We start from the raw sequence: 72,089 nt of genomic DNA, 5'->3' as shown, positions 1-72,089 counted from the left end.
TCTGGAGACCAAGCCCTATGAGGAAAGCTTGAATGAGCTGGGTATGTTTAGCATGGAGAGGAGATGACTGAGAGGTGATATGATCACCATCTTCAAGTACTTGAAGGGTTATCATATAGAAGATGATGTGGAGAGTTGTTTTCTATGGCCCCAGAAGGTCTGACAAGTACCAACAGGTTGAAATTAAATCAGAAGAGTGTTCAACTAAATATTAGGAAGAATTTCCTGACAGTTAGAGCAGTTCCTCAGTGGAACAGGTTTCCTTGGGAGGTAGTGGGCTCTCCTTCTTTGGAGGTTTTTAAATAGAGGCCATCTGAAAACAATGCTGATTCTGTGAATTAGGCAGATAATGAGAAGGAGGGCAGGAAGGGTTGCATCAGTGCTTTGTTTTCATGGCCTTTCTTATGCATCCGAGGAATGTTGTTCACCACTTTGGAGTCATGCAGGAATTTTATCCAAGCCAAGTGACCAGGGATTCTGGAGGGTTTGGGTTGGGTTTTTTTTTTTTTTGCCAAATTCTGGGTTTGGAGGAGATGGCACTGTGGGTGTGTGGGGGGAGGTATTTGTGAGTTTCTTGCATTGTGCAGATGGTTGTACTAGATGACCCTGGAGGTCTATTCCAACTTTATGATTCTATGATTCAATCTCAAGTCCAGCAATGTGGACTAGAAAAGGAGGAACTGAAAAAAAGAATAAAGTAGTAGGTGATGTAAAAAACCTGAGAAAGTCTTTGGCTCCCACTTAATTTATAATACAAATGCATTTTGGGAGTGAATGACTCCTGCTTTCATAGCAGGACTTTGACAGACAATTATCTGGAGTACTACAGTCAGCAATTCCACTTAGGTAAAGTGGCGCAGAGTGGTAAAGCTGCAGTACTGCTGTCGGAGCCCTCTGTTCATGACCTGAGTTCAATCCCAGCGGAAGCTGGTTCAGGTAGCCGGCTCCAGGTTGACTTGGTCTTCCATCCTTCTGAGGTTGGTAAAAGGAGTACCCAGCTTGCTGGGTGGAAAGTGTAGATGACTGGGGAAAGCAATGGCAAACCACCCTGTAAAGAGTCTGCCGTGAAAACGTTGTGAAAGCAATGTCACCCCAGAGTCAAAAACAACTGGTGCTTGCACAGGGGACTACCTTTACCTTTTTAAAGTATTTACATAAGAAGTCTGCTTGCTTTTACTGAGTCTATATCCAATCCAGTGTTTCTGTACATCTGAGGCCCTCCCCTTTTTATTGTATTAAACCTGATGTCACTCTTCATTCTTACTCCCCCAAAGCCATGCCCATAGCAGTGATTGCAGTAGAAACTCAACAGAAGTCCATCTCTGACAGCAGATTTTTCTCTTGCATTGTGTGTGATTGAATCACTCAGTGACTTCCAATGCAGAGACTCAGTATTATTTGTGCCTCACCAAAAGCTAACTGGATGGAAAAGTACCCCAAAGCTCACAGTATTCAATTATTGTCCTTAGTTATTTCCAAGCACACATGGGTGATTCAAGTCATCCCAGTAGGCACTGCCACACAGTTTGGAAATGACTTACCTAATTATTTAAAGATGTGACACGGGACACATTTGTTTATGCAGAAAGAATGAGAAGATGGAAGTACATACTTCTAGCTTCCATTAAAGTTTCCAATAGTTGCCATCTGTGTTATTATTCAGTCCTCCTCTTCTGATACTCTTTTAGCCCCATGGGAACACTTTAGTTGGGATTAACTGTTGTGTTTTGGAAACATTTGTATATTACTATAGAAAATCAGAAGAAATAACCCTATCTAGTGATATGGGATGAACAGCATTTCTTCTCATCCAGGGTTCTGCTGTCAATATTGGCTACTTTAACCAGTGAAAACCTGGAAACTGACCTGTCTTTAAAGGCCCTAATAATTATCCAGAGAACAGCTGTGCTTCACAGCTCAATTCCTATGTTTATTAGTGTGCCACCAAAGAATTTGGCTGTAATTCACTTACAGCTGCTAGCTATTCTTTCAATGAAAGTGGCTCTTGTCCAGCAGATTATTAGGTTGCAGAAGACCAATTTTGTGCTATATTTAGAAGTAAAATAGTAATTCAGATAGTCAAGAACTGTTTGCAAAAATTTGGAGCAACCTTTAACCATGATATTTTCTATTTGCTTTCAGGCAAATAGGATGGGACCTTCCAAAAGTAGACGTGCTACAAGCCTAACAACATCTTCTCTTGGCTGCTTCTACTCAGTGCTCTGCTTACCTGCTCAATTCCATTTCGTCCTATGGAAGTACCTCCTGTCATCCATGACGGTTAAATAGAATTTCTACATTCTGTGGCTGAACTCTTCTGAATACTACTCAGGCACTGTTGTTCTCATACTCAGCTTGCATCTTTCCCAAAAAATATTTTGCTGGCTAACATTAGAAACAGGATGCTGGAGTAAATCTCAACAAGGATGGGCAAAAAAAGACATACATTTGGAGAGTGGTGGGAAAAGTCTGAGCATACCTTATCTGCCCTGAGAATGAATGGCTCAGCATATAGCAAATATGATTATTTTATGATTTATGATTATTTTGTCTTGTCCACAAAGTGAGGTAATTAAGATAGTAAACAAAGAAATTATATCAGAAGCTGAGAACAATGCTGAGGTTGGAGCCTGAGTCCCAAACATAAACGGATTTATTTGTCATGGAATAAGAGGAAGGATCCTCTAGTGTGGATAAAAGATTGGGTGATGCAGTTGAATAAAAAACTTTTAACGTTGGAAAGTCATGGAAATAAATTCGGCTGGCACGCTTATATGTACTATGGAAAGAAAAAATTGGATGTTTTTTTTCCTCACCATTATATAAGAAATAATCTACTAAATATTTGGATGAAGTACAAGAAATATGGCGATGAGAGAAAACCACTATGCATAGTGCCAGCAGAAGTAATAAGAATAACAGCTGAGACAGGAGAGGATAAAGGGATGTCATATAATCAATTACTAAAAATACAAAGTGGTAAAATAGAATTGAAAACTGCTGAAGAGTTGAATGATAAATATGATTGGTTTCAAATGCAACAAATAAAAAGTTTGGTGGAAAGCGATGTTAAAACTGAAGGAATAAGATGAGAACAAACAGAAATGGAAAAAGTTCTGCTTGGAGATAATGAAAAATTAATTTCGAAAATCTATAATTTGCTTTGAAAATGGTCTACGGAAGGTGAAGTAGTGAAATCTCAAATGATTAAGTGGGCAATTAATGTAAATAAAGAAATACAGACGGACACATGGGAATATTTGTGGAAGAACTCTATGAAACTCTCAACATGTCAGAGTATTAAAGAAAACTGTTTTAAGATGATGTACAGATGGTATATGACTCCTAAAAAGTTGGCAAAGATGAACAATAAGATGCCAGATAGATGTTGGAAATGTAAAAAACATGAAGGTTCTTTCTGCCATATGTGGTGGACTTGTGAAAGAGCGAAAAAGTATTGGCATATGATTCAACAAGAGATTTCTAAGATTTTGGGATACGAATTTAACAAAGTTGCAGAGACTTTTCTGTTGGGATTACAAATGGAAAAATTTCCAAAAGAAGCTAGAGCTTTAATCTGGTACTTGCTCTCAGCTGCTAGGACACTGTATGCACAGTTGTGGAAGCAAGAAAAAATACCAAAGAAATGGGATTGGATTGTAAAAGTTATGACATGGAGTGAAATGGACAAGTTAACAAGAACCTTAAGAGACTATGATTTAGAAGTATTTAAGATGGAGTAGAAAAAGTTCAGAAGATACGTAGAAAAAGAGTGGAAAATAAAAGGACATTGGACAATTTTTGATAATGACTAAGTATAAGAGGGAGGAGGATATTAATTTTGGTTCTTATTAATTAAGGGTACCTTTAATATTAAAATTTTTAAGTATATAACACCAGCAGGGGTTAAGTAATGGGGGGAGGGGTGGGTAGAAAGTAATATATGGGATAGATTAAAAAAAGTAATTATTAATGATGTAAGAAATTGAAATTTATTACCATATGTTACTAATAAAATTGTTTGAAACAAAAAGTATGCCTGGTACAGAAAATAATAAAACAAATAAAAAATGGCAACACAGACATTTAAACAGAGAGAATAGAGCATCAAAATATCATTTGTCTAGAAACAGACTATTTGATGGATGGGTAATAAAGCACAAAATACAAACAACCCAGATGACGCAAGGGAAGAATTGTGATGGAAGACTCAATACTAAGGAAGAGAAGTAAACGAACAATGTTTTTGTATGTTCTCTGACTGTGCCTCTTTGTATTCTGTTCTCTCCCTATAGCTGTCCTGTAGCTCATATAGTTACTGGACAAGAATGATGCACAGAGAGAATTTTAAACATAGTAGCCAGTAAAAAAACCAGAAGAAACCAATACTGGCACTTGAGGAAGTTAATGTTACAGGCAATAAAGTGGGGACAACTGAGAGGGAATGCAGACTTTGCAGGGGGCTTATGTTGACATATTGGATGGGGAGTGGAAGGGAAGCTAAGTAATTTCATAAGAAGCTGCTTTACTAGATGCAGCCCAGATTTAGTGATTTAATATAGGCATTGCTGGGATACAGTAGAGTCTCTCTCTCTCTCTCAGCTTGACTTCGCGAACGAAGATTTAAGAAGGGTGCAGTAGAGTACATATTCAATATTGGATGCCCAAATACGGGGAATAACTAGGTTAATTCAGATGTTGTCTGGATCTAGAGATGCACCACACTGTCTGTGCTGTCAGGCTTTATGTGCAGCATCATTTTCTTAATGTATCTGGTAAAGGAAGCTTTGACTCTTGAAAGCTCATATCTTCTAAATCTTGTTGCTTTTGAAGATGTCACTGGACTTGAATCTAGCCCCAGTCTGGCCTTGACCTTAACCAGGTGGAACTCTGCCAAATATCACCTGGGCCCTGCAGGATTTGATGCAATTCTGCAGGGCTTTGCAAGGCAAAGGTTTTCCTCCAGGCTTTTGGTTGCAGACAGCTGTTTCCTTGATGCATACATATTAGTGCCAGACACATTTAGTGATGGACCATGATCGCTGAATACTGCCTGGATCTGTATATACTGGGGTGGAAGAGTAGGACATTGTCACAAGTAAGTGAAATGCAGCATTTTTTTGTGTTAGGGCACCATTTTCTTTAAAAGCCAAATCAAACTACAGGCACCTCTTTCCACCAGTTCTGAGTAGGAAAACACTATAATCTTGAAAGTTGCTAGAACACCTTTCCTATGAAGAAAGGCTGAAGAATTTGGAAACTTCTGGTTTAGAAGACAGCTAAGGGGGGGCAGAAGTTTCTAGAATTATGCATGAGGTGGCTAGAGGGAGTTTTTACTTCCTCTCCCATAAAATTAGAACTTGGCAGTACCCAATCAGGCATTGATAGGCAATAGGTACAGGATAGACCAAAGGCAATATTACCTTACTCAATGATTGCAGAACTGTAGAATTCACTTGCAGAGGACATAGCAAGTAGTAGTATGCAAAAGAAAAAAATTCAGTAAAAATTGGATTTGAGGCTAAAAAAATTGGTTTGTGTATCACCACCATTTTTCCCCTGCACTATGCTCTTTGGAGGCTTCTAAGGAAGCCTCCATAGAGCGTAGTGCTCGTAGTGCACTGTGCAGGGCTCCTCCGATCCTGCCTTCAAGGCAGGCTTGGAGGAGCACTTTGCATGGGCAAGGTGGAGTAAGGGGGTACCTGGTGATGCACGCAGGCAGGGTAGCTGCCTACCCTGCCAACTCCCACATGCTGGCCCTGGTCTGTCAAAGCCAGTACTGACTACTCAGATGGGCAGCAGCTCTCCAAAGTCTCAGACAGAGGTCTTTCATATCACCTACTGTCTGGCCCTTTAACTGAAGATCCTGTGGACCTTCTGAATGCCAAGCAGATGATCTATCACTGAGCCACAGCCCCTTCCCTCTCAGACGTAGAGGTAAACCACTCTGCCACATTACCAAGCAGAGCTACCCTTCATTCTGTCTGCTCTTTGTCTGAGTCAGACCTGAGCTCTCACTGCATTCTCCCTGAGGTAGAACTGAACTGAAGTCCTGCTGTGTTTCCCTCCAACATTCCCCGCCCCATCTCAAAGGTGATTGGATGCTGGAGCTGCACTTCCATAGGCTCAAGCAAGTGGTTGTTTTTTCCCTTCATGGGTGTGGCAGCCTTCTGTATGTCAGAATGCCATGGTGCCCTGAGTTTAAATCATGACCCTTATGCATATTACCTCTGCAGCCAATTTTTAGTGCCCAGTTATCAATTCACTGGACTCCTGTAACTCTGGGGGCTTTGTGGCTATGGGTGAATTTTTATCTTTTGCTCTTTTATTTTTTATTTTTTTGTTTTATTTGATTTATATCCTGCCCTCCCCTCTGAAGCAGGCTTTGGTTTCAACATGAGCTTGGGCAAACATAAAACCCAATTTCTCCCTCCTTACTCAAGCTAAGCTTTGGAAGAATATAGTGAAAGTAGTGAAGCCTGCATATTACTTATATTATATATGAGAAATCATACTCTTTAAAAATACTCTGTTCTATGTTTCAGTGCCACATGCTTTTTATTTTCTTAAAAATGAATCCTTTTCTTTTTCAGTTTTTAAAACTCTAGTGGATTTATCCACTCACATTGACCCATTCTGGAGTGTCCCTTGGTCTCAAAAACAGATATTTTAATTTTTAATAAGAAAAAATACAGGAGACATAGAAAAGTTGAATATTATGACAAATAAACAATTCACTAGTTTTCCTGAGTTTTGGAAAGTTTTATATTAAAAAAAACCTGGCACAGTCAATAGTGCAGTGTGAGAGCAGGGTTTGTTTGTTTGTTTTTAAATAAAGATCCTGCTTGACCAGGGGGCTCCTAAACTGTACCACAGAAAGAAGATCTGAATAAAGGGGGGGGTGGACATTTGAGAGTACCTGAAGTCCAGCAGTGCAGCTGAATTCTGTGAGAAATTTAAAGCTTCAGGCTGGGCATGTTGTACAGCTGAGTTACTGATCCATAAAAGATAGCCATCTTTTGTAATAATGCAATGAAGAGGGTTCTAACTGTGTACAACAGCTTCTTGAGTCTCATAAACAGGGCCACATCATTATGATACGATGATGAAAAAAGTTTGGCGAACGCACTGTTCCAAGAAGAAAGGGGCTTCTGAAAGTTATACCTTTGATGTATTGTGACTGACCTCAAGCTGTTGAATCAGACTTGCAATTATGGAGAGCTGTCAGCATGAGAGATAAGAGACCAAATTGTACTCAGTGTCAGAGATTCCACACTCAGGCAAGGTGATTGGAAGAACCAGAGATAGAAAGCCCTCATAATTGACCCAGCTTAGGTAATACTTAGCAGGCTGCAAGCATTGGCAGTGAAGAGGATAAACCAGGTTGAAGTGCGGCAATAGAACTGTAATAAAGCAACACACTAGTAAAAAAGCCGTGAAGATATAACCTAGACCACAATGCTGTACAATAATTAGGGATGTGTAATTTGGATTGAAAAATATTTGGAGTCACTGAATAGTCCTACATACAGAATAATTTTGAATTTTTCTGAAACTGAATTTTATACATTTGGAATAATTTCAAATATTTAGAGTCCCATTAACTCCTAGCTTCCTAGGCTGTTTGCAAGAGGTAAGAAGTACAACCTTTTTCTTTCAAGAACTTAGCCTGGCTACTTCAGAAAGGAAGCTGAAACATTCCCTAGACAGCCTGGCATTGGACTGAGCCTGGAACATTCTGCATACAAAGCAGATGCTCTACCAAGGAGCCATAGCCCCTTCCCTTTGCAGTTTTTAGAAGGATGTAACTCTCCTTGAGATTGTATTATAAATGTTAGAGCAAATAAAGAGGAAACAGATTCCACCTGCTGACTTTGCCCCAACCTCTACACATTCACATACACATGCAGAGCATTAAAGCATGCATCACACTATTTTTTTCTCATACAAGCAACAACCCCCACATACACCTATTATTAGCCCTTGCTGTAGAAAGGCAGCCTCATAATTATGTATAAAGAATCAGTGTGAGTATATCATAGAGATGTGCAGTTGGATATTACCAACCCAATAGAACGTCAGATTTTTCTATTATTGAACTGTGTCAATGAAAGGATTACCACCAGTGTTCCCTCTAAGCTGAGTTAGTGTGAGCTAGCTCACAGATTTTTAGCCTCCAGCTCACACATTTTTGTCTTAGCGCAGGAAAAATGGCCCCAGAGCACAATAATTTATGCAGTAGCTCACAACTTTAATGCCAGTAGCTCACAAAGTAAATTTTTTGCTAACAAGACTCTGCAGCTTAGAGGGAACATTGATTACCACTAGCTTCCCATCTCTGATAATTTTGACCTGATAATTACTGAGGGGGAAAAAATCCAGGCTCAGGTCAGAAGGGGTGGGGAGAGGCAGGTCTCCTAGCCAATCAGGATATCCTGGGCAGAAATTTTCTTCTCACTGCTTAGCATGTACTGTAAATTCCTTGGATATAGATGCCCTAACTTGAACTTGAAACCCTCTGTTTAACAGAAGCATCAATCATGTTTTTGCTGTTACCCACCCTGAGCCCACTTGATGCTTGTTAACGTCTGTATGACTTTAAGACAAACTTGGTGTAAAGATATAGTTGGAGAAAGCCTTAAGTAAGTTGACTTTTTTTTGTTGTTATCAAAACTTTTATCACATGTCGGCCTTTTGGCTAAGATCAAGTGTAGTGTTATGTAAGCAGGGCTTTTTTTTTTTATCAGGCACACACAGAAAAACAGTTCCAGCGGGCTTGGTGTCGGGTGTGTGTGTCCTAATATACAAATGAATTCCTGCTGGGCTTTTTCTGCAAAAAAAAAAAGCCCTGTATGTAAGTATGCAGTCACTGAAAGGTGGTTTTTTTTTTTTTTAAAAAAGCAAATGCTATTAGAAATACCAGTTTATAATCTCATCAAATTCAACAAGAAATGTTAAAAGATCTTTTAACACAATTTATTGTTGCCTTAAGAAAAAAAATCTCACATTAACAAATCCTTTCACAAGGATTTATTGAGGGGAAACCCTACTAAATCAAATATATTTGAATTGTTATTTCATAAATCCAATTAGATATTTTACTAAGGTGAAGAAGAATTTATACTGCAGCCATGGATTTCACTACAGAGAAATGCATTGAATGTAAACCGAACCCATGACAATATATAGATAGTATTCAAGCTGTAGCCCCATGAAATGTATTTTAATTGTTAAATTTTTTTTAATTGTGCTTTTAAATTGACTGTTAGCTGCCCTGAGTCCATTTGTGGAGAGGGCGGGATAGAAAACTAAAGTAATAAATTAATAATTAATTAATTAAAAGAAGCATTGACATATGCTCTTTAAGAGACATCACTGCTTGCTGTGCTCGAATTATACAACCTCATATAAGTGCATTGATACATGCTTGTATTTAAGGATTTTTTTGTATTGTGTGCATATATTCCTTTACATTTTAATCTGTATCAACCCCCAATGACATTTGAGTTTTACCATGCTGGGCTTGCTTCATCCTTTGCTCATGCTTACAGGAAAGAACCTTCCCCCTCACTGGCATTCTATGTCATCCTTTCCCAATACCATAGTTTTGGGCACACTGTAATGCATTTGATAAGTACTGGCAATGTTTTCCAATTGTCGCATATGTACTTATGTCTCTCCAGTTTGATTGGTGATGTTTCACATTTACTTGATTTAAAACAAAAGCAGTCTTTTGTTTTAAATCAAAGCTGTTTTATTTAAGAAAGAAGCTGTACCAAGGACACAAGCCTTGGGAGTAATGGCATATACAGAGTTACACAGTTTCTATAGAGGATATCTTCAAAGGTTACATTGCAGCTGCATACTTGAGTCACGGGTTCAAAGGTTGCTAAACACTATCTCTTTTCTTACTAAGGAATTTAGGCTACTAAAAACATTTCCCATTCTCACACTTCTCTAGCAGAAGATAAGGACTGTCTGTGTGAATCTGTGGGAGAGGCAACTTGAAAGTGGTACCAGCCAGGCTGTAGCATAAACATCCTTGGGCCAGATGGATTTATTACTTGTCCCATGGTCATAAAGAAAGGGGGGAGCAGTAAAGAGATCTGCTCTGTGTCTAAGAACCCATTATGTCACAGAAATAAGCCCGCTTGACATACTGCCCCCCCCAGCCCCTCTCCGGGGTTTTGAATGATATTTAGCATAGAATTGTTTAATCAGCACTGGCGCTCTCACATTGGAGCTAATTACCCACTCATCATGTGCTGTTGAGAAATGTTTCCATCTAATTAGAAAATACAATACACATCACTTCAGTTTAGCATCTAAAATCTCTTTTACTTCATGGTGATTCTGATCCCCCACTGGTATAGGCTCGGGAGCTTGGAGTCAGGGGTGCCAAGACGTGGCTCCAGCATCCCTCCGAAGTAAACTGCAATGAAAGATTGGATGTATCTTACTAAACAGTTTGGGTAATTCAAGTTCTACAGTCACTTTATTAATTACTCGTTTAATACGGAACGGTCCCAAAAACTTGTATGCCAGTTTTTTAGAAGTTTGTGGTACAGGCAAGTTCTTGGTAGAGAGGAACACTGTATCTCCCACTTTAAAATCCCAAGCAGGAGAATGGTGCTTATCGAAATGTTTTTTATAGTTCTCTTTAGCCAATTCCAGATTTTCCTGGATGTTGTTCCAAGCCTTCCCCAACTTTCCCCACCATTGCTGAAAAGTTGAAGGTATATGGGAGGGACGGTGGCTCAGTGGTAGAGCATCTGCTTGGGAAGCAGAAGGTCCCAGGTTCAATCCCCGGCATCTCCAAAAAGGGGTCCAGGCAAATAGGTGTGAAAACCTCAGCTTGAGACCCTGGAGAGCCACTGCCAGTCTGAGAAGACAATACTGACTTTGATGGACCAAGGGTCTGATTCAGTATAAGGCAGCTTCATATGTTCATATGTTCATTGCAGGTATCGTTCCCCCCAGGAGTAGCGGAAAAGGTTTCCCTTCATACCCATTCACTACCAAAAAGGGGGAAGACTTGGTGGAGCTGTGTATGCTGTTATTATATCCATGTTCGGCAAATGGGAGCAATTCTGCCCAGTTCAATTGCTGATAGTTTACAAAGCATCTTAAATATTGCTCCAGCAGCGCATTTACCATTCCTTCTGGTCGTCCATTTGGAGATGGTACGTGGAACTCAAGCCCTGATCAATCCTGGTTAGTTTACAAAACTCCTGTCAGAAGTTGGCAACGAACTGGATGCCTCTGTCACTAATTAGCTTAGTTGGGAATGAGTGTAGTTTCACCACATGTTGGAAGAATAGTTCTGAACTCCCGCTGGGGCAGAGGAAGGGGGGAAATTTATATGCCGCAGTCACTTTTCAGACAGAACCAGATAGCATTCTGCAGGAAAACAGAGGAGTTGGAAGTAAGCAGAGTTCAGCGCCAAAATTATTTTTGGTTCTGTAAGCATTTTAATGTTTGGTGTGCCCCTAAGACAAAAAAATCAAAATTTTCTGCGAGCCCTGCCACCCACCCCTCCCCCCTTGACTGGAACATACCTCTGGTGCTTCAGCAGCCTCGTCCAGGGGAGAAGGCAGAGCGGCTGCTGAGGAGGTTGGTGGGCAGTGGCCGCAAAATTTAACCGCTGATATGGTGGAGTCGCTCCAGCCGCTGGAGGGGGGGGGAAGGGCCCAGCGAGACTCTGCAGGCCGGGTGGCTGGGCTGCGGATGCACCTCTCCCTGCAACCAGAGAGGCTTGTCAGGTGTGTGTGTGTGTGTGTGGAGGGGACTGGGCTTACTTGAAGTAAAAAATAAATAAATCCTGATGTGCCACAGGTCAGGTGCCTTGCGGCCGCCCCCCCCCCTTCATGCACACAACTAAACTAGCTTGCCCGGCCAGTGGCAGAAGCAACCCCCAGCTCCCCCTGGGAGTTAAAGGGCCTGCAAAACAGCTGACAGGTCCTTTGGCGGGTCCTTTAACTCTGGCAAGAGGCTGCAACTGCTTCTGCCCCTGGCCTGCAAGCGACCTCTCCACCACCCAAATCATTTGTGGGGCTCATGGCAGCCCCAGGAACCATGACAGAAGCTTCAGGGGCTGGTTGAGGGCCTCGAGTCAGGGGGCCTTGCTCAGAAGTCGAGGGGCTGTGCCCCCACAGGCCCCCTCGTAGCTATGGGCCTGCTTGAAAACCCTATGAAGTCACTATACATTGGCTGCAACTTGACAACAATAAGATACACATACTTTGTAGTGTTCTATTTCTTAGCCCATGAGCAAAGGAGATGGAAATTAATATTCCTATTTGCAGAAGGCACATGGATCAAAATTCAGTGGGAGTTAGCTGACACACTAAATTCAATTCAAGAATAATGTTTTTATTTGAAGTACTTCAAGAAGGAACTCTGGTTCAGCAGTGGACCATCTGCTTAGCATACAGAAAACCCCAGGTTCAATTCCTGGCACCTCCAGTTAAAAGTATCAGGTAGTAGCTGATGTGCAAAACCTCTAGAGACCCTGGAGAGGCACTGCCAGTCTGAGTAGACAGTACTGATCTTGATAGACCAGTGGTCTGGTGCAGTATAAATCAGTTTCATGGTTTGAAAATATGCTTCAGAGCAAAATGGTAATCTCTATATTACCTGTGAAGCACTTTGGGATTAATGTGAGATATCACATTTCTTGTATGTGTTGTTTATTCTTTTTTGGTAGTCCATATTTATAACTTTGATCCTATTCTTTTATTTCAGCTTCTAATGTGGTAATAATAATGTAAAATAAATCCTAAGGGGAGACTATAAGCTTTGTTCTCTTGTGCTTCTGTTCACAAGGAAATTATCTGGAATTATTATTTGAGATATTACAGCTGCTTCTGTTTTGGAGTATGATAATATGACCCATCTGTAAAAACTGGCATACAACCCAGACTTACTGGGTATAATGGGAAAGGTAATTGCAAATGACTTCTCAAATACTTCTCAGTACCTGGGGAAATCAGATTCTTCCAGCCTTTCTCCCTATGCAGAACTATGTTGGCTACAGTGAACAACTTTATTTTCATGGTCCTTGAACTTTTGCAGCGCTGCCACTTTCAGTTTATCCATATAAAACAGTGAAGTTAAAAAAAACAGAAAATAAACAATTAGCAGGCTAAAATGACAAGCAACAGAGCATCAAGCCCTTCACATCCCTACCTACTTAACATTAATTTAAATCCACATGTCTCTCCCATGGAGACTCTTCTGAACACCGACTTAATACTTTGTTAGCCTCAGCAAAATGGAGATCTAATGCACAGATCTCTGAATCCTACTAATTATACTGTAATTAGTCCCTTGGTACTTACGTTTTGTATAAGCCTATGAATAATCACATATAAAGCTCTTTTTGTGAACTCAGAGTAGGCAGGATATTTAAATATTACTGCACAACCAGTTTCTAAAGATCTATTCCTAGGCATTGCTAAGCAAGGGCTGAAGATAATAGGATTGTCCATATGCCAGCAACACATTGGATTGGCCAGTGATTAGTACCAGTCTACAACTACTAGAACAAGCAGCTGTGAAACCATTGCAAATCATATGTAAGATCTAGCAATCAGAGTAGATAGACACATACTCTGCATTCTGGGAGTTTAGTCCCTTTAATTAGTGCTAGGGCAGTGCTAGCCCAATGCTGCTTCCACACCAGAGTGGTTTTCATTGGTGGGTCAGGTTGCTTGTGTGGTGTATAAAACTTGCATTGGAGATTCCAGATGGCAGAGGGTCATCTATTTTCTCTCCATTGTTAGTCATGGTCCCCTTTTCATGCCTGACTCACAATGAAACAGTGATCAACCATAAAGGGAGTAATGGTCTAGACAACATTTCACAGAAGTCCTGCAATTGTGTTGTTCTTGAGTAATTACTAAAAATATTTGAAGTTTTGGCAGTAGCAACAGGCTCCTACCTGCCATTTGGTGTGTCACTGCACTATTCAGTGGTATCCCTCTCCCCAAAAATAGGACAAATCATGAAGGATCAGGGGAAGATATAATCACAATTTCACAGAAGATGTCAAGCGCCGATATTTCCCAATAACAGAGTTTTTTTGTTTTGAATCAAAAGATAGGTTTATTGTAAGAAACTCAGGAGCTTTGTCAAGAACACAAGCCTTGGGAGTAATGGGGTACTAACAGTTACACAGTTGCTATATAGGATATCATCAAAGGTTACATTACAGATGCATACTTGAGTCACGGGTTCAAAGGTTACTAAGCAACTATCTATTTTATTACTAAAGACGGAGGAAGGAGGCGGCATGGCCTGGCTCCTGGCTGCCTCCCCTGCAAGGGGAGATAGCCTGGAATGAGGCACAGCAGCCCCACGGCCCTTTTCATCCACCTGGCACCCAATTGACTCAATGTGGGATTCCTTTAGTTGTTCACTTACAGAGTATTTTTCTTGTTTGATTGACCCCCATATTTGAAGGGTGTTTGTTAGCTCATTTGAATGTGCTTTCTTCTGCCATGTTATACTGGAGGTTTTAAAAGTACCATTATTTGATAGGCTATGTCCCTGTGGGCTGAAGGAAACTGCAGAAACAGACAGGGCTTTTTTTGTAGGAAAAAGCACAGCAGGAACTCATTTGCATTTTAGGCCACACCCCCTGACACCACCATTTTTACATGGTGCTTTTTGTAGAAAAGGCCCAGCAGGAACTCATTTGCATGTTAGGCCACACACCCTGCTGCCAAGCCAGCCGGAGTTGCATTCCTGTGCGTTCCTGCTCAAAAAAAGCCCTGGGAACAGACAATGTACTTTCATCCTGTAAATTCTACTGTGATTTACGTGCATCTTATCTGGATCCTATATTGCAATCCCTGGAGGGTAAATCTGATGAAATTAAGATAGTAAGCTTACTAGCCTCAAACAAGGCTGAAACCATCGAAGTGGTGGCAAACTTCCTCTACTGTGCTTATAAGAGGAGAAGTCGGTTTAGAATGTTTAATTAACCACCTTTTTTCTGCTTCCTTAATTTGATACTGTTGTTGTTATGCCAATAAAGGTTCTGTGACTGACTCAATATTAGCCTTTCCAACAGGTATTTGGAAAATAATTCAACTTTCTGAGTTTTTTCTCCCACATAATAATTTTGGCCACCGCATGCTCAAAGTACCATGACTGGGATTCTTATAATGTTGCTCTGCGAACTGCAACTCCCACACCATAGCTGTGAACTGTTTAGAAATCTAGCTGTCCTCTTCTCTGCTACCAGTATAACCATAACAACAAAGCTTTAAAAATATAAATGAAGACAACAGCCACATTCAGTGTTCACAGAACAGCTGGTAGAAAGAGAGAGGGAGAAGATAACACAATAAATCAAAGGCTGCTCAGTTGGGTGGTCTAGGAGTGTGTGCCAAGATAAAAATCATTATATAGTTTCATATTCAAAGTTCAGGGGGGAGAATGTTTTCCATGATGACTTATGGTAGGACATAGCTTGTTCAGATGCTAACATCCATGTATGACCCTGCAATACAATTGGCTTTGTATTGCACATGGTTTCATTTTGAACAAGAAGAGCTCCAACCCTAAAATAACTTCTCACCCGCAATGATGAACTACTTAATGATAACATGGCTTCTGGTACCAAGGCCTGCAATAAGATGCCAACTTTGCTCTCATATAGATCCAGCAACATCAGCCATACCTGCTCATCCTCTAATGCAGGGGTGGCCAACAGTAGCTCTCCAGATGTTTTTTGCCTACAACTCCCATCAGCCCCAGCCATTGGCCATGCTAGCTGGGGCTGATGGGAGTTGTAGGCAAAAAACATCTGGAGAGCTACCATTGGCCACCCCTGCTCTAATGTGATTTATGCCATCACATGTCAGCAATGCCCTTCCACCCTCTATATTGGAAAAACAGGGCAGTCCCTTTGAAAAAGAATTTATGGACATAAGTCTGTCATCAGAAACCACAACATTCAAAAGCCAATGGGGGAACATTTTAGCCTTCCAGGACATTCAATTGTTGACCTAAAAGCAATTACCTTACAAAAGAATTTCAAAGGCAGATTAGAGAGACTGCTGAATTGCAACTGATAATGAAGCTCATAATTTTTTTTTGTTAGTTGGATCTGGTCACTGACCATAATAATAATAAAACTGAAATTGACTGAAACTGAAACTAATGAAGCTCAAAACCCCGTGTCCTCCGGGACTGAATTTAGACCTAGATTTCCTGTCTCATTACCAGTGATGATTTCTCCACACCTACTACTTTTCAGCATATCACACCATATCCAATCACACCCACTAATGTCATTTCCCTGCTAATGTTGTCTGGCATCTGAAATCACTCAACCTTCCAATATGCAGGACAGATGGACTCACATTTTAGCTGTATGTGAGCTGTGACTCACAGAAGCTCATCCCCTACCACAAATTTTGTTAGTCTTGAAGGTGATACTGAACTCTTACTCTTTGCTTTGTCAGTAAGAGTAAAATTAAAGAGCATTTGCATATGTGCCTATTAAGCAGTCTGGTCACCTGATCATGGATAGACATCTGCAGAGCCTCACTTTATATTCCAAACTAGAGAAGAGAATGATGTTTGATGTATAACATAGCCAAGCAGCATGAGCTAGACAAATTTGTATTCCAAACAAGGCAATTACGAACTTCTGTGACATCCTTATTTAAAGAAGGTTATGATACACAGTGGATTACTCCCCTATCTCTTACTGAGAGGGTAATGTTTGTGCAGGCTCTTGTTCTGCTGGCTATTTCTGTATGTGCAGTCTTTGATTTCCCTACAGAACTCCAAAAGGCAAATTACAGAAGCTCCCTAAGTGCCTTATCTAAGAAAACAATTGGATTACCTCTTCTACATCTTCTGGGAAAGCAATAATCATAATATTATTTAGTATTTGTTTTCTAGACATAATTTATTTATATGCAGCTGTTTTTGAAATAGGCCAGTGTAAATATAATATCTCCTAATAGAAAGGTACATCCAAAGAGCTGGTGACACAAACACACACAGCACCTTTGACTTTTGTGCTCCTGTAGCTAACAGCACAAGGGCCAGCTGCTATCCCAGTCCATCCTGTGAAATCTAGAGATGGGCTGATTTTTAAGAAAAGGATACCCACTTAACAGTTTTCATGTAAAAGAGCTTTGGTATCTCCAATTCAAAGGATCTCAGCAGGTCTGAGAAACACTTTCATCTAAAATATTAGGGAACCAGTGTGACTTGGAGTAAGTAATACAAGATTAGATAGTTCAGTGGTTCAGGTAACCATATAGTCATGCTGTTAGGTTTTTGAACAGATTCTCCCCAGGCCCCATTTTCTCTTTCCCATTTTTTTTTCAGCCTTATGTCACACCTTTATTATTTTCATCATAATTTATTTTGTTATTCTTCCCTTAACCATCCTGAGTTTGGGCTACCTCCCCATTTGGCTTCCTAACCTTTTGTAGTAGGAGAGAGTGGTCACAGTTTTGCACACGGCTTTTTTTGTAGCAGAAACTCCTTTTCATATTAGGCCACACACCCCTGATGTAGCCAATCCTCCAAGAGCTTACAGTAGGCCCTATGAGAAGAGCCCTGAAAGCTCTTGGAGTGTGTGGCCTAATATGCAAAGAAGTTCCTGCGACTAAAAAAGCCCTGGTTTTGCACATTTTACTACAGTCAGGGAGATAAGTGTTTGGGGTGTGAAAGGGGTTAGATATGCTATTTGCATGGATAGTCCAAGATAGCTGAAATCTAAAGTAACATATTTGCTGGACTTGCTTGTGCTCACAGAAAGGGCATACCTTTTTTTCACTCCTATTTCTATTTATTTTTACTTATTATATTGATTTCCCACAGTGTCTCATCATGCAATTAAGGAAAAATATATAATCTATGTATTTCAGTAAAGAATTTTTGTGAAGTACTGACAGAAGACTGTTCTGCATATGAACTGACCACTGTTAAAAACATCAAAGGCATGTTTTTAATACTGATGACAAATACTGACTACCAACTACTGATTTAATTATCAAGCATTAAATAATTAAGAGCACATATAGACAGTAAAATACTGAGTTATTAATTACATCTGGTATCTGATGAAGGGAGCTCTGACTTTTGAAAGCTCATACCCTGGAAATCTTGGTGGTCTCTAAAATGCTACTGGACTCAAATCTAGCTCTTATTAGATCTAAAATATCAAGTACTTCTTATTGTAGTATATTAATATCATTGTCAATTATCAAATAATTATTTGCCAAATCTTAAATGCTTCTTAGTACTTTGCAAAGCTAGATAATGATGATCAAATATCAGGAATCTATCAAGAATTAAGCACCTTCAAACAAATATATTCTAGATTTGAGTCCAGTGGCAGCTGAGAAACCAACAAGACTTTCAGGCTAAAAGCTTTTGAGAGTCAAGGTTCCCTTCATTAGATACCACATCACATATATTTGCTATTGGCAGTGAGTATTCAGAAACTAGGCAGAGGATATATAACATTTTGCTGTAAGATACGGCTGGCATGTTAAAACCTTGTGATTCATCCTGCTGAGCTATAGTAATCACCTCGGGAGGACAAGGGATTGAAATTTTGGCAGGTACAACTTGTTCATGTCACAACCATGACACTCTCAAAACAAGGCAGCAAGGTAAAGGTCTCCCTGAAAACGTATATTAAACTGCCTGCTGTCCTGAAGAGGTGATACTTCAGGAGAGAGGTAGTTTCAAAAATAAAAATCCGCTTGATGGTAAGCAGGTCCCTACTGCCACTAATTTCTGGATTGTGAAGTCATTATTTTTCATTATTGGGTACTCACGTCAGTGGCTTGTGTAAGTACCATGGTTATAATGTGCAGTGTTTCCGTTCATATTTCTGCAAAATATCAGATTACCAGCTATTTTTCTGAGTGCTGTGTCACACCAAGCAGGTTGTATAATAATTTTATGAACTGTTGTGCCTCCTTTTTATGCTTTAATATTATTTTAGTGTGTCTCAAGAGGCAAGCTTTTGAAAAAAATAATGGAAATAAAAATATCTTTATATATAAATAGAAATAAACAGTGGTGAAAGATACTCTTATATGTGAACACAAAAGGAAATGCTACCGCTCCATCAGACAGTGAAGGAAAGGAAGTAACTTATGATATGGCATAATCAAAGCATCTGTCCACTCTAAAATAGCATCTGTTCAGCCTAAAAAGCAATTTTACAAATGTAGCAACCTGCTAATTTATAGATCTTTAAATGCCACATACCCCATCCATATCAATGTCCCTCACAGCATGACCCGCTGATCAAAGTCTGGGCCTTAGTAGGTGGTCTGCTTCCCAAGTGGATTGCTCTGATCAGAGCTTCCATTTTTAGGTATGCCTGTATCATGGCCATTTCATAGTTTATGCATCATACATATTATCAATTATTCTAGGTGGTTAACAGTATAGCCTGTAAATGGAAGCTATGTTGTTCCTCTTGCCACTGTTATTCCTTCTCTTTGTGTGTCTGCCTTTTTCCCATTGTAGCCATGCCTATTGTCATTCCTTCCTCCCGCCCAGCTGCTGTTATTCCTTCAATTTGTGTGTCAGTCTCTTCTATCTATTTCACTCATACTGCCATTCCTTCTCTCCCCTGCTACTATCACTCTGGTCGTTTTCGCACTCACCTCCAGCCGGCGCGACCCCCCTCTTCACCGCGCAGGATCTGCGCGGATTTCGCGCTAAATGCCGCGGAGCAGCCTTTCTCCATTTCACCCATGCTGCCATTCTTTCTCTTTGCCTCCCTGCTACTGTCACTCCTTTTCTCCTGCTCCTCCTATCTCCCCATCCATCTACTTGCCTTGTTCATGGGAGGGTAACTCCCCACCTTCTTGCCTCTCTGGCCTTATCTCCACCAGTACCTATGGCTCTCTGGGGGGTTGCTGCCTTTCTGGGCTTTCCTTCTCCCACATCTGTAGTCTTCTGTCTTGCAGCTGTTTTGAGGAAGAAGAGAAGAAGATATTGGATTTATGCCCCACCCTTCACTTGGAGTCTCAGAGTGGCTTAAAATCTCCTTTCCCTTCCTCTTCCCACACCCTGTGAGGTAGGTGGGGCTGAGAGAGCTTTCAGAGAACTGCTCTTGAGAAAGCAGCTCTGCAAAACAGTGACTGCAAAACAGGTCACCCAGCAGCTGCATAAGGAGGAGTGAGGAATCACACCCAATTCTCCCAGATTAGAGTCCACACATTTAACCACTACACCAAATTGGTTCTCAGCTGGTGAGTGCTCCCCCAATCATGCCCATACCACTGCCACCACCTTGCCACCCCCACCAAACCCTTGCTTCTCTGTCCCTGGAGGCTGCCTCCTTCCAGCCTGAACTTCCTCCATTGCCACTTAGCTGGTCCACAACTATATTCACAGTCCAGGCAGCTGGACCAAACCACACTTTTGTGCTAGTGCCTTGATGTTTCTTCCAGTATAGTGATCTTTTCCTCCAGCCAGTCTGTCCAGAGTGCCCCACTGCCATCTGAATCTCATGGAGCCACTCAGAACAGCAACAGTGATTGTGGGAATGGTGGTGGCAGCAGCAGCATTGCCTACTCTGCAACCTACAGTGCAGCTGTTAAAGATGCAGCAATGGTGAGTGTTGTGTCTTGCGATTTGGTCCCTGAATTTACAACACAGTGCGAGTGCATGCACAGAGGTGACCAGTGGGAAACCGCAGGTCGCTGGACATAAGGGTGAAAATGCACTCTGCCTATGAAGATCTGTGGCAGGAAGTTTAACTGGCCAGGATTGGACCTGGCCAGGTAAGGAGGTTGTTCCAGGAGATGTATATAATCAGGGAGCTGGCCCCGCTATGTTCTCTTTTTGATGTACTCACCAACAAGCATGTTGCCTTCTAAACATCTCGGAACTCGGTACATTACACTGGCGATGAGGATGGAATTCTAGCCAGGTCCGTGGGCAGCTAGTTCCCCCCATCAAGAAATTGCCGACCTGGCTGGAGACGAAGAAGGCACGCAACCTAGAGGGGCAGAAGCACCTGCTGCCAGAGCAACAACCGCTGCCAGAGCACCCGCCACCACCATGGCAATCCCAAGTGGGATGACAGCTCACGTTGCAGAGTTTGACCCCACCAAACCCGAAAGAGTGTGTCGACTACTACCTACGGGCGAACGTGATTACGGACAACAGCTGGAAGCGAGACATGCTCCTGAATGTCTGTGGGGATGCCACATTTGAGATCACCAAAGGTCTCTCTGCCCCCGCAAATATCACTGTGAAAACTTACGAGGAGGTAGTCAAACTCCTGACCGGGCATTTATCGCCCCAGCCATCCATCATCACCCGCTGATTCCTGTTCCACAAGAGGGATCAGGGGTGGGAGAGATGGCTGCTGTCTACCTGGCTACTCTCCGCCGAATTGCTGGAAACTGCAGCTTCAACAAGCTGGAGGAACCCCTGCGGGATCTATTTGTCTGGAGCTTCCGGGATGAAAGGCTGCAGCAAAAGCTTTTCACAAAAGATGATCTGACCCTCCAACTCACCTTCAATGAAGCCACCGCATTTGAGAGAGCCACCAAGGCTCACTCCAGCTCTCGGGCAGAAGCCATCCACCATGAGGAGATGGCGTCGGGTGACCACGAGGAAGAAGAGGCACACCAGCTCTGCCGCCAACCAGGAAACGGGCCAAAATCTTCCACCCAGCCGCGAGCTATGGAGAGGCCCGCCAGCACAAAGTGCGCCAGTTGTGGAGACCCACATGAGCAACGGGACTGCCTCTATCGCAACACTGATTGTAGGAACTGCGGAAAAGTGGGCCACATCATGTGCGCTTGCAGGGCCAAGACCAACTGCAGGTGCCAGTCCATGCACCACGACTCAACTGACACATGACCGCATTGACCAGCATCCAGGTAATGAATTTGCCCCTGGACACCCCCGATAAAGTCAAGGTGTCAGTCCAAATCGAGGGTGCTCCCTGCATAATGGAGCTGGACTCGGAATCCTCCATCTCCATAATCTCGGAGTGCCTAAGAAAACTCTGCCCCCACAGCCGGCTCCCATTGCGGCCTGCTGATTTCATACTGTGGGACTTCCAGAAAAACCCCATACGGATTTTGGGATGGGCCACTGTAAGGATAGAGTTCAATAACTTTAAGGGTGCACTGGACATACTCATGGTCAAGCGCCAGCTCACCACATTACTGGATCTGGCCTGGTTCAGACCTTTGAGCATACAAATAGTCGGGGTGCAGCAGATACAAACATTTTGAAAATGTGTGCTGGGAATTCCCGGAGGTATTCAATGGGACCCTGGGGTGCTGCATGGAGCCTCCCATCACTTTACAACTCGACCCCCATGTGAGACCAATAAAGCTGAAGACCAGAAGAGTTCCATTCGCTTTAAAACCAAAAATCGAAGCGGAGCTGGACTGCCTCATGGCCCAGGGAGTGTTAGAGCCAGTCTCCTATGCTGCATGGGAGACCCCCATAGTCACTCCGGTGAAGCCAAATGGGGACATGCGCATACGCACAGACTATAAATGCACAATAAATAAAGCACTCCAGGACAACCGTACCCCATCCCAGTGGTCAGCCATGTCCTTGCATCCTTGGCCAGCTCTAAGGTTTTTGGGAAGCTGGACCTGGCCCAAGCATACCAGCAGCTCCCAGTGGATGCTGAGACTGCCGAGGCCCAAACAATAGTGATGCACAGGGGAGCTTTCAAAGTGCGACAGTTACAATTAGGGGTTAGCATGGTTCCAGGAATCTTTCAGAGCATAATGGACTCTCTCCTCAAAGGGATTCCCAGAGTACAACCCTCTTTTTATGATGTTTTGATCGCCGCCCCGGATGCCGAGGAGTTCAGCTGCCATCTGCGAGAGGTACTCCTCCGCTTCCAGACTGCGGGACTTAAGGTGAAGCGGGAGAAATTCTCTCTCGGGATGCCGAGGGTGGAGTTCTTGGGGTTTGCAGTGGACACTGTGGGAATACACCTGACGGCTGACAAGACCAGTGCGATAGTCCACGCCCTGGTCCCCATGTGCAAGGCAGAGTTACAAAGTTTTTTGGGGCTCTTGAACTTTTATCATTCCTTCTTGCCCCACAAAGCTGCTCTCACAGAACCCCTACATAGGCTCCTCAATAAACACACCCCATGGGTCTGGGGGGGAAAGCAGGCCACTGCTTTTCAGGCGGTCAAGGACATCCTGGTTTCCAATGCTGTGCTCCACCATTTTGATGAGTCCCTTCCAGTGATTCTAGCCTGTGAAGCTTCCCCATCCTGGGTCACCAACCTCCGGATGAGAGGGAAGTCCCTGTGGCCTATAACTCTCAGACCCTGACCCCCGTGGAGCGTAACTATGCCCAAATCGACAAGGAGGCATTGGCAATCATGGTGAGCATGTACAAATTCAACGACTACCTGTGCAGCAGGCGTTTCATGATTGCCACGAACCACAAGCTGCTGCTGGGCCTCCAAGCTGCTCCTGTCACAGCGCATCCTGCGGTGGAACCAGTTCCTCAATTCGTACATGTATAAGCTAGTTCACCACCCTGGCAAATCAATGAGACACGCAGATGCCCTCAGCCACCTTTCGCTGCCCTCAATGGATCCCGACCTGGTCCCTGCGCACCACATGATGCTACTGGAGACTCTACCGGAGAGGCCCCTCCATGCTGCTGAGGTAGCTCAGGCCACAGGCAGACACCACATCCTCACATGCATTTTGGATTGGATGGGGAGGGGGTAACCCACCGGCAAACTGAACCCTGATTTCAGGCCATTTGCATCCTGCTGGGATGAACTGTCCATACACGGGGTGCATGCTCTGGGGTAGCAGGGTGGTGGTTCCCCCCCACTTCGGAACCAAGTGCTTGAAGCCTTGCACGAGATGCACCCGGGGATAGTGCGTATGAAGGCCCTGTTGCATAGTTATGTCTGGTGGCCGGGGATAGACAAAGAGATAGAGGGGTGGGTTAGAAGGTGCCAACCCTGCCAAGAGTCCTGGTCAGAACCACCCAGCACCCCCGTCCACAATCATGTTCCATGGTCCCGGCTACACCTAGACTTCGTGGGGCCATACCAGGGCCAAATATTCTTTATCCTGGTGGTTGGAGGTGATTCCTATAGCTTCAACCTCCACCGCTGCCGAAGTGGTTGGAGGTGATTCCCATAGCTTCAACCTCCATCACAGCCACGGTCAGAGCCCTATGGAGGGTCTTTTGCACCCATGGGATCCCCGTGACCTTAGTCACAGATAACCATACCGTTTTTACCTCCCGGGACTTCCAGGAGTTCTTGAACAGGTACCTAATCAGGCACGTATGGTCTGCTCCCTTTCATCCAGCCACCAATGGCCAAGCAGAGCATATGGTGTGCACCACCAAGGAGGCCCTGGGTCACATAGTGCGGGGGGGGGGGGGTTGGGGTTGGGACCACTGCCTGGCAGCCTTCCTTTTTGGGAACCAAATCACCTCCAAACAAATCACCAGTTTAAGCCCTGCAGAGCTGCTCATGGGTAGGAGGTTAACCACTAGGCTAGATAGGTTGCATCCCGACCGGGCCCTGGACCTCTGCAGCTCCCCTGAGACAAGAGAAGCCACTAGGGGGGTTATTTCCAGGGGACCAGATCTATGCGAAGAACTTTGCAAGCGGGCCGGAGTGGTTACCAGCCCGGGTGCTGTGGGTCACCGGGTCCAGCTCTTACAAGATCTTGTCAGAAGGGGACCAGCTCCTCCAGAGACACATAGATCAGATGCGCCATTGCAACTTGCCAGAAGAACCGGCAGAGCCAGGGGGAGCGGGGTGATAGCGGTAACGGCACCAGAAGCCACCCAGCCGGTGCTGGCCTCGCTGGCCCTGCCAGCAGAGGGGCCTGCAGTGGCTGGAGTGACCCCTCCCCAGTGGGGGTGCAAGGGGAGCCCCCACAGTGGCTACAGGCACCGGACAGCGCTCTTCTGGCTTCACCCACAATGAAGAACCAGTGGCCCCTGCAGCAACAGCAGCTGCCCCGGTTCCCCAGATTGAACCTAGGAGGTCAAGCAGGAAACAAAGGCCACCAGCTTATTTGAAAGACTATGTTTCTTGAACTAGAGGGGGAGGAGTGTTGTGTCTTACAATTCAATCCCTGAATTTACTACACAGTGTGAGTGCGTGTGTGGAGGTGACCAGTGGGAAACCGCAGGTCGCCGGACGTAAGGATGAAAATGCACTCCACCTATGAAGATAGTGCGTATGAAGGCCCTGTTGCATAGTTATGTCTGGTGGCCGGGGATAGACAAAGAGATAGAGGGGTGGGTTAGAAGGTGCCAACCCTGCCAAGAGTCCTGGTCAGAACCACCCAGCACCCCCGTCCACAATCATGTGCCATGGTCCCGGCTACACCTAGACTTCGTGGGGCCATACCAGGGCCAAATATTCTTTATCCTGGTGGTTGGAGGTGATTCCTATAGCTTCAACCTGGATTGGACCTGGCCAGGTAAGGGGGTTGTTCCGGGAGATGTATATAATCGGGGACCCGGCTCTGCCATGTTCTCTTTGTGATGTACTCGCCAATAAAGCATGTTGCCTTCTAAATGTCTCGGAACTCAGTACATTACAGTGAGCCTGTTTACAGCAGCAATAGCTGCAGCAATGATTGTTCTTCCTTCTCCCCTGACCCTCAATTGTGCAGTTTGAAAGCAAGTGAAAAAGAGACTAGTAGCAGTTGTTCCTCCACCTCACTCACCTGCAGAGCCTCTGCAGCCCTCCAACATACAGAGTTGCGTGAGTGTCATTTCTATGCAAATGCATAAAAAAGTTCTCTATTTTGAAGTTCTGTAGTACTTCCATCTTTTTTTAAAAAAAAATCAGATTTTTCCGAAATCCTGGGCTTCCCCAAGTTTGCATAAACAAAAAAACCCACCAACTCTTATTTTTGTGTAAGCGGCCCCAGTCTGCAGGTTTTAAGTATCCAAAAATTGAGGCACACTTGACTCTTATAATATAAAACATGTGGTCTAGTGCAGGGGTCCCCAACCCCCACTCCGCAGACTAGTACCTGTCTGTGGCCTGTTAGCAACCAGGCTGCAGAGCAAGGCAGAGGTGCTGCACCACCCCTTTCACCCACCTGGGACCCAGGTGGATGAAAGAGGCAGCATAGCCTCACTCCGAGGCAGAGCAGCCCTGCTGCCCCTTCCACCTGCCCAGGACATGGGCAGACAAAAGAGGCAGTGCAGCCTCACTCCAAAACACTATCTCTTTCATCCACCCAGGTTCCAGTGGGCAGTAGGGACAGCACAACAGTGACCTTCACCTACCCCTCATTTAAAGATCCCCATGAGGGGGGGAGGTAAGGCAGGGGGGGGTGTCAGCCTGGGGTGACAAAAACTGCAGCACCCACACACACCAGTCTGTGTTAAAATTGTTTTCCATGAAACTGGTTCCTGGTGCCAAAAAGGTTGGGAACCACTGGTCTAGTGTACTGGTTAGAATGTTGGACTAGGACTTGAGGACCCAAGTTCAGATCCTCAGTTTGCCATGGAAATTTGTTTGGGGACCTTTGGCCAATCACTCTGACTCAGCCCAATTTACCTCTGTACTGGGTTTAAAGTGCCTTTTAAACAGAGGTAGTAGGGTATATAGTTTGGCCAGAGTGGTCTCTACCCCAGCCTTCTCCTGACAGACAGAACCCAAGTATCCTTCTCAATGCAGAGATTTGATATGAGATAACAGGAGGAGGAGGGCAGTTAAAATCTATTCATTAAGAACTAAGTGTTCAGGAAAGAGGCTTAACACAATTTGCAGGTAACATACAGCTTTTTGGGGTTTATTACGTTATAATGAGTCAACTCCTGTGTGCATAAAAGCATTATCAGCCATGCTTTTATTCTTGAGATGAATATTGGCCTTCCCTCAACCTTAGGATTCTCAGTGTGAACATGAGCCCCTCCCAGAAACCACAAATTGTTATCCCATTTCTCTCAGAAACTAGACTTTGCTATTTATACCCGTGATCTCTCTATCTTGACATACAGCAGGAAGCTCAGCAACTGCCTGCTGGTGTAAGGGGAAGGTGAAACTGTCCACAGGTGTATAAGTGCAGTCTGGCATCCTCCCAGGATGGAGGGACATTGCAGATTAGCAAGGGAGAACTGACCAGCCAACCAGCTGCTTTTTCACAACAGCCATATTCTGCAACTTAATTTCTCCCATCTAACACACTGGAGTCGCAAGCTCTGTCTTCAGACAGACTTTGTGACATCCAAAATCTCCTTAGGTAGCTTTTGTCCAGCTTAACACTTTGCAGATGCAAACCCTGTCTGATTTGAACTGATAGATAAAACTTTTTCTCTCATCTCCCATATCCTGGCTTCTTCAGCCATCCATGGGTCCTGATTGTCTGTTAGCTGCTCTGTACACACACCAAATAGGCATACAGGGAATTGATAACTGACATAAAGAGGCAGATTTTTGTTGTTCATGTTGTTATGGGGATAAAATGGAGAAGGAGAAAATGATGTTATTAGCGGTTTTGGCCTGACACTGGAGGAAAGGTTAGGTATGAATAAATAAAACAAAAAACCCTGTGGAACATTGAGGATAGGTTATGTATCTAGATAAATGAATTATAGTGATTAACAAATTATAGTTTTGTTTTTAATATTTAACTTCAGTATTCAACTGGTTAAATTTAAATGGGCACATGTTGCAGTGCTGTGCTTACCCATCCAGAAATGGTGCTTGAAGATAATCCCAAGGGGTAATTTCTCTCAAGTGTGGAAAAATATGATTTAATAAACAAAAGCTGTCACTCATTGCTTGAAGGAAACGTTATATTCCTGAAAGTTGAGAATACTCCCTGTTGTACTAACATATCAAAATTACTTCAAACATTTTGCAGTCTAGCCATATTGTAGAAGCTTCAGTTTTAAACTGTCAAAGTGGGTTTTAATGGAAAATGTTTGGCTTGTGTTCCTTGGAGTACTACTTCTTAGATCAATTGCCCTCAGAATTAGGATATAAACAGGAAAACAAAGTTTTTTCTAATAGATCAGGTGCAGAAAGGAGAAAAGTAGATTGCATAGTGAGAGATCCTATGCACTCATTCCTAAATGTCAGTCTCACCGAGGACATTGTTTGCTTGGCCTGGTACAAACTTTTCACATTTCTTTCATCTTAACAATTTCATACCAATGGGCTTGCTGCCTGGGTCAACCCCCTCCCTTGAGCTTCCAAGCTCTGGTAAAATATGATACCTCCCAATACCACTGTGATCGGAAGACATGCCTTGATATCAAAGTTAAAGAATCAAGATCAGACTACACATAATTAAGAGGTCAATGTAAGAGGGAATAGCCCAGTTCCCATGTGAACCTTGGCACTCCTCAGTCAAATTATCTGTTTCATGAATCCTTGAAACTCGACAACTCCCTGGCTGTGCAAGTTAGTACTTGCAGGACAATAACTAACCCTTCAAAATTGCTCACAAATCTTATTCACAATGCTGATACCACTTGAAACCTAATAAAATGCATTGCCAAAACCAACTATCCCTGTCCTCGGGAGGTATTGGTCATACATGCTACCCAGGTAACTCAAATCATTTTAGCCTCTTATTATATCACATAGGCACATTCTCTATTAGCATTTCCCACAAAGAAAATTTGAAATAATTCCATTTCCACTCAATTTCTGACATCTCCCCAGTGAAACCATGGATACTTCTCCAATCACAAAAGTTGGGAGTTGGATCCTTGACCCAGATACAGGAACCTCCATGTTTGATAAGTTTAGCTTCCGTTGACTCCACTTTCACCAAGCAGCTACCCAGGGCTTTTTGTGCAGAAGGAATTCCTTTGCATATTAGGCCACACACCCCTGATATAGCCAATCCTCCAAGAGCTCACAGGGCTCTTAGTACAGGGCCTACTGCAAGCTCCAGGAGGATTAGCTACATCAGATGTGTGTGGCCTAATATGCAAAGGAGTTCCTGCTACAAAAAAAGCCTTGCAGCTACAGCTTCAGAACCCTTGACCAAAATATCTGGGGTGCAGGGCCAGATTTAGATGAAGAGAGGCCCTAGGCTACTCCACTTGTGAGGCCCATCCCAATCCCCCACCCTCACGAATAGAAGAAAAGAGTGTTATAAACAAAATTGAGTGAAGCCAAGAATGATGATGGGTATTTAAAATTCTGCAATTCACAATTTCTCCTCTAAAGGACATAAGATGTTATTGTTAAATATCATAGTGACTGGAAAAAAATGCATAAATGTTAAAATTAACACTGAAAAACTTTTGCAATAACTGAACTTTATAAACCTTTTGTGGAATAAGCAGGAAAATGAAGTTGTAATGTTATTCTTTTAAAAGAAAGACGTTGAGTTTACAAATTATATTGCCTGGGAAGTGTAAATAATATGATCATGATTACCTGACAGTGTGGCAGTTTTAGAATCTACTTTATGTTGTCATTAAACAGTCAGTTTTAAAATACATATTAAGAAGTAAACTACAACCATCAAATACAGTAAGACTAAAAATGTTTTTTTCTAGCCTTCCTCATAGCAAAATCATCCAAAACTTCAGCACAATTTGTCTAAGTTTGTCATTTTCAATGTACAGAATGCTCAGTGTGGACAACCTCTCTTGAGACATTGTGGCCCTTAATTCATTTTTAATTCTTTTGAGTCTTGAAAAACTCCTCTCTCCCAAGCAGTTAGTGACCATAAAGCTAAGAAATAGCTGCAAGATTGCTTCCGCATTAGGAAAGGCCATCTGAATTTTTTTCTTGTATATAATTTGATAAAAGTCTGTATGAGACAGAGTGCTCTTCTGTAAGCCTATGGCTTTCTCTCACGTACAGGTGAAAGTGCAAAAGTTAATCAATAATTTCAGGTCAATATCTTCTAGGTATGCTTCCATCAACAGTTCAACACCTTGCTGAATTTCTTGCTTAGATGCTGTCAGATTGAAAAACAATTGTGCAATATCACTCAACACAGTGCTTCTTCTTTTTAAATTGGCTTCAATTGCATCTAATATAGGAATAAAGGATTTTTCCCTAAACTTATATCTTGAAGAAAGTACATCTAAGGCATCAGGTACACTTCTGTAATTTCTTTGCTGTTCCCTTACTCTTTGTCTCCTTGTTTTGTAGTTAACATTTGGCAAGGTGGCTTTTGCTTGTTTCTCAAGCTCATCAAAATCGTCTCTAATTTTCCTTTAAAAATCCAGAAGTGAACTGTACAAACTTGCACAAGAACTCAATAACAGGTCTGATTTCTGAAGGGCTTTGCTAACCTTGTGAAAATGACCTAGTACATGGGTCCAAAAATTCAGCATAAACATACATTCCAGTTCTTCCATTTTCTGCAAAAGACTGTTAGCTTGAAGCCTGATCTCCCCCTTCCCATTAGCATCAGAGTACAAATGGCTGAGGGCATCAGTGATAGCACTGTAACTTTCCAAAACAGCTCCTGTGGCTTTTGCATGTGTGTCCCATCTAGTGTCTGACAAATATTTAGGCACTTTAGACCGAGGTGGCAAAAATGATTTTAGAACTACCCATCTCTTTGTCGAGGATGAAAAGAAGGTATAAATTTCATTGATAATGCTAAAACAGTTCACTGCATCAAGGCAGCAATACACAGCTGAACAGCCCACCAGATTTAAAAAGTGACCTATACATGGAATAAATCTTGCAGATTGGTTTTTTTCAATGATGTTTTGCTGCATACCATTGTACTTACCAGCCATGTTGGCGGCATTGTCATAAGACTGCCAGCGGCATTTTCTAAAGTCAATTTAAAGCTCAGTAGTGAAATAGTTGAACACTAAATCAGGCGTGCTTTCTCCTGAGTGGTCTTTTTGCTCAAGGAAAGTTAAAAATCTCTCAGTTGGCAAATCATCTTCAGGTGATATAATCTGATAATTAAAGTCAACTGATCAGTATGTGAAATGTCAGGAGTGGAATCTACTGAAAAGCTGAAATATCCAGCCTTTCTCACATCAGCCAGAATTGCATCCTTAACTTTTTTTTGCCTGAGTTGAATCATTTCCTCATGTATAGTTTTTTTTGTTTAAAACAATTTATTAAAATGTAATATATTATAATAGCATATTATCATTTGTTGTTTAAAAGTTAATACACATACATTACATTTTTTCCACCCCTCCCCCCTTTTGGTGACCCTCGGCAGTGCCAACCCCTTTAGCAAACCATTCCCTATTACTATTTTATTTAATTTGATAAAAGGTTATAAACTCAATCTATTAAAGAATCTTTCTTCATAATAAAAAGAAAACTTCAAAAAACCATAGGTTATAATTGTAATCCATCTTCATAGTAGTCCTTTTTAGTCATTCACAAAAAAAGAAAAAGATATAATCCAATATTCTCATTTTTTACTGTAATCCATATAAAGTTTCTTTACAGATTAACCATAGTCAAAGATTGCCAAATGTCCTTTAACGTTCCATTGTTTTTCAATATGCTTTTGAAACTTTCCCCACTCATTTTTAAACTTCTCTAAGTCTTGTTCTTTTAAGATTCTTGTAAGCTTGTCCATTTCACTCCAATGCATAACTTTCAAAGTCCACTCCCACATGTCTGGTATTTTGTCTTGTTTCCACATTTGCGCATATAAAGTCCGTGCAGCTGAAAGCATATACCAAATTATCATTCTATCTTGTTTTTGAAATGTTTCCATTTGTAATTCCAACAAAGAAATGTCTGGCACCTTCTTAATGTTATATCCCAAAACTTTCAAAATTTCTTGCTGAATCATTTGCCAAAATTGTTTCACCTTTTCACAAGTCCACCATATATGGTAGAAAGATCCTTCTTGTCTTTTACATTTCCAACATCTATCCGACACCTGATTGTTCATTTTTGCCAATTTTTTAGGTGTCATATACCACCTATATAGCATTTTAAAGCAATTTTCTTTAATGTTATAACATATAGATATTTTCATAGAGTTCTCCCATAAGTGTTCCCATGACTCCATCTGTATTTCTTTATTTATATTTATCGCCCATTTTATCATTTGTGATTTAACTACTTCATCTTCTGTAGACCATTTCAATAATAGTTTATATGTCCTTGAAATCAGCTTTTCACTTTCACCCAACAGCATTCTCTCCAGTTCTGTTTGTTCTTGTCTTATTCCGTTATTCTTGATGTCCTGTTCAAGCAAACTCTTTATTTGTTGCAATTGAAAACAATTGTATTTATATTGTATATCTTCGGCCGACTTTAATTCCACCTTTCCTCCTTGAATTTTCAATAATTGTTTGTATGATAACCAATTCTCTTTTTTTGGTATCTGAATACAATTTTATTACTTCTGTTGGTACAATCCAAAGTGGTTTCCTTTCATTACCATATCTTTTATATTTTGACCATGTATTTAACAAATTACTTCTGATATAGTGATGGATGAAGAAGCCATCCATCTTATCTTTCCCATAGTACATATAAGCATGCCATCCAAAAACATTACCATGTCCTTCTAATGCTAGTAACTTTCTATTTGATAATGTCATCCATTCCTTAATCCACACCAGGCATACTGCATCATGATACAACTTTAGATTGGGCAGTTGAAATCCACCCCTTTCTTTCGCATCTATCAAGATTTTCCTTTTAATTCTTGGTTTTTCTCTGGCTCATACAAATTCTGAAAGTTTCCTTTGCCATTTATTAAATTGTTTGTTGTCTTTCACTATTGGAATTGTTTAAAACAGAAACATAATTCTCGGTAAGACATTCATCTTAATTGCAGAAATTCTGCTCAACATAGACAGATTCAGTTTGTTCCATTTTATTATATCTCCATCGATCTTACGTCAAAGTTTCTCATAATTATTTTTATATAAATCGATATTTTTCATTGTTATTTCCACCCCTAAGTATTTTACTTTGGAAATAACTTCACACTCTGTTAACCTCTGTAATTCTTCCTGTTTGCTCTTTAACATATTTTTGCACATAATTTTCGATTTTTCCTTGTTTATGTAAAAACCTGCCAATTCTCCATATTCTCGTATTTTACGAAGGAACAATGGTGTTACATGAGTGGGACTTTCATTTATAAACATCACATCATCTGCAAATGCTCTGTACTTATAAGAAAAACCTTTCACTTTCAATCCCTCTATCTCTTTATCTTCTTGGAGTTGCATTAACAAAACCTCTAAAGTCATTATAAATATCAATGGAGATAAAGGGCAACCTTGTCTAGTTCCTTTATTTATAATAACTTTTTCCGTTAAATCTGCATTAATACAGAGCCTTGCTGATTGCTCAGAATATATCGCTTTTACCATTCTTATAAAATTTTCTCCCAGTCTCAGTTTCTCCATCACTGCAAACATAAAATCCCAGTGCACATTATCAAATGCTTTCTCTGCGTCTGCAAAAAATAATGCTACTTCTTTTTCAGGGTGTTTTTCATAATATTCAATGATGTCTATAACTGTTCTTATATTGTCTCTAATTTGTCTCTTGGGAAGAAATCCTGCTTGCTCTTCTTTAATAAAACTGTTCAAATGCTGTTTAAGGCGGTCTGCTAAAATTCTTGCATATATTTTATAGTCATTATTAAGTAATGAAATTGGTCTATAATTTTTCACATTTGTAGCATCTCTGTCTTCTTTTGGTATCAAAAAAATTACTGCTTCTTTCCATGTATTGGGAATTTTCCCATCTATTCTTATAATGTTCATCAATTTTTGAAGTTTTGGTAATAGCGTCTCCACGAGAACTTTATAAAATTTTGCTGTAAAGCCATCTGGACCGGGTGCTTTTCCTAGCTTCATTGAATTGATCAACTCCTCTATTTCTCCTCTCTCAATTGGTTTATTCAACACATTCTCTATGTTTTCTGTTAAGGAGTTTACCTTTAATTTCTGTAGATACGTATTAATTTTTTTTCTATCCACACTTTGACTTTTGAACAGCTTGGCATAATATTTATAAAATTCCCTTTTAATTCCTTCATGATCAACAATGTCTTTTCCTCCCAACACAATTTTATCAATTACTTTATTCTCCCTTCTTTTTTTCATTTGCCAAGCAAGATATTTTCCAGGTTTATTCGCTCCTTCAAAAGATTTCTGTTGGGATCTTTTTAAATTCCATTCCACTTCTTTATTCAGCAGGTGTCTCAGTTGACTTTGTAATATTGTAATCTCTCTTATAATTTTCTTTTTCCCAGGTCGCTTTTTAGGTTCCTTCTCCTTTTTTCCAATTTCTTTCTGAATGTCCATCATTTGCTTATTTTTGGCTCTTTTATCTTTATTATTCAATGTAATTAAAATTCCCCTCATTACCGCTTTATAAGCATCCCACACGATTTGAAATTGAGTATCCTCATTTTCATTTATTTGGAAGAAGTATTTAGTTTCCTTTTCCAGAGACACCACTATCTTCTGTTTCTGTAGCAAGTCCTAATTTATCTTTTCCCCTGACTTTGCAGACCACATTATTGGGTTGTGGTCTGCCCTTATTTTAGGAAGTGTCTCTCTATTTTTTTCATTAATAGTCCAAGATCTTTTGTAGAAGAAGAAGATGAAGATATTGGATTTATATCCCGCCCTCCACTCCGAAGAGTCTCAGAGTGGCTCACAATCTCCTTTACCTTCCTCCCCCACAACAGACACCCTGTGAGGTGGGTGGGGCTGGAGAGGGCTCTCACAGCAGCTGCCCTTTCAAGGACAACCTCTGCCAGAGCTATGGCTGACCCAAGGCCATGCTAGCAGGTGCAAGTGGAGGAGTAGGGAATCAAATCTGGTTCTCCCAGATAAGAGTCCACAAACTTAACCACTACACCAAACTTTTGTAGTCCATATCATATCAATTCTCAAAAAAGAATTGTGTCTTGCCAAAAAGTAAGTATAGTCACATTCTTTGGGGTTTATTTCCCTCCAAATATCTTCTAAACTCTCTTGTTTTACCAATTCAAAGAAAGACTTTGGTAATTTTCCTTCATTATTTTTTTTTTCCAGATCTGTCCAGAGTATTTTTTACTGTTCTGTTAAAGTCTCCCATTATCATAATTTGTTCATGCACTACTTAGTCTAATTGTTGCATAATATCTTTTTTAAAAGAGTCTTTTGCTCCATTTGGAGTATATATTCCCAGAAACAAAGTTCTTTTGTAGTTCAACGTCACTTCCACTGCAATATTTCTACCACCATCATCTTTAAAAATTAATTTTGGGTCTAATTCTTGTTTGATGTAAAAAAACTACACCCCTTTTTTCTCCTTGTCCAATGAACAAAATTCCATACCAAGTTGTTTGTTCCATAAAAATTTGTTTGATATGTACTTCTTGCAGGCAAATTATGTTACATTTTTGTTTCCCAATCCAATGAAAGGTTGCCCTTCTTTTTTGTGGTGAATTTAATCCATTTATATTTCAAGATATTAATTTGTAATCCATAATGGTTTTTATTCTTGATCTGTTCCCCCAAAGTCCTTACGCTCCCCCAAAAACTTTGTCATTTCTTGAGTATTTGTGATGGTAAATCTTCGTCCTTTAAATTCAAAACTTAAACCCTCTGGGAGTTCCCACCTGTATCTCATTTCTTTTTCTCTCAACTTTCCTGTCAACTTTTTATAAAGTCTCCTGTCATTGATGACTTTCCTTGGCAATTCTTTCATGATTTTTACTCTACTGCCATCCACCTCCAGTTTGCTCTTAAATTGTTTATTAAGAATCCTTTCCACCATATCCCTTGTCACAAATCTCACCACCACGTCTCTTGGTAGCTTATTTCTTTTGGCGTACTCCAAATTTTCCCTATAGATGTAGTCATAGAAATGGTCAGCACTTCCCATTGCTGCCTTTCCTGATCTCCAAGGCCTCTCTCTGCCTGTGAGCAATCTGTAGCAAGAGCCTCCTGGCCTCTCTGTGGGTTGCAGGACGACTCCCTCCTCTTAGGCTGGCTAGAGCATTTATATATTCTGACTCTGCTCCCTGGCTTTCCCACACTTTTTGGCCATAGAGGCATCTGGGATTTGTAGGCCTATCCTAGAGTTTTGCCCTACTTCCCAGGGTGGGTGGCCATTTTAATGAAACTAATGAAACTAAACAACCTAAACTAAAGCAAACACAAGATGGAGTCTATTCTGTCACATCCAACAAGCCAACCCTATAGCACAACATCATTTTTCAATCTATACATTTTCAAAAGTTTATAAACTCCCAAAATTGCCAAAAGGATTTAAAATAATTTTCTCCAAGACACATGCAATCAGGAGGCTTGAAAATGATGCAAAAACATAGGTTAATAATTAACTATAATTTCTCATCTAATAATTCCAGCAGCAGCAAACACCAGGCTCCCATCCAACAATCAATACTAGCCATTTAAAAGAGCCAACTGCCAAAAATGTTGTATAAAATAAATATGTAAAACTTTGATTAGATTCTGCAATGGCTTTAGAACAATTAATCTATTATTAATGTATGAAGCAGTATTGTTTGGACTTATTGGCATGACACCATCAATATTTCTTTTCATATCCAAGAAGTCCTGAGAAAGGCACTGACAGGGCTCTGTGAAGTGTGAAAGATAGACTTCCCTGCCTGGGAGGAGTGAGGCCAGTGCCAGACACATGTGCTTGCTCTGTTCAAGCCAAGGAGGAGGGAAGGAATGGAAGGGACTTGGGAGAGCTTACTTGCCTGGTCTATCTGCCCCAGCCGGCCCCCCACTCACACTCTCCCACTGATTAAAGTGCAGCATGTACCACTACTGACCTGACCCTTGAGCTGGGGAAGGCTGTGCAGCTGGTTGTTGTTGACTCTGGGCTGCTGGTTCTGGAGTCTGTGCTCTGAATAATGGCACCAGGGACCTAGAAGGGGCAGGGCTTGTCAGTCCAACCCCTGCACAGTCTCATCAGGGCTGGCCTTAAGGCAATTGGAGCAATTTGGCTGAATTGGGCCCCATGGGTCGCTTCTATGGGGGCCCCCGTACCAGGGCAATCTAGATGGATTTTATTTATATCTCTAAGATTCTGCAGACTTTGGCTATGAACTGGGGCCCTACAAAAAAACTTTCATTTGGGCCCCAGAGTTTCAAATTGGGCCCCACTGGCTGGCCCTGAGTCTCATAGTTGCTGGGTCCAAGTTGCCCTGCCCTTGCATGAAGTCTTGGGTTTGCAATTTTGGGAGAGGGGAGACTGCCCGCTGGGGGGGGGGCAGGGCTGTGAAGGCCCCCTAGATTTAGAGGCCCTAGGCTTCAGCCTACTTAGCCTATACATAAATCCAGCGCTGCTGGGGTGGTATCTATCCATCCATCCATTTATCAACAAATACAGCTGGATGTCATCAGGGTACTGGTAACAGCCCAGCCCAAAGCTCTGGGCCAATTGTGTAATACAGTTCATAAGTACTCCAAAGTTACTTTTTACCACACTTCTTGGGTTTCCTCATGAATAACTGCACCCAGGATTATAGCCTAAATTGGCTTATCCCATTGATTCCTCAGGTAAAGAGTCAAACTACATATTATGTTAGGTATCTATTATTCAATTTCTCTCTCCTCCCCTCGATGAAGTTCATCTTTAAAAAGCAGCTGTGAAAGGCTTTATGTGGTGATGGGTGATTAATTCTTCTCATTGCACTGTTTGAAACCACTATCTTCCCAGTAGAGAGAGAAAAAAAAATAGAAAGTCAGTTTTCATCTGGGAAACTGCTTGGCAGGAAAGAGTGAACAACCCCCCATCTCACCTCAGTGCTAAAACCCCAATCCAAATTGTCCTCTCCTATGGATTTTAAATACATTTTAATGCATCAAAGGGCCCTTTACAGATCTCCAGCATAACATGTAGTGGTGTTGTTATAGTTGGGTTTAAGCCAATTTAATCCCATAACTTCCCACTGACAACCAGCTATACCACATACATTTTAAGCCAAAGCAAGCACATGTGGGCATGTGTACCATGCCAGCATAGGTAACTAAATTAGTAAAAATCCCTTCCCTCACCTGGGATGGGAATTAGTCTGTGAGCATTTCTCTTGGCTTTGACTGTTTCTCCATGCCCCTTCAGGTTATCCCTGTGCACATGTAGATCTCTATTAGCCTGCTGACAGCACAGCTAAAAGGAATTTTCTTTTAGATTATTGGCCTGTAGCCTATTTTGATGAATAACAGCTGTTGCTTTCTCTCCATTCTCTCAAGCAACACAATTCTTTTCCAGTTCCATTTCTAAATGTCTAACAAATCTTCTAATGTAACCACTGCTACCTGGTCTAGATTAAAAAGGAGATTTCAGTTGCTGAGCTTGAAATAGAACATGTTTGAATATTTTATCTGTGAATATGCAGATTTCCAATGAATCTTTAAAAATTTACTGAGATTCTATGACTGACAACTCATGCTTGCAGGCCCTGATTCCGCTGGAATCTTGCTCTTATTCATGTTCAGCATAACCTCTGGAAGAGCTTGCACATGTAAATGCCTAAATTCTTTGTGTGAGGTCAGGAACTCCACAAAAAACCATTTCCAGTTGCAGGTACAGATCTTATATATGCATGGTTTGTATGCACTTACACTTTCCGAAAGTACATTGACTGTACATAAGGAAGGGGATAGAGCCAGTGAACAGTATTCCCCCATAAGCATGTTCATTGTGTACATATGTAAGATGTGATGTGTGCTGGTATGACAACAACATTTCAGTTTCAAAGTCAATATGAATTTTACTTTGTTGGTTGGTGCTTTTTTTGGAAAGTAAAAAAATTACCATAGGGCCTTGCTTTGTTTCCTTCACTGTGGGCCTCAGGATATGAACATGTAGGAGCTTCCATGAGCAATAAGGAATGCAGGATATAAGTGTTTTAAATATATAAATAAATAATATTGTTAAGGAAGAAAGCCAGAAATCATCCCTCTTTCCAATGTACTCTAGTTGGCATGCACACATCCATCAAACTGTTACATTAAACATGTACTTTTTAGACAACTAGAATGCGACATCACATTGAAGACAGTTTGTAGTGTGAGCCTAATGCCTTTCCTCAGTTCATTTACACAAAGACCCACCCAAGGATCAGAATAGGGGAGTGAAGCAATATGTTTTCAGCTTTAATTTTATATTATAACCATGATGGATGGGCTTGGGGAAGGCAATGGTTTCTATTATTAAAGGAGAAATGTTAAATAAATATATTGGGGTGGCTAACAGTAGCTCCCCAGATGTTTTTTGCCTACAACTCCCATCAGCCCCAGCCATTGGCCATGCTGGCTGGGGCTGATGGGAGTTGTAGGCAAAAAACATCTGGAGAGCTACCGTTGGTCACCCCTGAAATATATCATCCTCTGCTATCATTTGATTGATATGAAGCTCCACTATATATTTCAATAGTTACAAACATATTTTCAGCTCAGTTAATTTCATTTACAGAAAAGCAATTTCTCCCTTTCTCACATACTCTGAAAATAAGACAATATATGAAGTTTTAGTAAGAAAGTATTATTTATTTTGAAGCACAGCAGTCATCTCAGAACCAAGGATTCTCTCTGTGCACAGCCTCTTTAATTGTTATAATGCCAGGGCACCGCTTCAAGCCAACAATTCTGAAATACAGAATGCTGAACAGGACATATATTTAGATAAATGTTTACATATATAACTGGACACAATGTATTTTGACACCATATATTGAATGCTGAACAAATTGTTTTAGTCACTGAAATGGAAATTATCAATCCATGCATTTTTACAAATGAAGACTCCAATCTAACCATTACTCCTACATTGCAATAATTAGTTTTGTAACCAGAACTAAATACATTTAAATCTACTATCCTGCATAACTTCCAAGGTCTGATGAGATCAGGCTTGCCTGGACTATTCAGGTCAGGGCACACTTGGGGGGAAATGGTAGAATTTTATTGGACATAAAGCTGAAAAAATGAAAAATGGTAGATTGGTGAATTCTACTGCCTCTCATTACTTTAAAGTTTAGCAAACATTTTAAATGAGTAGAAACAGTCTGTAAGTGTATCCATTCATGAACTGCCTGAAACCACCATGAATCACTTGAAGATTCATGGAAAGTTCATGGTGGTTGACCTGCCACAAACTTCCGTTCATGAACCAGCCAACATTCATCAAGTTTGTGAGCCAGTTCATGCCCATTTCCTACTCATCACCCCTATGAGAATCATCATTGTTATTTCGACTGGTGTCAAAATGTATTGCTTTCCTTCAATTATCTCTCACAAATCAAGTTTGTGAAACAGAAAAAAAAGTCCAGTCTTTAAATCATTAAATATGTGTCACATTAAATATGTTTCACATATATGCTTAGGTTTGTCAATGTAGCTACATAATACATAATATTATGTCAGTAACAGCTATAGAAAGTTTGGCCCTGTGGAAGTTCCAGCTAAGTTCTTTAGTTTTGGGGTAAAATATAATCCATTCACAGAGTACAGTAACTGAATTGCTATCTGTCTTACATTGGATGCCACACCACCAAATGCAGGTAAATGAAATGAAAGCTCTTGTTTACAACACATGTCAGTATCATTGCAGTACAGTGGATGATAACAATATAGTCTTTGCTGCTGTTGCCTGAGCTTCTGCTGCTGCACTACGAGTATAACAATGACCTAACCTGCAGTCTGGTTGTGAGATTTTGAGATAATCATTTCAAGAAAAACTACATATGGAGCTAACACACACACACAGTTGTAATTTTGAAAAGCATTCCTTGTAATATGCAGTTCTTCTGTGAATTAATCTGAAACATTATGTACATCTGGTTGTAAATACCCTGTTGGATTGCTGGCATTTAGAAAGCATCCTGGCAGGATAGAGCATAATACTGTATTACCAGTGGATTCATATTTTTATGACCATTGGTTTCTCTGCTCTGTGGATGGTATTTATTGTAAGGCTTTGTAATGAGTAACAGTTTCTTATGCTAGCATGACAGAAATTGCAAGATAACTTTATTAGCAACAGACTTCTCTAGCTAAAAACAAATCCCAGTAATTCAGACCAAGTTATTCTGAGATTTCAAACTTCAAAGGTTAAACTATCCATTCACATAGCACCCAGTTAACATACTACTTACAAATGGTTATAATGCTAAAAGTTCATTTTGACCTATAAAGCCCTTGTACCTTCAGAACCACCTCTCCTGATATGACCCTTTCACCCTCTTTGGTCTTCATCACAGGACCTACTGCAGGTGCCTGGTCCACAAATGACCTATTTATCACCCACTAGGGCAAAGGTCTTCTTAATGGCTGCCCAGGTCCTCTGGAACCAGCTCCACAAGGAGCTTTGTGCCCTGCAGGATCTATTAGGATTCTGCAGGGCGTGCAAGGTGGCTTTGTTTTGTGCAGCATTTAATTAACCAAGAAAATGGTGTGCTGTCTGACTGTCCAGATTTGCTCCAGAGCTGATGGCTGGTTGAATTTTAATTCAAATTTGTTTATTATATTTATTTATTTATTCAATTTATATCCCACCCACCCCCACACACAAGTGGGCTCAGGGTGAGTTACAGGTCACATAAATTGTGACAATACAATGATACAATATCACAATTATAATATGAATTAAGAAGATTAAATATTAGGATGGTAATAAAACCAGCATAGAACATTGCCTTGGTAGTGACACAATGATGTTCCCTTCTGAATGGTGCTGATGATGTTGGCCACTGACCATAGGGACAGGGCTACTAGTAGGGGGGATTTAGAGATGGAGGAATTTGGATGCCTGCTGTCATAGCTACAAGCCCAGCAGAAAATCTCTGTTTTACAGGCCCTACAGAATTGTAGTAGATCCTGCAGGGCCCTGATCTTGATTGGTAACTTGTTTCACCATAGGGAGGCCAGCCTTGAAAAGGTCCTGTCCCTAGTTGAGGCTAGTCAAATTTCCTTTGGGCCAGGGGCATCCAGAAGGTGTTGGTCTATTAAGTGCAAGGCTCTACAGGCAACATCTGGGGAGAGACAGCCCCTGAGATATGCAGGTCCCTGGCCACATAAGGCTTTGGAAGTCAACCTTGAACTGGATCTAGTGCTCTATAGGCAGCCAGTGCAATTGGTGTAGCACTGGCTGAATGTGAGCCTGCACAGGTGTCACTTTTTTGTTGGCTTTTTAAACTTTTTTTTATTAAACTTAAAAGAACATCCAAAAACAGCTATATACACATACAATTTTCTAAGATTAGACTAATATATAGTACAGTGCTTAATATATAGAGATATTCATATAAACTCAAATAAAACAGTATTTTACCTTGCATCAATTTCTATTAACTTACATAAATCCAAGTAATTTATTAACTTTAAGTTAGTTAGTCTTAACGTTAAAAATAAATCATTTTTTCATACACTGGATTTCTAGGCAAATCTTTTTCTTCAGATAAGCATGTGACCACTGAGTACCATTGGTCAATTATTTTGTTTTCATATGTTTTAGATGAGACATTCAGGTTTCCATAAGCTAGTTTTGTCAGGATAGAATATCTCCAGATTTTCTCTTTCCAGGATTGTACATCAGGTAATTTTTTTTCTTTCCACCTAATGGCTACTATGGATTTTGCTATTGATAGTAGTATTGAAACCATGTTTCTTTTGCTTTTGGATATATCCCTAGGGTTCCAGTTGTCTAAGAGGACGACACCAGGATCTAATGGAATTCGCACTTGCAGTATTAAATATATTGCTTTAATAATTTGTCTCCAAAATTTTTGAGTAACTGGACGGGACCACCAGATGTGCAGGTAAGTAGCGAGCTGGTAAGTAGCGAGCTGACCGCGAGCTGACATTCTGGAGGATGGGTTAAAATGATACTGCATTGCTGGAGTTAAATACCAGAGAGTTAATAATTTTACAGATTGCAATTTTATCTTTGTGATTTTAGATGTAAAGCTAGGTGATGCCCATGTATTGGCCCAATCAATTTCAGTTAGAGGATTTGTGAAATCTAGGTTCCATTGCTTTTGATAGTGCAACAGTTCTTTCTCATCCAGTTCATTCAGAATGTTGTAGAACATTGTAATTTGACGTGGCTGTTGTATTTTATTGTTTTGTAAGAGCTGTTCAAATGGGATCAAGTCCTGTTTTCTTGTGATTTTTAATTGTTCTGATTCAAGACAATGACAGATCTGCAAGTAAGTATCTGCACAGGTGTCACACCTGCATAGGTATCACATAGGTGTCAGCACCCATGCAACCATGTCCTGCACCAGCTGCAGTTTCTGGGTCAAGTTCAAGGGCAGCCCCATTTAGAGCAAGTTACAATAATCCAGGGGTGGCCAACGGTAGCTCTCCAGATCAGCTCTCCAGCATTGGCCATGCTGGCTGGGGCTGATGGGAGTTGTAGGCAAAAAACATCTGGAGAGCTACCGTTGGCCACCCCTGTGAATAATCCTGGGAAGTGAGATAGGGAAGTAAGATGATAAAATGCTGACTGAGCAACAGTGGTAATCTGAGCCTCCATGAAAAGGGAAGATTCCAGGATAACCCCTAGACTCTTCACCCTTGATACTGGCACCATAGATGTCTATTTGTATTTATAGGTTTTATTATATAGTTAAGTTTTAATGCTATCTTTGTGCATGATGTGAACTGCAATAAGTTGTCTGTTGAGGAAAGGGTATGAGTTCTATGTCAAATAAATAAATAATAGAAGCTGGGCATCAATGTAAGCAGTTTGTCAGAATGCAGGGAAGAAGGAGGGGAATATTTTCAGAGTTGTTATGGAAAAATCCTTAGAATGTTTTCCAGTAGCCCTTTATCTGTTATTGGTTTAGAAATGGAAAGCTAGCAGTTTCAAACTAAATCTGTCACAGTACAGAAATTTTTCAATAAATGATTTAAGGACATTCCTAGGCTTAATTCTCATATTAATTACCACATAGTAAAGTCATTTGAGATAATTTCCCCCAGCATTTTCATGTGGTGAACTTCTGAATGCTCCACTGAGATCTGGTATTTATCATGCCAATTTTTTAAAAAAGTTTGTCCTTCAGGATACGCCAAAAAAAAAAATTTCCAGTAGTTTCACGTCTTTAAAAAAATGGGCCTCAGTCATCACTGATGAGACTCTATGACAGAAGAGGTATCTCTGCAGTAAGGCTGAATTCAACACCCATCACATTTCAAAACAAAGAACTTAAATGTCAGATTGAAAATATTCAGCATTTGCTGTTTCAGTTCTCATAGAACTGAAATCTTGTCACTGTGAAGAAAAAAGTTGAAAAAGAAATGTACTGTATTAACCAGATTTGAGAGTTACTGAGTTTAGACCTGAATTAATTCCAATATATTTCCTCTGGCTTCATCACCCAGGATTCAAATTGCTGGTATGACACCTTAGCTTCACTGGTGCCATGTATGAGCAAGGGCTCTTATTCAGTTTATCTGACTGTTGGTATGAGACAAAAGGCCTGTTCTCAAGTTACTCTGGATGCACATACTATCTAGCCCAATCCACATGACACGGGGAGGGAGAACAGGAGCAAGCAACTGGCCTCATCCTCTGCCTCCACAGGGTGAATGAATGAAGGAAGTAGCCTCAACAACTCTCCTGACCAGGGTTAGAATTCTAGCAGGAGCTCCTTGGCATATTAGGCCACACCCCCTAATGTAGCCAATCCTCCAAGAGCTTTCAAAAAAGAGCCTTGTAAGCTCTTAGAGGATTGGCTACATCAGGGGGTGTGGCCTAATATGCAAAGGAGCTCCTGCTAGAATTCCAGCCCTGCTCCTGACTATGACCACTAGTGCTGGTTTTGGAGCATAACTGAGCATGGGAAAGGTAGTTTGCATGGCCACTTCCCCTCCAGATGACCAGGTGATCGAGCAGAGCCAGGGGTCAAGACCAGCACACTCACTTCCACTATCCCTTCCACACATTCATCAGACTCATGGGAATATGTGAGCAACTACCATGCCAGCCATTTTTCCAGCTGATACCAGAAGACATGAAGAACTAAAATGGCAAAGAGAAGGAAGTACAAACCTAGGTGGCCCTCAAACAACAAGCTGTGAGGTAGTATTAAAGAAAAGGTACCTGCACAACTCATATTTTCCCTGTGAGAAGCCAGAGAAATTAGGCCAAGCCTTGCAGTCAGCCAAAGAACTTATCTTCTTCCAGTGTGCAGGCAGCTGACTAGACCCAACCACAGCTGAAGTAAGACAACTGTTGAAGGGGGGGCGGGGGGGGGACAGCTCAAGAGAAAACCAGGGACTTGCTTCTGAGGTCTAAACTACATATAACATTTGGTATTTGGCTCAGAATTTCCCCACATCCAATTAAGCCTCAAAGCTGTTCCCAAGTCAAAGTTGTTCCTTCCCCAGATGCTTTAAACTCCAGTAAGGGGGAAAGACAGGTACAGTATGGGTATACATCTTTCTTCTATACTGATGCTTAAAACAGCCCAAGATGACTAGTTTCAGTATGGTAAACTGCATGGGACACCTTGCAGGTGCATGGTCATATTCAAACCATTGTTGTCTGTTGCATTGTGAGGCTAAATTGCAGGGGTGGGGGGAGGGGGTCTTGCTGCATATCCTCAGTGTCAATTGTAGTTTAGCCTGCTGCAGCAGTTGTGCAAGAGGAATTAGCCAGATATTAGAGGGGGAGCAACTCAGAGTCCATGTTGTGTGTACCTCCGCCTTTTTGCTTGTTGGAGGGGCAATGTTGACCCAGTCTTTCTACTACTCCACACCAAGGTAATTAACTTACTTTCCAGTTAGCTAGAGCATCTTGTTAACCACTGAAGCATTTGTTCCTGTAATGTGAGTATGATAATATTCTTCCAGTACTCCTGACATTGTTGCAATGCACTGTTAAACACAGATAACTACCCAGTCATCCCACTGTCAATATGGTTTCATTCCCCAGCAAGTATATTTCTGACTACATCTTTCTGTGAAACATTTCCTGGTACTTATAAGTAATGACCCAGTTAAATAGCCACTTCCCTCCCTTGTGTTGTAATTATTTTCATTGATGCTAGTCCACCTACTGCATGCAGTGACTAAAATCCATGGATTCTAAAATCCTTTGGTTCTGTATTGGTAAATGCCCTGGCTTCCCTGGTTGTTTTATTTAGTTGGTTTTGATTAGCCTTTCATCCACTAAAAATTGTGGGGGAGAGGGGGATGGATAGCTAACTGTCCAGGATGCATCTTCCCTTCTCTTTCTCCCAATACATAGTCTGCTGACACTGAGCAGAAGATCAGTAACCTATCTCTGTGTGTCCCATTTGTAAGCTCTTTGCTACAAGATCATACATTTGCCTCTTTATAATAAAGCATTGTAAAGGAAATAAGCTCCTTGATATTGTTCCTATAGTTTGGGGTGTGCTTGTTTTTAACTGTAAGCAAATAAATAAATCTTTGTTGTTTATATAAAAATCCTGCCCCAGTGATCTCCATAATCTATTTGCTCACCACAAAATTTACCTCATGGCAGCTAAACCCATTCCTATACACTTGCTACCTTAAGAACACATGGTAACTGAGGGGAAGGTTTATAGTTTAAAACAAATCTGGTTCCCCCAATATCATAGGAGGGTGTGTGGATCCTGTCAGTAGATAAAAAGGCCTGTCACAGATCTGTGCCTTGAAAACAAAGTAAGTGACTTTCATACAAGCAATAGTAACAAATAGCACCATAATACCAACAAAAACCACCAGCACATTGAAGCAGATAGACAGACAGACAGACAGACAGACAGACAGACAGACAGACAGACAGACAGACAGACAGACAGACAGACAGACAGACAGACAGACAGACAGACAGACAGATAGATAGATAGATAGATAGATAGATAGATAGATAGATAGATAGATAGATAGATAGATAGATAGATAGATAGATAGATAGATAGATAGAGGCAAATTTAGAGTCTGAACATCTTCACTGGATTCTGTGTCATGCTATAAATACATTCTGGGTCCAATTTGGTCTAGTTGTTGCAGATTAACAATAAGGACCATGGATGCACTTAGTTACCTTTAATAAATAAAAGCCCTACTGTGGTCACAAATCTGAGGATTTTCATTGGTTGGATGTGGGTTATGTGCGATTAGCTTGCACTCTGTCTCTGGTGTGACAGATTCTGTTCTCCCCCACCCACCGCTGGCCCTATCAGGTGAGAACCCATCAGATGGCCACTGACCTCTGAGGGAGACAGTTTTCTGCTGACAGCTTCTCCTGGGGGCTTACTGCTCACTACTGCCTTTCCTCAGGGCCTGTTGTAGGAAGCCCGGGACAGTCCATCCCCCCCCCCCCCACATAAAACGCTGCCATGAAGCAAAGTGTGAAGCAAACAGTAAACTGTGTGAGACATGTTCATGAGACAAACACTAGCAGTTACTTCTCTGCAACTGATACAAAAGGAATGTTCTTTCACAGCAGAGAGGGGCCAGTTCAACAGCAGCAGATAAACTGACTGACACTATACACTGTATCAAGCCCCCTTTCCACCTGCAAATACTCCTCACTCTTTCTATTCAAATTAGGCTACATGGGCTCATATGATGGAATGGACTCTGTTCTGTCCTATGTCCATAGGACACAATGGAATCCATTCTATCCTATCACCCCATCTGATTCCCCCCAAATCATTGGACAGATGGACCCTATTGGACAGATTGGAGTCCATTCTATACAATAAGCTCATTGGACAGAATGGACTCCATTTTGTCCTCTGAGCTTATAGGATACAATGCAGTCCATTTTGTCCTATGGGCTGATAGCATGGAATGGAGTCCATTGTGTCCTAAGGGCCCATAAGATACAATGGAATCCGCTCTGTCCTGTAGCCCCATGAGATGGAATGGACTCCCTTTCACTTTCCTGCCACCTGCAAGTGGGAGGGAGCAAAAGGGAGGCTTGGAATAGCTCTCTGCCTCTTACAGCCACCAGCAGAGTGGGTCCCCCTGCCAGCTGCTTGTTTTAAGTGGCAGGAGCCATTGGAAAGCTCCCTTTCACTCCCCCCACCTGCAAGTGGGAGGGAGTAAAAGGGAAGCTTCTAATGGCTGCCTACCTTTCTGCCTGCCTGTCCGTCATTTTTTCTGTCTCCCTTCTTTCCTTTCATTTTCTTTTCTTTCACTCCTTTTCTCCCCAACTTTTCCATAACTCTACTTTTCTTCCTTCCTCTCATTCATTCATTCTGTCTGTCTTTTTCTTTAATTCAGTCTCTTCCTTCTTCTCATTTTTCTTTCTCTCGTTGTTTTCTCCCCCTCTCTTTTTACCTCTCCCTTCCATTCTTTCTCTGTGCCTCTGTCTTTCTGTTTTTTATTTCATTCTATCTTCCTTCCTTTCATTTTTCTTTCTCACACTCCTTTCTCTCCATCTTTTCCCTACCATTCTTTCTCTCATTCTTTCTCTGTCTCTGTCTCTCTTTCTTTTTCTTTCATTCTGTTTGTCTATCTTCCTGTCACCTAAACATTCATCTCCCCCTCCCCCAATATTTTTCTAGGGCCTGTTGTATTTTTTCCTATAATGGGCTTTACTGCTAGTGTGAATAATAATGCTCTACATGGGCTGGGTTTTTCCATGGTGCTACCAAGAATTTAAAAAGACCAGAATCTGTTCAATTTGTTCTCAGGCAAACTACTTTCAAAACTGAAGAGACATTGAAAAGTATTGTGGGGAGGTATGTTGGCCATACCTCCCAGATGGGAAGTTATTTGAGGGGGGAAAGCAGAAGGTGGTCATGCTCTTCTTCTCAGCCTCTCTCCCTACCAATTCCAGTTATTGGGAGGGGAAATAAAGTAGATGGGAAGGAGTCAGATCTCCCATCTCTCTGTCACCAAACTGCTCTTCTGCAGATCTGTTTAACTAACATCTATTGATACTCTTCTTGCTATCAGTAAGGGATTTGGGAACTGATAGGGTGGTTGGGGACTGGTGGAATAAAGGTTAGAGAGGCTGGTGCAGACTTCTTCTTGGGAAGCATACCCCCACCACTAATTCTAACCTTTGACAAGATGGAAATTATGTAAAATAATATGCATGTTTATTCTGAAATAAGTCTTAAGAAATCCTTTAGACATGGTAAGCATGTACATTTATATTGCACTTCTGTGCTTATTTATTTGAAGTTATTCCCACTAAATTGTGTATTAGTTACTTCTAAGTAAACACACAGAATTTTAAAGGCACCGACATAGACAAGATTGAGTTTAGTTCTATAACTTAACAATGGATGTCATAAATGCATTCAGAGTACAGTAGATCTCCCACTTTTACAACTGATCTCCATCTGGCAGAAGTCAGTTCCCTTGGAGAAAATGGCCACTTTGAAGGGTGGACTCTATGGCATTGTAGCAAGCTGAGGCCCTTTCCTTCCCCAAATCCCTCCCTCTCCTGGATCCACCCCCAAAGTCTCCAGGTATTTTCCAACACAGACCTGGCAACTCTAATTCAGAACTGATGATTTAATAGTGTTGGTGAGTCTTTTACAGTTGCTATGGTTATGCATTCTTGACTTGTCAACTTCAAATTGCATGAAAATAGATTTTAACACTGAGTAGCATATAAGAGCATTAGGTGATCAAAATAAAATCAATTTATATTCACTTTGCTTTCCAAATGAGTTTGTTCCAGTAATTCACAGGGATTCTTTGTGTTTATTTTCTGTGAAATGTTCATGTGATTAAATTTTACAAGTGCAAATGCTCTTGGTGAAGAAGAATTTCAAAATCACATGAATAAGTATTCATTGACAATGCTGTTTAAATTTGCATGCAAGGCTGTTTATGCTGGGAGTGTTTGATCACTCATCTAGTCAGAGAACAGAGACAATAGCTCAGGCTGGGAAACATACACACAGAGTGACAGGCGGTGGCTCAGGATTAAGAAAGGAAGAAGACCTTGGAAAAAGTTCAGCAGTGATAAATTGTATTTTATACCAGCTATTGACTTATAAAAGCTTGAATTCTCAATTAGGAATGGGATGAACCAGGAAATGCAGTTCAATTCATGACTGAACCATGAACCCCAAACCAAAAGCCTTGTTTATGAATCAAACCAGTTCTTGGCTCTGTAAACCCTGTTGAAAGGGATCACAGTCCCTTTAGACAGAGGTTTGCAAAAAGCAAAAAAGCTGAGCAGCAGGGAGCAGCTTGCCAGTTTGGTGTAGTGGTTAAGTGTGCAGACTCTTATCTGGGAGAACCGGGTTTGATTCCCCACTCCTCCACTTGCACCTGCTGGAATGGCCTTGGGTCAGCCATAGCTCTGGCAGAGGTTGTCCTTGAAAGGGCAGCAGCTGTGAGAGCCCTCTCCAGCCCCACCCACCTCACAGGGTGTCTGTTGTGGGGGAGGAAGGTATAGGAGATTGTGAGCCGCTCTGAGACTCTTCGGAGTGGAGGGCGGGATATAAATCCAATATCTTCATCTATATCTTCTTGCTCTCTGCCACTGAGCTGTTTTGGGCTGTCTAGTGCAGTACCTTTAAAAGGACTGCAAAACAGCATTAAAAACAGCCACATAGCAGGGAAGACTGCACAAGACAACTCAAAAAACAATGGCCAACAGAAAGGGGGAAGATCTCCCAGGAAGGGACTTCCCTTCCAGCTTTCTGCTGGCCATGGTGAGCTGCTACAAACAGAAAGGTGCAGTTGGAGTGCCCTGGAAGGCACTTCACTCCTTCCATTTAAACTCTCCTTTCTGGGAGCCATTTAAACCCTGCTTTCTGCTCTCAGTAGCCCCTAATTTCTGCTGCTGGTGGAAAGCCACAGGGAGCAGAAAGCAGCAGTGGTTTAAGTGGCTCAGAGCTATTTAAACCCTGTTTTCTGCTCACAGCAGGAAGCCACAGAGAACAGAAGCAGCAGTGGTTTAAATGGCTCAGAGCCATTTAAACCAAGGGTGTCAAACTCATTTGTTATGAATGCCAGATCAGCCATAAATGAAACCTTGTTGTGCCGGGCCATGTGTGTCATACAATATAATGCTAGGTAGCAGACAAACACAATTAAGGTTTTTTTAGAAAAACATAAAACATGCTTAAAAGATTAGCATTCTTTGCAATAGTTTAACAGTTTCTGATAACTGACCTTCTTGTTCTGAATTACTGCATCAAAATCTGGAAACAATGTCTGTGCTGTAACAATCTTGAGTAGGCTGTTCAGGTGTCGTTCAGGTGTGTATCCATAAGTTGCAAACCTACTTTTGATTTATTGACATTCATTACAGAAATCTCATGGCCAATGCTTTGAGCCTAAGACCCAGGGGAAAACTTTAAATTGCTGGGCATTGCAAACTTTTGTACATAAGTTGCTTTGTGTGCTGGTCAACCAATGAAAAAAAACAGAGGCTTCACTCTGTAGCTCCTGTGTGATTGAGCAAGCATGGCAAAGCAACCCGTGATGCAGAAAGTAGCAAGAGAGAGAGAAGGAAGCAAATGACAGTGAGTTGCTCACGGGCCTGATAGGAGCTGTCTGGAGGCCTGATAAAGCCCTTGGGTCACACATTTGACACCCCTGATTTAAACCATGTTTTACACTCCTGTGAAAAACTGTGGGGAACTGAAAACAGGGGTTAAGTGGCTCTGAGCCATTTACACCAAACAGCTAAGAGGTGGGCAGCTCCTGGCAACTCAGCTGTTTTTGTTAAGAACAGAAAGCAGGAGTAAACCTCTTCACAATGCCATCACAAATTGCACCAAAATTTGTGGTGGTTTGTCCCAGTTCTTCAATTCACAAACTTTAGTTCACAGGTCAAAATTTGGAATGAACTTTATTTTGTCATCCGGTTCATGCCCATCCCTTTTCTCAAGCCCTTTTCTCAATATATGATTGAGTTTGAAATCCCGGACATGAAAGAGGGAATAAGATTCAATAGATGCACAACCTAAGGATGGTGCTGCAGTGTCTTAGCAAGCATGGGCTCCCATTTGAAGAAATAATGGGAACCAGATGCAAAGAACATCCAGTTGGTCAGAGGGAGATGAAAGTAAGCCCTGCTAGGGGGGAGGGGGGGATGAGCTGGGGAAAATCAACAGATGTGGAGAGAATGCCCCTTTCATCTCCCAGTTCTCTTCTGCAAGTACTCTCAGGCATTTGCATTAAAGATACAGGGGAACTGCTCGATTCCCACTTTTCCTCAGTTTTCTCTTGTGAGGAGAAAGTTGCTCAAAATGGCAAAAACAGAGAGTTGCAGCCTAGGATCAGCACAGAGGTAGTATATCAACACTTAGTTCTTTAAATAAAACGAAGTCCTCAGGGCCAGATGAACTGCATCCAAGCATACTAAAAGAACAGAACCCAAGACAATAGATGGTGCCAGTATGGAAGTAAAGAAGAGGAAGAACATCTTCACCTAGAGCCAGACTTCTTTGTATAGATTGGCTGTCACCTTAGGTAACAATTTGGCCTTCTATTCTCACCTTTAGATAAGTTTAATAGCTTGTTAATCACTTCCACCCCAATACCCTCACCCATTTTTTGCCCTAATGGTCACCCTGGAGCCTCCCCCTTTGCCCATTGTTACATGGAAGCCCAATCAGGTAACCAGGGCCAGGTCTGCTCATTGGCCAGGTATGGGTATCCAATCAGGTGCCCCTAATAAACTGGCCATTGGCTACCGCACAAGTCCAGCCCTTATGGTCATTGCGGAGCCTCCCCTTTTTCTGAGGTCATGTACAAGCTGACCACTTGTCATCCGCCCCTGCACCTCCTACCCCCTAAGGGTTCAAGGTTGTTCTTATAACCTCTGACCCAACTCCCCACATGTGCGCATCTGACAGTACCCCATTTCCCACTGTTAGATACGCCCCCGATTCCTGATCAGTTGAGGGTCCATCCCCATCTCCTTTTTGTTGCCATTGGAGCCTTCCTTGAAGACTATGATAGGTAATTATTATCCTGTTTGTCAATCCATTTATGTACCCCTGTCTATTTCTATCTTATTTTTATTAGGACTGTATGTGCATTGTGTGACTTTATACTCTTGAATGTTTGTCTTTATTTCATAATAAACCTTTTTATATTATATTATATTGTCCCGTTATTGGGTAAGTTCCAAAGCAGACACCTTCTGTATAAACAGGTTTTTAGATCTTGCTAAAAGGCAGATTGCCCTCCACTGTAAATCCCCCAAAATCCTGTTTTTAGGGCAGTTTGCTTAACACAGGTGAGGTGCCAGTAGATTGGAGGTGGGCAGATGTCCCCATCTTGAAGAAGGGGAAAAAGGAGGATCCGGGTAACTACTGACCTGAAATAAAATGAGTTCAGCCAGCTCTGAATCAACCAAGAACACTTTATTGCAAGAAGAAACAGTCACAGAGGAACACAGGCAAAACTGCTACTATATACAATCTGGCCATGGTTAACCACACACCCCTAGAAGGCAACAGTTACTCCTATTGGCTCAGTCCAGAATCCTTCATTTGCATCTCTTTGTTACAAGTTGTTACATACCTAGCATCCTGACTGGCCAATTTTTCCAGGCTTCAGAATCCTGACCTGCAAGAGGTATCTGTCTCAATCTCATGCAAGGAGAACCCAGTGAGATGCAATACATAACATGACCTGTCAGCTTGACGTTTATACCTGGAAAAATTTTAGACCAAATCATCAAACAGCCAGTCCTAGAACATTTGGAAAGGACAGCTGTGAACATTAAAAGCCAGCATAGGTTCCTCAAGAACAAGTCATGTCAGAACAACTGATTTCACACTATGCTTGTTCCAGGTGGAGAGCCCTTTTGCTACTGGAGCTTCTCTCCATTTTCGCACAAGTTGCCCCGGAGCTGTTAGATGGTGTGCCACTATTCCACAGCAAGCGAGATCCTCTGACAAGATGTTTCCACTTGCTGCGGAATAGCAGCACCCCAACTCACAGCTCTGGGGCAACTTGTATGAAAATGGAGAGAAGCCCCAGTAGCAAAAGGGCTCTACACCCAGAACAAACGTAGTGAGAAATCGGTCCTTATATCTTTTTTTAAAAATCCGGCCCTTCCCTGACCGCGCCGCCGCAGGTGGCTGTGGGCGGGGGCCGCGTTTGCCTCCCCGGATGGAGCGAGGCAACGCTTCCCACCCATCCGGGGATTTGCAGGGCGGGGGCTGGGGCTTTTTAAGCCCAGCCTCGCCCCCTTACACGCACTTCGCTGCGTGTTTTGGTCGAGCAGGGACGTGCTCGATCGTCGGCCTCCTTAGTGAGGCCTATAGCGGCGGAGTCGGGTCGAGGCCGATCAGCTGATCGGCGCGAGTGTGTGCGCTTCGCCGGGAGCTTGTTCTCCCGCGGATCAGCTGTTAATAATAATAATAATAATAATAATAATAATAAATTTTATTTCTATCCCGCCCTCCCCACCTTAGCGGGCTCAGGGCGGCTAACAGCGTATTACAAAACATACAGTGATATTATAAAAACATTTAAATCCAACAATATAAAACATCAACAATGAAACTACTAACATTAAAAACCAGTTCAATGATATAATTATTCTGCGGTGTGAATCTTCCGACCGCATTGGCGGCTCCTTAATTCTTGATCTTCCTAACAGTCCGGATGTGCCAGTTTAAAAAGGACGGTCTTGCAGGCCCTGCGGAACTGCTCAAGGTTCCGCAGGGCCCGCACCTCCTCGGGGAGTCGGTTCCACAGAGTAGGAGCCGCACTCGAGAATGCCCGTACTCTGGTGCTCTGATGTTTAATCTCCTTCGGCCCGGGGATGGTCATCAGATTTTTCCCGACTGACCTCAGTGCTCTCTGGGGTTCGTATGGGGAAAGACGGTCCCTCAGGTAGGTGGGTCCTCGGCCATATAAGGCTTTAAAGGTAACGACCAACACTTTGTACTGGACTCGGTATATAATCGGCAGCCAGTGCAGTTCACGTAGCCCCGGCTGTATATGCTCCCGTTTTGGAAGTCCCAACAACAGCCTGGCCGCCGCGTTCTGCACTAGCTGCAGCTTCCGAGTCCGGCACAGAGGTAGCCCCAAGTAGAGGGCATTACAGTAGTCTAGTCTTGAGGTGACCGTTGCGTGGATCACCGTTGCGAGGTCCCGGCGCTCGAGGAAAGGGGCCAACTGCCTTGCCCGCTTCAGATGGAAGAATGCTGACTTGGCAGTGGCTGCTATCTGGGCCTCCATTGATAGTGAAGGCTCCAGTAAAACACCTAGGCTCTTTACCTGGCGCGCTGCTTTCAATAGCGCACCGTCGAAGGCCGGGAGAGCTATTTCCCTTCCCAGGGCGCCGCGGCCCACGCACAGGACCTCTGTCTTCGCTGGGTTCAGTTTCAGCCCGCTCAGCCTGAGCCATGTCGCGACAGCCTGTAAAGCCCGGTCGAGATTCCCTGGTGCGGAGTTGGGCCAGCCGTCCATTAGCAGATAGAGCTGGGTGTCGTCTGCATATTGATGGCAACCCAGCCCAAACCGCCGGGCAATCTGGGCGAGGGGGCGCATATAGATGTTGAACAACATCGGGGAGAGAACTGCTCCCTGAGGCACCCCACAATCCAGTGTGCGCCTCCGGGATCGTTCTCCCCCAACCTTTTTGGAGCTCAGCCTCCAGCTGGTCGTCGGCTGCCCCTTCCTCCTCGGTGTATCTGAGGCTCAGAACAGGCGCGGCAGCCGCCCCTGGAGTGTTCTGGCCCCCACCTTTTTTCCTGTGGCGGCGTTTTCGCAAATTCGCTTTAAGCGCGGCAGGAAGCAGCTGGACGGCGGCCCTCTTCACTCGGTCATCGTGCAGGCGGTAACAGCGGCGTTTCAGCCGCGGGGGGTGCTCCCCTCCCCTCCTTTTCTTTGCTTGGGTTTCCTGAGGGCTAGCTTTGCTTCATTGGGGCCCCAAGGGACTGGTTAGTGGGTGTTTGCAGCATAAGGGTTGGACTGTGACCCTCTTTTACGGCCTTTGGTCTCTCCTGGGGAGACTCATTTCTCGGCCCTGGCTAGTGCGTTATTTTGTTTTGTTTTTTACCTAGGGCATCTGTTGTTTAGGGATGGCTCCCAGGAAGGGCCAGGGGACCTCTAAAGGCAAGCAGCCTGCAAAGGCCCCTGGTAAGAGACCTGCCCCTAGCAGGCTGGGGGAGGAGGAGGAGGCCCGAACTAGGCAGGCCATTGTGGACAGTTTGGCTGCTTTGAGCGCCAACATGGTTTGGATCCGGGAACAACGGGGTTGCCAAGGGGGCGGAAGGCTGCACGGGCGTCCATCAGGGCTTTCGAACAAGAGGTCCTGGCCCGGCTTTCTTCGTTACAGGACATGGCCCTGCCTGGCCCGTCTGGCGAGCCGAGTCGGTGTGCTCCCTCCAGTAGTTCCTGATCGGGCCGATGGTCGCAGTGGGGCTATGCCCGTGGCAGTTCCAGTTGGCGTAACTGGACCGGAAGGACATGGCTGCCCGTACTGGACCGTCGGGTGGGATGACGCATGTCCATGTTGAACCCACCTCGGATTTTGTAGATGGGTTGGTTCCTGCGGAAGTCCCTGGGCGTCCTGAGGGTCGCGGTGCTGCACCCGTCATGCTTCGGTTAGTGTACCCGGTCTAGGAGGTAAGTTGGGCGGGCCTGGGCAGACTGGCGCTTGGCCTAGGGGTGTGTTGCCCCTCGATCTGACTGCAGCTTCCCTGCGCCCTGACCTTAATAGCCCAGAGTAGCCCAATCTCATCACAACTCAGAAGCTAAGCAGGGTTGGCCCTGGCTGGTATTTGGATGAGAGACCTCCAAGGAATACCAGGGTTGTGTTGCAGAGGCAGGCAATAGCAAACCACATCGTCAACTGCAGGTGGTCTAGGCGCAGCTTCTGGGGCCCGGGGTCCACGGCGCCAACTTGCAGTTGGGAACCTTATGGGCTGTGCCTGATTCCCCCGTGTGGCGCTATGTCTGCCTCTTCAACGCCCAGTGCCCCGTCTACTGCTCAGGGTTCAGTAGGTCAGGCCACGCTGGGTGGACCTTTGCCATGGGCCCAGTGGTGGGGTGGTCAATGCCTCTCGGTTGGCCCAGCACCTCCAGCTGTTCCGGGGGTTGGCCCTCAGCCTCATTGGGGTCGGTCCCGTTTCAGGGCCGCCCTTTCAGCGACACGGGCATACCGCTGGGTGATCACTTGATGGTGGCTACCCGTGAAAAGATACTCAGGTGCAAGTATGTGGACGTCTTTGGACTTCTTTACAGGGAACTGGAGATAGAAGGACAAGGATGAATTGGATGAGAGGGACAAGGAAAGGATTAAACAAAGAAAAGTGGAAGGGATTTGGGCTAACTCGTTGCCCGGATTTCTTATCTATGCTGGTTTTATAGCGCGAGTACAGCCTTTACGGGCTGCACCGCTATTCCAGTATTGTGATATTGCATACAAGGCGTATGCAGACTCCTCGGGTGCTGCGTGGCTGCAGCACGATGAGGGGTTCCTGATGAGGGCTGCCCTCAACCCTTCCATGCCAGGGGACCAAATAAATCAGCAGCTGTGGCTGCAGCTCATGCCCCCTGCTAAGCATAATGCTAGGGTGGTCTGAGTTGACATACTGATTTGGTCCAAGTCCCTGAGTGGCCCCAAGAGGCCTGGGGGCGGGGCTGGAGCCCATGGTTCTGGTAAAGGGCCCCATCCCCATCAGAGTGAGAGTCCTCATTGAAATGTTAGTGAGCCACCCTAGAGTAAGTGATAGAGTTTACTTAAGGGAAGGTTTTATGGAGCGCGCTAATGGCAGGGTGCGGGGCCCTTTCGATGCCCCTCCTGTCCCTAATTGCGGGTTGCACCTTGGGGTGTGGCTCGGGCCAGTGTGGGCAACTTCTCCATTCCTTCATCCAGTTAGCTGAGGACCTTGGTGTCCCGTTAGCGCACAGAAAGTCGGAGGGCCCCTCCTGTGTTTTGACCTTTTTAGGTATTGTGCTGGATTCAATTAAGCAGGCGTCCCGCCTCCTGGCTGGGAAGATTGTGTGCCTCCATCGAAGCTTGTTGGGTTGAAGGGCGAACGTAAGGTCCCCCCCCCCCTAGAGCCCCAGCAGGTTGTGGGCCACGTTAACTTTGCTTGCAAAGTAGTGGCCCCAGGCGGGCCGTTTTGCTGCGTCTATGGGACGCCATGTGCTCCTCATGTCTCCCGCATCCGCTGATCAGACTCAGCAGTGGTACGCGGGAAGACCTTGAGGTGCGGGAGCAATTTCTTGTGCACTCCACTGGGGTTTCCTTTTTTGGGGGAGGATATGCGGATCGAGGGCGATCCGCAGATCATTCCGACACGGTTGACGCGGTTGGTTTTGGATGGTGTGCTGAGTCTTGGCTCGCCACGTGGTCGGATACGGACCTTTGCGTTATTTAACACTTTTAGGAATTTTTCCCACTTGTGGTTGGGTATGATTGTGGGGCGAGGAATTTGCCAACTATGTCGGTCACTTTTGGTGTTCCAACATAGCTGCGGCCAGGCGACTAACACCCTCTCGTCCAAGTTGGTTCCGGTTATGCGCCTTGTTCGCTTTTTACTTTGTGTTGTTTAAGGTTGCACGTTTTGTTCTTTGCCAAGCACCTGCCGGCGTGTGCAACGGGGTCGCAGACGCTCTGTCGAGTTGTCTGATGGAGCTGTGTCGACTTCCCGCACCTGGGGCCCACCTCTTGCCGGCTCTGATGCCTACAGAGAGGTGGCAGCTGGAGAGTCGAGGCCAATCGGGCCACGATGCTGGCCCTAGCCCCCTCTACCCGTGAGGCCGATGATCGCTCCGTTGAGCAGGTCACGGCCTTCGGGGAGCAGGTAGGGTTGGCCGACCTTTGGCCGATTCCAGCAGCTCATCTCATGCTTTTTCTGCGTTGAGTTGAAAGGTAAGGGGCTGACGGTAAGGACCGTCAGAGCCAAATCGGCTGCACTGGCTTCACCAATAAGGTGAAGGGGTTGCCTGATGCCTCTGACGACTTCAGAATGTGTAAATGTTGGGGGGCCGGGCTTGCGAGCAAGGCCCGCGGCCTGATACATGGCACCCCCCCCCTGCAAATTTTGGCCAGAGGTTTGTTTTTTCTAAATTTGAGGCTGCTTTGTTCCGGGCTGCCGCCATGTCCGCCTTTTTGGCGCGCTTGGAGTCGGCGAGTTGGTGGTCCGCTCGCGCTACGATTGTTCTGGCCTGGCTCTCCATGCTGGAGAGGTTAAAATTGCTGGGGACCCCGCAGCCTTAAGGGTGCGCAGGTCTAAGACTGACCAGAGGCAGCGGGGCGCCACGATTACATTGGGCTGGGCCATGATTGTGACATCTGCCACGTTTTAGCTTTGGCCGAGTTCATTGCCGTGGGGGTGACTATGCCGCCCCCCCTTTTTTCGGCACGAGTAGGGGTCCCCGTTAACTAAATTCTAATTGGTCCGCGACCAGCCAAGCCTGGACAGGCTTGGGCTGTCGGGATCCTGGTTTGGGACCCATTCACCGTGGATTGGGGCGGCATCAACTGCTGCGGCCATGGGTACCCGGGTCTGGCCATTCAACAGAAGGGTGATGGCGGCCTCCGGCGTACAGGGGCCACGTTCGCCCATGTTGCAGGGCAAGTTGTAGCCTGGCTGGGTTTTAACATTCTTATTTTTCTCCTGTTTTAGGTGCTGTGGTGCAGGGCGAGAGGCGGAGGATACTGATCGCCGGCCACAGCATGGGTTTGGGCCGCCCACCAAGCCCGGCGTTCAAGTTTGGGTTCGCAGTGGGGCTTAGTGGTGGGCGGTCGTTGAGTGGCAGGGCCGTCGGGGCCTCCGCGGGGACGGGCTCCTGCCACTCTTGTTTATGGGGAGGAATGGTCCTCCGCCTCACACCGGCTCATTCACCTGGGAGGCAACGATTTGGGCCTGGTGCAGGGGAGGGCCCTGTCACTTCAGGCAATCGATGACCTCAAGGTGATCCTCTTGTTTATGGGGAGGAATGGTCCTCCGCCTCACTCCTGGCTTATTCACCTGGGAGGCAACGGTTGGGGCCTGGTGCAGGGGAGGGCCCTGTCACTTCAGGCAATCGATGACCTCTAGGTGATCTGGAGCAGGTGGCCCGGGGTGCGGTTACTTGGTCCGCCATTCTTGGACCCCTTGGGGTTGGAGAGAGCCAGGCGGGGCCATCGGAGCGATTGGGAATGCGCTCCGAGGAGGCCTTGGCCTTTTTGTCCACACCCGGCCATCAGGTCGGATCGGGCAGACCTGTACCGGCAGTGCGGAGCCCACCTGTCCGTGTCTGGGAACTGGGCATTGTTGGGCGAGTTACAGCTGGGGCTTCGGCAGGCTTTGGGCCTGCCGGTGGGGCCCAGGGGCCTAAGCTGAGGCTTGGCCCTGGGTTGGCGGGTGTTTAAGTTGGTTTGCAGGTTCCGGTGAGCACCCACGGTTTTCCCTGATTTAGGGAAGTAGTGGGATGGGACAGTAGCGGGGTTCTACGGCCCTCTGCTGTCTTGCCCGCTATCGGGTCACCTCTTCGGGCAGGCCGTCCCTGGGTGGGCGGCCGTGCCGTGGGGTGTAAACCTGGCCGGTGCCGGCCTGGCAGCAGCCGCTTATAGCTGGATGCGGCCGGGGGCAGGGTGGCTCGCCCTTCCGGACAGGGAAGGGTCCTGGGGTGTCTCCCTTGGCCTGTCCGGTAGCTGGCCAGTTTTGCCTCATGCTGTTTAACTCAATAAAGTTGCCCTGTTTCCATCCAACTATGGCGTTGTCTCGTTCTTCCGACTGGGGGGGCAATCCGGCCCTTCCCTGACCGCGCCGCCGCAGGTGGCTGTGGGCGGGGGCCGCGTTTGCCTCCCCGGATGGAGCGAGGCAACGCTTCCCACCCATCCGGGGATTTGCAGGGCGGGGGCTGGGGCTTTTTAAGCCCAGCCTCGCCCCCTTACACGCACTTCGCTGCGTGTTTTGGCCCTCCCTCCCTCCCTTTAATAGTACAGGTTTTCCGGTCGCCGGTTTTCGGGGCCAGGTAGGAATTTTTTCATCTCAGCTGATTGGCCTTTGCTAGGATGTTTTTCGCCTACCTTGTACTATTTGACTTTAGGTTGGGTCTTAATTGGTAACTTTATTGGCGGGTGTTTAAGTTGGTTTGCAGGTTCCGGTGAGCACCCACGGTTTTCCCTGATTTAGGGAAGTAGTGGGATGGGACAGTAGCGGGGTTCTACGGCCCTCTGCTGTCTTGCCCGCTATCGGGTCACCTCTTCGGGCAGGCCGTCCCTGGGTGGGCGGCCGTGCCGTGGGGTGTAAACCTGGCCGGTGCCGGCCTGGCAGCAGCCGCTTATAGCTGGATGCGGCCGGGGGCAGGGTGGCTCGCCCTTCCGGACAGGGAAGGGTCCTGGGGTGTCTCCCTTGGCCTGTCCGGTAGCTGGCCAGTTTTGCCTCATGCTGTTTAACTCAATAAAGTTGCCCTGTTTCCATCCAACTATGGCGTTGTCTCGTTCTTCCGACTGGGGGGGCAAATTACTACCTTTCTGGATCAGGAGAATGCTGTAGACACAGTTTGTCTTGCTTTCAGTAAGGCTTTTGATAAGGTTCTACATACTACTCTTGTTGACAAGTTGGTAAAATGTTGTTCGGATCCTATTACTGTTAAGTGGATCTGCAGCTGGTTGACAAATACTAAACTGGGAGGGGTAGCAAATGCTGTGGAAGACAGAGACAGGATACAGTATGTTCTTGACAGGCTGGAAAACTGGGCTAAAAGAGATTCAATGAATGTTAATGGGAATAAATGTAAAGTTCTGCATTTAGGTAGGAAAAACATAATTATAGGATGGGAGAGATTTGTCTTGGCAGTAATATGTGTGAAAAGGATCTTAGTGGACCATACACTGAACATGAATCAGCAGTGTGATGTGGTGGCTAAAAAGGCAAATTCAGTACTGAGCTGTATCAACAGAAGTATAGTGTCCACATCAAGTGAAGTGATGGAATCACTTTATTTCATTCTGGTTAAACCTCACTTAGGCTATTACATGCAGTTGCGGGCACCACAATTTAAGAAAGATATAGACAAGCTGGAATGTGTCCAGAGGAGGGCAACAAAAATGGTGAAAGGTCTGGAGACCAAGTCCTATGAAGAAAGACTGAAGGAGCTGGGTATGTTAAGCCTGGAAAGGAGATGACTGAGATGTGATATGATCACCATCTTCAAGTACTTGAAGAACTGTCATATAGAGGATGGTGTAGAATTGCTTTTTTTTGCCCCAAGAGGTTGGACAATAACCAGTGGGTTGAAATTAAATCAAAAGAGTTTCCGGCTCAACATTAAGAAGAACTTCCTGACAGTTAGAGTTTGATTTGGGAGGTGTAAAATTTGCTGGGAGTCTTTAGCAGACTCTCCTCTACCCACCCTCCAAGTTTGGCGAAGATTGGATTTGGGATGTTTGAGTTATAGCCCCCCTCTCCCCAAGCAGGTGCTCCCAGGAAAGCTCAGCTTCAGCTCTCAGGACAACTAACTCTTCTCTCTTCACGTTGCAAAGTGGAAGCAGCGGAATCAGGGTATCTGCTCCCATAGAGCAGAATGGGAGCTCCAAGACTGGTTTCCACAGCTGCCAATCAAGCTATAGACAACTGCTATAGGTGTTTCTACAGCTCCCAGAAGTCCACCCTGCACTGTTGCCTAGGTATTGATTGAATCAGCTCCAGACTGTCTGAGAAAATGAACTGCAAAAACAAAACAAGCGACACGCCAAGAAAAAAGACAATTAATTTTCCAGTTAAGGCATGGTGCGAGCAAACAAATCATTCTGAAATGAACCATGAATTGGCCCGATTCATGTACAAATCACAATAGGTGACTGACTCGTGCTCATACCTAGGTCCTACAGCTTACTGCAGCTAAAAGAGTCATATTACAACACTAAAAAGATTTTAAAAAACAACCTCTGGTACATCAGTAGATTGAGGACCTTAGAACTCATATCAATATTTAAATCCATGGCATATAGATGGCAATTGCATATAGACTTATTTTAAGATATTTGGAAATCATTTATAGAAATTTATGTGCAGATTTTGCCACCACTATTGTTATAATTTTGTCTTGTACGTATGTGGGGTTATTTTCTCTTTTCTTTTTAAAATCTTATTAAGTCTTTTCTGTTTGTTCTCCCCTCCCTATGTTTTTCTTGAAATAAAGAAATATAAAAGAAAGATGTTCCAAAGCAGTTCATTTACACCTAGTGGAAACATGCTCAATGCCTAGTATACCCTGGTTTTGGATTGAGGGAATAGGGGGAGGGGGGTTGCATGAATGATGATATCTTTCTGTTTCCTGGTTCCATGCTCTTATTTTTATAGTATGCTTTTGATTAGGAAAGAGACTAACCCTAATTTCTTTGAAGACCCCGGGATTATCATCTTACTACGCACTCAGTCTGCCTTCTTCGCTTACTTTCCCTCCATTCTCCTCTGGTTTCTCCTCTCTTGACATTCTCTGTCTCCATTTATTTTTGGAGCATGTGCAAGCTACTACTTTCAAATAGCTCATTCCACAATTCCGTAGTATTGTGCTGTCAGTGGCTATAGTGATAACCATCATCATAGTTGGTTTAAAGTGGACTTGGGCAGATGAGTAGAGCATAGGTTAGTCAGTAGCTAGTAACTATGAAGACTAAAGCAAATCTCCATATTCAATGGAATAAACCTCTGAATACCAGTGCTAGGGGAGTAATATCAGGGGTAGGCATTGACCTCTGTGACTTCTTTGTTGGACTTCCAGGGCACCTAGTTGCCCATTGTGTGAAGCACAGAATTGGACTTAATGGACCATTGGTCTGATCCACCAGGGTGCCTCGTCTGTTGTAACAACGTGTATATTATTAGCCTCCACAATGTAGACTTGCTGATTCATGACTATTTGCCATTTCATCTTTTCAGAGTAAAACTCTTCCCTTCAATTTTAGCATACCAGCAACCAGTTGTAACCAGTTCCCCGTCACTCTAGCTAAGGCCATCACTTGGGACAGCTTCCTCACATTCAGTAATAAAATCCTCATGATAAACATTTCACAGATTAGTCAAGAGAGAAGCTATTTACTTGTTTACTATGATGGCTATGCTGCTGCTGCCACCATCAAAGTCCTTTGTATTTAAAGTTTAAAGCAAGAAGAACATTCATCCTTGAATGCACCTTGAATGTACTTATAATGGAAACAAAGCAGCCGTTCAGCATACAGTTGATGGACACATTGCATACAAATAACAGCCACCATGTTATTAGTAATGATTTCCATAGCAATAATTTTATATGCAAATAGTGTCCATTTTAAACAGAACAACTTCTGTGCTAGATTCTTGTCTCAGAAGTAAGACAGGGTATAAATGTAAAAACACATAAACCAAGCCTATGAAATTGGTATTACTAATTCCCATGTAACAGAGTGGGTCTGAACTGAGAGGCTTGTTCACTAGAATGCAAAACATAGTGCAGAATACAGTAATTCTCCTAGGCTGTAGACCTGAACATCTGGAGTAGGAGTTTGCAACTTTTTGGTATTAAAGCACCAACTACATCAGAATTCAGAACAAAAGATACCAAGCACTGGTATAAAACAGCATAACTGGAACTATATAATTTAACATTAGGAGGATGAGGAGGGGGAAGAGAGGTTGTTTTTATATCCCACTTTTCTCTATCCTAAGGAGTCTCAAATCACCTTCCTTTTCTCTTCCCACAACAGGCACCTTGTGAGGTAGGTGGGGCTGAGAGTTCTGAGAAAACTGTGATTAGCCCAAGGTCACCCAACAGGCTTCATGTGAAGGAGTGGGGAATCAAACACAATTCTCCAGAACAGAGTCTGCCACTGTTAACCAACACACCACACTGGCAATGACTGACAATTGCCATGGTAATAAATATCTACAAAGTTTTCACAGCCCAAACACTGACCCTCTGATCTCTAACTGCTGTATTTCATCCTTTCCCCCAACACAGCAATTGGGGGGGGGGGGTGGATTAGAAATCCACTCTCTGCTCAACTACAATCCTCTAGAGCTGGCAGCTCTGCAATACAGAGCCATTTTCCCTGTAGGGCATCAGTGAAAAGGACTGGAGTGGGGCTTCCTGTCTCTTGCCTCTGCCCTAAGCCAACACAGAAATGTATAGAACATACAGAGGCTCAAGCAGCCAGTGAAGGGGTGGTGGTGCTGGAAGGGTTGCCTCAACTATCCCCAACAGCTGGACCTGGACACGGGAGGGGGAATTTACCTAAGGAAAGTCAAGGAGCTGAGGGGCTGTCACTCCACTCCCAGGGAGTAAGCCTAATTACATCTACTCAGAAATAAATCCTACTTTACTCTATAGGGCCAATTTCCAAGGTAGAATATTGTAGGCAGCTTCATTCTGCCTTCAGGAACTGTGTCCATTCCTCATTTTATTTTTAGCTTCACAGTATTTCAATGGAGCCCATACAAGACAATTGGCGTCTTTTTTAGGGGTATGTACAACTGGACTCCTGTCCAATTCCCTTTAGACTGGGGGGAGGGTGTCTTTAGAAACAAGACTATTGTCTGTTCTAAATCGGTGCCATTAGCTTTAAAATAGCCACTATGTTGGAACCACTGAATTGGTCTCTACATAGGAAATAATGGTCATGAAATTCCCAAATCTGAATTAAAAAAACAAACAAACTGGAATGGGATCCAGGAATGGTAATAAGATATCTGGAAATCCAGGATAATGAAAACAGAATACTCTTTAAATCCCTGATCCAAAACCAAAACAGATTTTCTTCCAGTGTTCCTAGTTTGTACAACCTAGAGTGTGCAAGTGAACATTTCCCCCTGTGTTGTTCTCTATTGGGTTGTAAGCTACCTGTCACCAGACTCGACTAGCAGATGATAGTGAAATAGCTCACAAAAACAAGAAAAATGCTTAGAGTGAATCAGAAACCTCAGTGAAATGGTGCAATGATTGGTGGGAAGCAGCAGCAATGTACACAGAAATTGTAATAATGTTCTATGGGAAATCAGCAAGCTGTTAAAATTGGATAATGGCCTTGTCAAACACATATCTTCTGCCCTTCCAGCTGTTTGGAAAACTGGAAGTACATTGTGAAGTACCAGACTAACAGTCTGGTCTGAAGTTTTCTATTGTTAATTAATGTTGGACTTCAATGTAGTTGGATTAGTTATATTAAGTATGTTTAAGAACATGAGCAATTTAATTCAGATCAAAATGCACATCTATATAAATCATTCTTAGAAATATAACCTGGTGGTTGACAAGTGCTAAGTGCTCTTGGATATGCTGCCCCTAGAGGGCTTCTTTAGCTTTTACAGTCATCCATTATAACAACCAACATGTCTGTTTCCTCTAATATGCATCACCAAACTTTTCTGCTGCACTACTTTTGTTCCTTGTGAAATCAGTGTCCTACTTATGTTACTGCTTTAGATATCTTTTTCATTTCATTTCTCAGATACAACATTTCAAAATTTCAGTCTTTACCTTCCTTGAAGGATCCTAAGGGGAGCCTCCTCAGTAGTTTGTTACCTGCAGATTTTGGATACTCAAACTCCCTCCTAAACCATTCATCCCCTTGATATCAACAGTGACAAGTCATAGATTTTATTTAGTTACAGCCTGCACACATAAGGAAGAGTCCAAGGAAGAATCTTAAAACAAACAAACAAATACGAACTAAGCCACAAGCCAGCTCTTATTGGCCATTCATAGTTAACTATATAACATAGTTCACATCTTTGCTTTCATCTATTTTCTTGAATTGATAACAAATCAACCAGTATCATAATGCCCCTGTATAAATAGATGGCGCGGTCTCATTTGGAGTACTGTGTGCAGTTCTGATCACCGCACCTCAAAAAGGATATTATAGTATTGGAGAAAGTCCAGAAAAGGGCAACTAGAATGATTAAAGGGTTGGAACACTTTCCCTATGAAGAAAGGTTGAAACGCTTGGGGCTCTTTAGCTTGGAGAAACGTCGACTGCGGGGTGACATGATAGAGGTTTACAAGATAATGCATGGGATGGAGAAAGTAGAGAAGTCTTTTTCTCCCTTTCTCACAATACAAGAACTCATGGGCATTCGATGAAATTGCTGAGCAGCCAGGTTAAAATGGATAAAAGGAAGTACTTCTTCACCCAAAGGGTGATTAACATGTGGAATTCACTGCCACAGGAGGTGGTGGCGGCTACATCATAGCCAGCTTCAAGAGGGGATTGGATAAAAATATGGAGCAGTGGTCCATCAGTGGCTATTAGCCACAGTGTGTGTGTGTGTGTGTATATATATATAAATTTTTTTTGGCCACTCTGTGACACAGAATTTTGGACTGGATGGGCCAATGGCCTGATCCAACATGGCTTCTCTTATGTTCTTATGTTCTTCCTGTTCATTGGTCTCTTTTTTCCTATTCACTCTTCTGTCATGCTAAGTTCCAGTTTGCATGACAAAAACATTCTGGGAAAAGGAAGCCTTTGCCTGCCTTCAAAAGGGATTAAAACAGAGATTGTCTCTCAGGAATCATTATTTTACATCTGTACCAAATCTTTGAAGAAATGTATATCAAATTAGGCATCCAGTAGTTTCCTTTCAAACATTACTGAACTGTTTTAGGGTTTTTCAAAAGTTACCCACAATATTTTTTGATAGTTTCTTTCATACTTGCACTGTGTGAGGAAAAGGCCCCTTATTGAACATCATAGTTACCAGCTGGGTTGCCAGAGCACCTGGAGAAGTAACTCACATATGTCTGGCCAGAGAGTGTGGGCAAACCTATCCAGGAACATAAGGGACTTATGTAGTACAAGCAGCCATAACACCACAAAAGCACTCTAGACCGGTACAAGAGTGCCTACCAGAAGAACGGACGGCTTCCCCCCGTTCCGTATACCAGCCATGGAGAAGAGGAGACTGCACTGCCAGGAGCTATCCAGGTGAATGGTTATGAAGCGCTGACCATGGAATCCACCACGGAGGGCTAACACCAGGCTTGACTCCATTCCATCAAAGTGGATGGCTCACGTACACACCAGATGTCACCATTGGCCTACAAGCAACCTACCCACCCCAGGAGTGGTTAATAGTCCAACCGCCACTTTCTTTGTTTAACGGAACTCTAGACAAAGACTGGTGCCCAGAAGAAGAGGAAGATCATCTTCAGCCAGAGCCAAGCTCCTTTGTGTAAACTGGGTGTTACCTAGGCCATGATCTGACTCTCTATTGTCACCCTTTTAGATAAGTCTATTTAGTCTTAAGTACACCCCACCCAGTAATCACTCCTATTATTCACCCCAACTGTCACTTTGGAGCCTCCCCCTGGTCCGTTTCAACCTGAAAGTTTACTCAGGTACTACTGGACCAAGCCAGTCCATTGGTCAAGAACAGGCACCCAATTAGGTGCCACCAATGAACTTCCTATTGGCTACTGCAGTAGTCCAGCCCTTATGGTCACTGCAGAGCCTCCCCTTTCTCCTCCCTCTTACCTCCCATCCCCCGAGGGCTCAAGAGAGTCCTTATAATTTGTGGACTAGCTACCCACGGATGTGCTTCTAGCAGTATCCCAACTTCTGCTGCATAGATCCATCCCCGATTCCTGATTAGTTTTGGGTCCTTCTCCCACTTCCTCGCTTGTCGCCATTGGAGCCTTCCTTGAAAACTACGATAGGTAAATATCACCCTGTTTGTCTACCCATGTGTTCCCCTATCTATCTATCTATCTATCTATCTATCTATCTATCTATCTATCTATCTATCTATCTATCTATCTATCTATCTATCTATCTATCTATCTATCTATCTATCTATCTTTCCTAGGATTGAATGTGTGTTTTTATGAGTATTTTATCTTGTATGGAAGCCTATATTTTTCTTAATAAATTTTAATTGATTTTACTAAATTAGAGTCCCTAATATTTTCAGCATTACTTGTCTGGAAGGTTAATCATGTATACATAGGTAAAAAGATCCTGAGTGAGCCAGGTGCCCACCTGACTATTCCCCAACCTCGTTTTGGGGGCATTTCGGCTTACAACTGCTGCTTTCATAATTGCACAGCTAGTTTCATAACTGCACTGCTACTTAATATCCACTCTACAGGAAGTTCTCCATGAGTCTCCATCTACCTCAGAGGTCTTCCTTTTAGGTTTCTAGAAACCAAATGGGTCAGTATGGGACGAAATATTATTCTTTAAATATTGTTTTGAGTTTGTTCACTCAGCCATTTAACCACAGCAGCCAGGCAGTGATTTAGGAGATTTGGATAAGGATATACATAGCTAAGTATCATCTGCATATTGATGGCAGCCAGCCCTCAATCTACAAATGATTTGGCCTAAGAGCTTTACATAGAGATTGAAGAGCATGGGGGATAGGATTGCACCCTGTGGAACCTGACAAAATAGGCCCCACACTGATGAAAATTGGTCTCCAATGGGAATTCTTTGAGTCTGGTCCATGAAGAATGATTCAAATCAACCCAACACACAACACCCCGTACCTACTTCTGCCCCCAAGTGCCTGAACAAGATGACATGAATCACTGTGTTAAAGGCAGCTGATAAATCCAGTAGGAGTAACAAGGAGACCTGACCTTTGTCTGCATATAGATGGAGGTCATCAACCAAAGACAGCTGCACCTCCTGTGTGGTCCTTGTAATTGGAGGTGCCAGTGATTGAATTGAGGACCTTCTGCATGCAAAACAGAGCCTCTTCCACTGAGCCACAGCCCTTCCCATTCAAAATGGTTCACAGGCACACAAATTCATTGACAAACTGATATCTTTGGCGGGCAGCCAGGTACAGGCCAAATTTTGGATGGAGGGGCCCCCCTCTTGCAGCCCCCGTTCTCTCTGGCATTGCTTCTCTGGTGGGCCCCACTCCCCTCCACAGCTCCTCCCCCTCCCTTCCTCCCTCCCACCCCATGAAGTGCCGGCTCCTCCTGGGGTTCTTTCCAAGCCCCCCCACAGGAGGGGCCACACTAGTCAAAGGGGGGTTCAATGGAGGGGCCATGCCCCCTCCCCCCGTGGCTACAGGTCTGGCCAGGTATCCTTGTTTTCCACAGTGATGCAGGCAAAACAAGGCTTGTCATTTGGCATGTATGCTGTGGATGTGGAACAGGACAATGAAATCTTAGCCTCACCTATGACGTGTCTAGGAGAGATAAGACTTTAAGTATCTGACCATGTCATTGAACTTGTGGATCTTCTAACAAAAACCTGTAATCTTTCATTGAAATCTGCCTCCGTTCCTGAGGACTGGAAGGTAGAAATTGTCACCCCCATCTTTAAAAAAGGTTCCAGAGGAGATCCGGGAAATTACAGGCCAGTCAGTCTGACTTCAATACCGGGAAAGTTGGTAGAAACCATTATCAAGGACAGAATGAGTAGGCACATTGATGAACACGGATTATTGAGGAAGACTCAGCATGGGTTCTGCAAGGGAAGATCTTGCCTCACTAACCTGTTACATTTCTTTGAGGGGGTAAACAAACATGTGGACAAAGGAGACCCGATAGATGTTGTTTACCTTGACTTCCAGAAAGCTTTTGATAAAGTTCCTCATCAAAGGCTCCTTAGAAAGCTTGAGAGTCGTGAAGTAAAAGGACAGGTCCTCTCGTGGATCAAAAACTGGCTGAGTAATAGGAAGCAGAGAGTGAGTATAAATGGGCAGTCTTCGCAGTCGAGGACGGTAAGCAGTGGGGTGCCACAGGGCTCGGTACTGGGTCCCATGCTCTTTAACTTGTTCATAAATGATTTAGAGTTGGGAGTGAGCAGTGAAGTGGCCAAGTTTGCGGATGACACTAAATTGTTCAGGGTGGTGAGAACCAGAGAGGATTGTGAGGAACTCCAAAGGGATCTGTTGAGGCTGGGTGAGTGGGCGTCAACGTGGCAGATGCAGTTCAATGTGGCCAAGGCAAAGTAATGCACATTGGGGCCAAGAATCCCAGCTACAAATACAAGTTGATGGGGTGTGAACTGGCAGAGACTGACCAAGAGAGAGATCTTGGGGTCGTGGTAGATAACTCACTGAAAATGTCAAGACAGTGTGCGTTTGCAATAAAAAAGGCCAACGCCATGCTGGGAATTATTAGGAAGGGAATTGAAAACAAATCAGCCAGTATCATAATGCCCCTGTATAAATCGATGGTGCAGTCTCATTTGGAGTACTGTGTGCAGTTCTGGTTGCCGCACCTAAAAAAGGATATTATAGCATTGGAGAAAGTCCAGAGAAGGGCAACTAGAATGATTAAAGGGCTGGAGCACTTTCCCTATGAAGAAAGGTTGAAACGCTTGGGACTCTTTAGCTTGGAGAAACGTCGACTGCGGGGTGACATGATAGAGGTTTACAAGATAATGCATGGGATGGAGAAAGTAGAGAAAGAAGTACTTTTCTCCCTTTCTCACAATACAAGAATTCTGGGCATTCGATGAAATTGCTGAGCAGACAGGTTAAAACGGATAAAAGGAAGTACTTCTTCACCCAAAGGGTGATTAACATGTGGAATTCACTGCCACAGGAGGTGGTGGTGGCCACAAGTATAGCCACCTTCAAGAGGGGTTTAGATAAAAATATGGAGCACAGGTCCATCAGTGGCTATTAGCCACAGTGTATGTGTGTATATAAAATTTTTTGCCACGGTGTGACACAGAGTGTTGGACTTGATGGGCCATTGGCCTGATCCAGCATGGCTTCTCTTATGTTCTTATGGGAAGCCCCAACACATCACTGTGAAGTTCTACAGCAACCCCCACCCTGAATCTGCTCTTCAGTCTCTAATTTTTTAAAGTGCTTTCTCCCCCCCGCCCCATATATATCTAAACTAAAAGCATCCTTTTGGTAAGGGGAGAACATAAATGGGATGCCTTTATAGCTATTAACATAATTAAGAAAAAACGAAAGTCATTTGGTGAAGTAAGACTCATTAATCAAGAGGCTAGAAACTGCAGCTTGTTACCAAATGTTATGTTTCTGCAATTTGCAGCTAATGAGAGGGCCATTTTGGATTAATAGAATGGAAATGAAGGCTACTGGGCATTAGGCAACTACGCTACAAACTGTATGGATAGTCAGTCTATGGAGAATCTGGAACCCCCAAAGAATAACACTCTAGTATCTTTGCACTGGACATGTAATAGAAAGTGGGGGTTGGGATGAATGGAAGATCTCTCAAAGAGACTCCTCTTCTTTACTGAGGAACTATTCACAAAAGTGCATGGATCTGCCATATTCCTTATCAGAACATTGGTCCATCTGGTTTAGTGTTGCCTACTGTGATTGATAACAGTTCTCAGGGTAGGGTCT

This window comes from Heteronotia binoei, chromosome 1, assembly GCF_032191835.1.
Source record: "Heteronotia binoei isolate CCM8104 ecotype False Entrance Well chromosome 1, APGP_CSIRO_Hbin_v1, whole genome shotgun sequence".
Lineage (NCBI taxonomy): Eukaryota > Metazoa > Chordata > Lepidosauria > Squamata > Gekkonidae > Heteronotia > Heteronotia binoei.
The sequence above is the reverse complement of the archived record's forward strand: the minus strand, read 5'-3'. Positions refer to the sequence as shown.